This window comes from Theobroma cacao, chromosome 9, assembly GCF_000208745.1.
Source record: "Theobroma cacao cultivar B97-61/B2 chromosome 9, Criollo_cocoa_genome_V2, whole genome shotgun sequence".
NCBI classification, from domain to species: domain Eukaryota; kingdom Viridiplantae; phylum Streptophyta; class Magnoliopsida; order Malvales; family Malvaceae; genus Theobroma; species Theobroma cacao.
Window position 1 is genome coordinate 13,640,913 of NC_030858.1, and position 71,861 is coordinate 13,712,773.

Consider the following 71,861-nt stretch of genomic DNA (forward strand, 5'->3'; position numbering starts at 1 on the left):
TCTATATATATATGATATATATATATATATAATATATAATAATATATATATATATTTTAATTAACTTATCCCTTTTGAGAATAAACGTCTTTTGTATCTTTTTACTATATCTTATTTTTATGAGCAAATAAATTCTATTTTCATGGGACTAAATACATTTATATTTTTTTATGTTTTTCATCTATTTAAATATATTATTTTATATCTAAATACTTTTCATCTTTCATTTATTTGAATCTATTTTTTAACTACAAAATATTTATTTAATTTTCTTCATATATCTCTTTTTTCTTTTTTTTTACCTAAGTTTAAACATACATTTTCTTCTTAAACATATATTTTATTTAATTAAACCTATTTTTTTATAGCTAAGTTTTTATCTAGTTTTTTATTTATAGCTTTGTGTTTTTTACTTTTATTTTTCTACTCTTAAACATCATGTAGTTTTTCATAATATTCTTTTATCTTACTTAAGCTAATCAAATACTTTAAACAACATATTTTCTGCTAAATATGTGGGCAAGCCCCAATAAACCCATCCATGGCAAACCCATATAGATAAAAAGTAAGAGGCTTTACTTTACTGGGCTAGGAGTGGTCCTATGAGAAGAAAGCCTGAACCTGTTATGGTTTACTAAGCCTTGGCTTCAAAACGCCTCAAAATGGCGTTGTTTGACGTAGTAAAAAATGGTTTTCCTGGCTGCTTAAAACGATGTCGTTTCTTTCCTTTTCTCTTTGGTTAAAATCCTTTAGTATAAAATCTCTTTTTCCTCTCATCTCTCCCCATTTCCCCTCTTTTTTTCTCTCTCTAACCGACTGCTTCTCCTCCCTCTCTCTAAACCCAGAAGCCGAAAACTATCATTTTTCTCTCAAATAGAACCCTAGACTATCAAAGTCTTCAACCTCAATCGATTGAAAGCCCCCCAAACCCCGTGAATATCCTGAAAAAGAGGCAAGAACCAAAAAGGAAAACCCCTCGGGGTCTTTATAGTTCCAGATTTTAAGGCTTTTGGGTTATCTTTTTTGATTTTTCCTTTATCTCTTGACTGTGGCTTTGGTTATTGGTGGAATAAAGTTAGGGTCTTTAGGTTTTTTGTTTTAGGGATTTTTACAAGGTTTGTCTAAGGTTTTTCGTTACTGGGTTTTCTTGATGCTAGGGTTTTTGACTGTCGCTATTGGAGAATTGTTTCTAGGGTTTTTGTTGAAATCTTGCCTCTTTCTTATATTGAAAATTTCTTTTTATACGTGTAAAAGATTTGTAAATCCCTTGATTTTTGGCTCTGCTAGCCGTGGGATGCACTCCACAACTGATGGAGTAATTAGGTGGCCTCTGCTTGGGGGTCAAGGCATTCCTAGCAAAGGCTTAGAAAATTTTCTATTTTTGGCTCTTTTTAATTTTAGGCCAATTAGCCGATTTCCAGGTTGTTCTTGTTTCCAGAATGTTCTTCTTGCCAACTGGTTTTAATCTTAGTTTACAATGCTTAATCTTGTTGTAGCTAATTTGATTTGTTTTAGTTCAAGTTTGATAATTTGGGCCTATTTGCCAATAACAAGCAAAATTGTTGAATTAAGTCCAGTGTTAGCTTAATCATTACCAAGAACTGAATAATTTTATAATACCGGGACCATGCTTGAAGCATCAAAGTCCACTAGACTTAAGTTAACTTTGACAACAAACTAATGACATAAGAAAGATAAGTAAATAAATAAATAACTAATGAAAAATAAGGTAACAATGGAATAAAATAAAAAAATGAAATGAAATAAAATAAATAATGAAAACGCATATAAACCAATTATTAATTTATTATATAAAAATATAGTGTCAACACACATATAGTGTAAAGCTCGACTTTATAAAATACTTGACAGGACATACATGTAATGGATAACATGTTTGCATGCTAAAAGAGTCCCGAAAAATTTACAAAAGTCGGTATTGTACTTAGAGGTACAACAAAGTTGATTTAAGCTTCGAACTAGATCAAATAGAGATTAAAGGGTGAAATTGAAAATTTAACAGTTTAGGAATGATTTAAAATGGTGATTTGGAGTTCGATGATTAATTTGGAGTCAAACCGAAAATTTCACTATCTAGGGGTAAAATGGTAATTTTACCACTCGAGGACAAAATGGGAATTTTTTTGAAAGCTATTGATCACATTTGACTTATTGGAATATGATTTGAGGTTGAGAAGTGAAAAATTGTAATCCCGGTATTTTTTGAAACATAGGGGTAAAATGGTAATTTTACCACTTTAGTGGTAAAATTGTAATTTTACACTACCCGACACTTGTCCAGCACATGGATTTAATCCAATATTATCATGGAAAATTGAAGGAATTTATATGGTGGAGAGAGAAAGCTTAATAGCTAAGAAATGACACATGGATTAATAATAAGGTGACATGTGTCAAGTTTATAACCATTTATTATTTAACTTTAAATTTAGCACAAAATCAGCCCATTTTCTTCATATGGCTGGCCAAAGGAAAACAAAAGGAAGAACAAAAGAAGAAAAGAAGAACAAGAACCCTAGGTGGGAAAATTCAAGGGAAAATTGGTGGATTTCAAGTAATCAAGCAATCAAAGGTAAAATTTCTTGATTTTGACTTGTGATCTAACTTTCCCATGCATTTTTCCTTATTTTTCATGGTTAAATTTCATGTTTTCATGGTGAATTCATGGCTGGCCCAATGGGTATGGAGAGAGAATGATGTTGGATTGATTTGATTTCAAGTTATGTTAATGTTTTTAGTTAGTTAGTGATGTGTAGCAAGAAAAGCCAACAAGAAAAATTCATTTTCTCCCATTACCCATAAGAGGTCGAATTTTCTAGGGAGAATATTGAGGCTGAAATTGATGATATTTCATGATATTTTGGTGATATTTGATGTTTGGTGAGGTTAGAAATTAAATGGAAAATTTTTGTGTGAAAATCTAAATTTTTGCTCAACGTATAGACATGTGTGATTATTGACCCGGGACTGATAAATTGAATCTCATTCACAGTCACTGAGGTAATTTAGGTATAATTGGAGTGTAGAAAGTGAGAAGAATTGATTTGGAGTTAAATTGGAGATTTTAGCTAATTAGACCGAGTATAGTGTGACTTAGGTCGAATATCACATTTAAACGATTAATCGGACATTTTGCATTCCATATCATGCATTAGTCTAAATTAGTTTAATTTCGATTTAGTACCAATGTAGTAAGTTTCTCGATTTTGTACTGTGTCAAGGTGGTGAGTCCTCCGACAAGGGCAAGAAATTTGTACCCGAAGATCGATAGTTGGAGTACTATAGAAATTCGACTCCTGAAATAGTGAGTAATCTTACTATCGTCTTAATTATCTAAAGTGGTTTTTATCCGATTTTATGATTTTATGAAAAATAAGTTTAAATGGCAAATCTTTATGTTTTATAAACAAAATGTGTTTAAACAAAATGATTTTATAAATTGTCTTGAAATTGAAAAATGATTTTGAAAAATAGAGTAATTAGAGACTACTGATAAGTTGTAAATTTATGATTTGAATAAATGGCTTATGTTAATGTGTTGGCATGACTGGCTGGGTTGTGGTTTTTGTGAATTGTATGAATTGTTCTATTTTACATTTGCAAGCTGGGTAGTATTAAATTAACCCTGTCATGCTGTCAAAATTTTATTATATGGTGGGTATTGCTTGCTACAGTGGGCTGGGTTCTGGGGACTAGCCTATTAGAGGGGCACGAAATCCTGACATATTTTACCTTGATTTGAGAGGCGAGTAGGGTAACTCCCGAGGTATAACTTTTGGAGTTCACTTCACGCCAAACCACCACATGAGGGGGAACTTGGCCAACGCCAAGGAACGGCTATATTTTCTAAATAAAAACAGATTTATGAGTATATAACTTTTTAATAGCCTTGGTGGACTCGGTTTGGGATAGCCCTCGGCCAAGGTATCCTTGATAATTGAGTAAGAGAATAATTTTTGGCATGAACTAAGTTTTAAGAAATTCATAAGCCATGTTGATTACTCGATTTAAATGAATTGAATTTTATTTGGTTGAAATGAGTTGAAAGATGATAAATTAAAGTATGATGATTTATTTTATCTGTCTCTATTTACTTGACTTTAGATATTTTAGATGGTATTTGTTTACTCACTGGGATTTTATAATCTCACTACCCTCATTTTCACCCATTTCAAGCTCAGAATAGATTGTAGATAGCTGATCGCATCGAGGACTACCATTGGAATTGCATTTTTCAAACTGTAGGTTCATAGTCCTCTTTACTTTTGAATATTTGGTGATCCCACTTGTTACTGTAAATTAAATTTCATACTCTAGTTATCTGTACTACTGTATATAGGAATTTATATATATTTTACTTAATATTTCTTTTATTTTTCTATTATATCCAAATAAGCATAATTTCGTTTTAAATGAAGATTTTAGACTTTTAAACTCATTTTGATTATGAATTATGTGTTTTGTACTTGTATATTACATTTTAGCCGATTTCGAAATTTTTAAAAAAAATGACCAAAATACCCTTGTGAGACGAAAATTATTATTTTATTTGTTTTAAGTTGGAAACAGTTTAAAATCTTTTAGAACGTGGTAATTGGCAACAGTTACTCACAGGGGAAATGATAAGCTGATATTAAAGCCTTACGGGGTTCCGGTTGACATTCCGAGTAATGAGTGTTGATCGGGGCATCGCGACGATTGTCACGGGCTCGAGGGGAGTTTCAGGTTGTGACATATAGAGTCCCTATTAATTAATCAGGATATACTTAAAGATATAACAAATTACGATGGTTAAGCCCTATCAACCTTGGACTGGTAATGGTTAAGCCCTCATTACCTTTTGGACATCCCTTAACAATGGTTAAGCCTCTATCGCACTTGGACATTCATGATGCATCATGGGAGTGGAATCAACGCCTCACTCTTGGAGTTGAATTTACACCTCACTCCAAAATAGTGACAATGGTAAAACCCTCATCATCTTTGGGTTACATACAAATATATCATATCTCATAACACCATGTACTCATACTCATATCATGTGGTATGTGGAAACTTCATTATGTACTTGGTAACATAGCCTTCAATAAGTACTTTTTATCATTTCATATAGTAGTGGAATTTGCACCACATACTTAACATCATGGCTTTCAACATGTATTATTTCTCATATCATGGGTTATATGGCAATTACCTCACATGCCTTTAACATAATTCACATTATATGGAAATTCTCATTCATATGGTATGTGGCAATGACATCACATACAACTTAATACACATACATTATATAGTCATTCAGAACTTATCTAACATGTGGAATTATCATCACATGATTATAACATCCTAGCATGCTTTAAGCATTTCATACATATCTCCTTGAAATGGTGGTTTTGGTGTAAAACACTTTAAAGGACTTGTCCCCCTTATTGAAAACTTATATATAATAAAATATTTACATATATATATATATATTAATTTTGAAAACCATTTTCAAAATGATTTCTCATCCACAAACACGTTTTCACTTAGCAACACATTTATGAGAAACCATACTCATTAAATCATGCTTCAACTTTACATACTAAAATAGTTTGAAAGTGGTGGATCCACTCACCTTGACAAAACGTGCTTCTAAGCCTTACTTTGTCAAACCTTGCTCGTTCTACAACATTCAAGCTCAACACAATGTATCACAACAATTTCTACCATAAATTTCCTATTTTTCCAACAAACCTATTTATTTGAAACTAACTGATTAAACCCATATTTTTGGTTTCAAGCCAATAACCCACAATACTTTAAACCAAAATCATATAACTTACCTCCACAACCTTATTGAAGAACAAAAACCCCTAAAATACTAGCTCAAATTCGGATTAAATGAGCTAAAATTGATAAAACCTTAAGTTAGGTTGAAATATTGTGATTAAAACCCCAAAAATGCCAAATCTTACCTTAGATTTGAGTTTGGAAGGTTGAATGGGGTTTTAAGTGGTTGGAGGAAGGTTTGGTGGTTGTTAGGGGCAAGTTGAAGGCTGAGAAAATGTAAAATAAAGACTTGGGCTCGTGTTGAGCATGTTATATTCTATTATGTCGAAAAGGTAGTGTAGTCGATTTTAAGGGTTATAAGGTCAACTGGGGCTTCTTAAATATTCAAGATTTTCTTGGTGATCTACCTTAGGGTCTACTGGGGCTTCTCAATTCTTTAATATTTTCATGCTTTCTACCATAGAATCGACTTGTAACCATTTAGGGTTGATCCTTCAAGTTCAAACTTGCTAAAATATGTTCTTTTGGCTTTCCTTTTTCAACCATTCCTTCAAACATAATTCATCCATAAATATAACACAATAATATAGGAGAAATTACATTAAATGACAAGGAATTCTGATAGATAATCACCAGTAACGCATTATTCATCAAAATTCAAGTTTTCACCTAATTTTAAAAAATGGAAAAAATTGGGGTTTCACATTCTTTCCCCTTTAAGAAAACTTGTCTTTGAATTAATATAAACATAATAGCCTAAGCTACTTAAATAAATGTGGGTACTTTGCCCTTCTCTCATATTCAAGCTCTCACATCACCTCCTCACTATAGTGATTTCGCTTGTTCACTTTTACCGAGGCTATCTCTTTAGAGTGAAGTTTCTTAACTTGCCTATCCAATATGGCTATAAACTCCTCTACATAACTCAAGTCATTCTACGATGGAATGGTCTCATGTTGGATCATATGAGACAGATCTGGGGGCTACTTCTTATGTTAGTATGAGCCCTACAAGCCAATTTCTAGTTGTATGGGAATCATAATTTGAGATATTTGTGTATGACATTTTATTACTTATAATAATTTACATGAGCCATGGCCTACCTCCACCAAGACCACAGCCTCGACCAATTAATTTTCAGAAATCATAATTGCTCTAGGACTACTATAGTGCTATAATTTCGACAAGATTTTTTACAAACTTCCAAAGAAAATTGGGTGAAGTGGTAAACATAAAAGTTGTATACTTTTCTCTTAGCTTTCCAATGGTCTAATAGTTATCTCATTTGGAGTTCGGTAGAAAGAGTTATGATCATAATACCAAGACATGTGCAGTGAAAACCTACACTTCAAAATTGCTTTCCTTCTTCCATTAAAATTCTTCTTTCATTAAACACATACAAAAGAACGAATAAATCAACAACAACTTATCTTAATCACATTAACATCAAATTAAGTATAAAATTAACTAAGATTATATTGACTTTCCTAAATTAACTAATTTAAAATAATTTAAATAAAACCTACTAATTTCTATGCATTACTACTTGAACTAAGCTAAATTACTATCAAAATTAAGCTCAAATAATTTTATATCATAGAGTTATTAGTATTCTTACTCTTAAAATCAAATCTTACCTAAAATCATCCTCGAGCATTAATTTCACTATCAATATTTTACCTTTATCCATTTTATTCTATGAAAGACCATTTTAATTGGATTTAATTGAGTTGAATACCTGATTAAATTCACTACCATACCAAAAAATAGTAAAAAAAATATATCAATTGAAATCTACACAACTATACCAATTTCAAAAGCCAAAGTCCTAAAGCAAATAAGCATTATGCTATCTATAAACAAAACTCATGAAAAAGGACATAATACGTAAAAAAAGTCGTTGAACTATTCAAGAAAATTTAAATAAGCCTTTATTCTTTGTTGCATACAATCAAGCTCTTATACTTTTATTGTGAGTCAAATAAGCCCTAATGACCAAAAATTGATTGACTATCGTTATTCATGACGTCACTTGTCATTTTATACCATTTGATGTTGATGTAACATGTTGATATGCTGTAATAGATTACAACATGACATGTTGATATGTCATGATAACATGGTCACATAACATTTTTCACTTTTCACATCAATGTCATGTCAACGTCACCTAGATATAAAAATGACAAGTAATATTTTAATTACTAATAGTTAATCAATCGTTAGTCATAAAGACTTATTTCATCTAAAATAAAAGTACATGATTGTTGGTCCCAAAAGGAGTGCTAAAGGGAGGTGAATGGCACCTTAAAAATATTTTTGAGGGTTGTTTTTGAAATTTAAATTTCATTTAGAAGATTTAGATGGATGGTTAAGAACTCGTGAAGGTTAATGAACACCAAGTCAAGAAAAGTTAAGAGAAGTGGACAAAACATAATATTTATAGTGGTTCGGTCTGTTTGACCTACATATACTACCTTGATCTTCCCAATCAATGGTTTTCAACCCAACTAGTGGAATTAGCAGCTTATACCAAGCTTTTACAAGGTGAGTTTTTAACCTAAGGTCTAAACCTTTTCCAGTAAATCCTAAGTTTACCTTAGCTTAGACTACCCTTAGAGTGTCTCGCTCACTCTAAAAAAACAAGAAATAGAAGATAAAATGAGGTACAAATGATCACCTAACTGATCTAAGTTGTACAAGCTTCAGCACAAACACTTTTACAAATATAGGAGTGGAATACAAGTGTAAAGAGAAGGTTTTTAGTCTTTTAAGCTCAAAATCACTCTTGGTAGCTTCTTTCTTACTTCTTTGACTGTTAGAGGTTCAATTTATACTTAGGGAGTCAAATTAGCTGTTAGAGATAGTCTCTAGCCATTAGGAATAACTCTGATACCATTTTAGCCGTTACTTTATCTTCTAGCATTTAAATTTAAATGCACAGATAGAGTTCCATTAATTGGTTTCAGGTAGGCTCTAACTGATTAGCCCTTCTCTAACTTGCATTGTCTTGTAACTCTGTTCACTATGTTAAACAATTAAAGAGACTCTAATCGATTAAAAAATCTCTATTTTCAAAGTTTTCTATCTACTAAACTTCCTTTAATTGGTTAACCCTCCTTTTAACTGATTAAAGCATATCTCCCTTCATCTTTAATTGATTAAAATATACTTTAACCATTTAAAATGTCACGACCCGGAACCTCTCTCAGGCCCATGACAATCGCCGCGACGTCCCGATTGACACTCATTATCCGGAATGCCAACCGGAACCCCGCAAGGCTTACATATCAGTTTCTTTCCTTTCCTGTGAGCAATCATTGTTAAATATTGAGTTTTTAGAGAATATTTACTATTTTAGATCAAAAACAATCAAAATAAAATTTTCGCCACACAGGGGTATTTTGGTCATTTTTTTCTCAAAAATTTCGAAACTGGCTAAAACGTAATATACAAGTACAAAACACATAATTCATATTCAAAATGAGTTTAAAAGTCTAAAATCTTCATTTAAAACGAAATTACGGTTATTTGAATATAATAAGAAAATAAAAGAAATATTAAGGAAAATATTCTATTTTCTTATAAAACAATATTTATAGAGTTATACGTGAATAATTTTTATAGCGTAAAAGCTAAATAAATTTATACATACTGAAATACAGTAAGCCAAAATATTTAATTTAATTTACAATAACAAGAGGGCCCCCGAATAAACAAAAGTAAAGAGGACTGTGAACCTACGGTTTGGAAAATGCAGATCCAATGGTAGTCCTCGATGAGATCAGCTATCTACAGTCTATACTGAACCTGAAATGGGTGGAAAGGAGTTGGGTGAGATTTTGCAATCCCAATGAGTAAACAGACATTATCATAAATATCTAAAGGCGAGTAAAATGGAGGCAAGTTTAAACAACAAATTTCAACCCATTTCATAATGTTTTCAATTTATTTCTTAAACCATAAAATATTTGTAATTTACCAAAACAGTTGTTAAGGCTTATGTCTTTTATTAAAACAAGGCTCAAGCCAAAACTAATCCTCGGGGATACCTTGGCCGAGGCATCTAACCGAGTCCGCCAAGGGTGTTAAAATATTCACACGTGAAACACATTTTTATTTTTAAAACCAGCCGTTCCTTGGCGTTGGCCGAGTTACACATTCACGTGGGGGTTCGACGTGAAGTGAGCTCTAATACTACCCCAGGAGTTACCCTCCTCGCCTCTACAACCGGAGTAACTATATAACTGGGTTTACCGTGCCCCTCTAATAGGCAGTCCACGGAAACCCGTCACTGCAGTGACTAACCCACCAATTTTAATAAAATTTCGACAGTATAACGTGGCTTTTATTTATTTATCCAGCCTGCATAGTAAAAACAACTTACATAAATTTCCCAATGCACTCACAAAATATAGCCACATATACTCATTTCTCATAAGCCATTCCTAGGAAAATATATATTTTTCAAGTCAATTTGCAGCCTCCAATTACTCAATTTCATAATCAATACAATATATTTTTATTTGTCACATTTATTCCTAAAACATCAAAAATCCCGTTTTAATCTCGTTTTCATTTCATAAAATACATAAAGGGCATTTAAAAATAAACTCTAGATAATTTACAATAATAATAAGTTTACTCACCGTTTGTACAAACTAAAAGCTTTCTAAGCGCCCCGATCACTACTCGTCGGGTACGACTTCTTTGCCTTTTCCGGAAGGCTCTCCTCCTAGACACATTACAAAAATTTACACAATTCATCACATTGATGCTAAATCACTATATAATTAACTTAAATCCTATACTAATGCATGGTATGAAATGCAATAGCCTAAAACGGCTTAAACGCGGTATTAACCTATTTTTGGCACTTTGCCCGATAAATTGCTAACGCGCTCCATTTTAGCTCTAAATCATCCCATTCTCTCTCCAACATTTCTAACCATTAAATATCAGCCAATAACCTTCTAAAAACAACAAAATCAGCTCACTCCCTTCCTTGGAAAATTCGGCCAAAAATGGGACATTAACTCGGTTAATTTTCTACTTTGTTTTTCTATCACGTTTAATCGTTTTTCATCATTTTCTCTTCATTTTCCTTAGAATAAAATCAATTCATCATCATTGTACAGCATTGAGCATCCAGCCAAGAGTGGGTATTGTGAAAATTTAATGATTTCTTGCCCAATTTAATTTCTAAACACATTTAACTAACTAAAACTATCAATTTAACTAAAAATCAAAACCTAAAAATTTCAATTTCTCTCCCCTAGAATTTCGTCCAGCCCTTGATATCACTTTTTGATCTCTCTCCTCAAGCATGCTAAATGGAAATAAAGGCATAGGAAAGGTAGAAATCAAGCTAAAATCGAAAAATCTTACCGTTAGACGCGTAAACGGTCGAAAACCGCGAATTTCCCTTTGAATTTTCTTGTTTCTCTTTGGTTTTTCTTTTTTTCTTCCTTTCCTCTCTATTTCCTCTCTTTTTCTTCCTTATGGCCGGCCAGCACTCAAAATTTGGGTTTAAATGGCTGACTTTTCATTAAAATAATATTATTTCATTTAAAAAAATGCCACGTGTCACTTTCCCATTGGCCCATTTTTAAAATTTCATCCATTTGTTTCCAAATTTTCACCATACACTTGTCTCATATATTCATAGCTTAGATAAAATTCTCAGACTCATCCAAAGTCTCGGTGGAGTAATTTTTAAAATTTACACTTTTGCCCCCGTAAAAGTCAAAAATTACATTTTTGCCCCAAAAATTGAAAAATTGCCCATAGACATATTTTTCATCCCTTATACTCATACCATTCTCCAATTTGTCAAATTTGATCTAAATTCTCTCAAAATCTCAAATTTTGTCCGTGGGTGGCAAAATTACGATTTTGCCCCTACACTCCAAAAATCACCAGAATTAAACTTTTTCACTTCCTATCATTAAATTATACTCCAAATAGTTAATCTTGGTCAAAAATTTCACTCCATGATCAAATTATTATCTTAGGTGGCAAAATGACGATTTTGCCCTTGAACATCAAAATTTCCAATTTTACCCCAAATGAACCCTCGAACTCCGAACAATCATTTTTTTCATTCCTGGACTATAAAATATTAAATTTCATCATACAATTCCTATTTGAACTAGTTCGAGGTTAAATCAACTCAAGTGTACCGTTAGGTACGATATCGGGTTTCGTCTTTTCTTATCTGCTTTCCTAGCATAATAACATGCTACTCAGTGCATGTATGTCATGACATGTATTTATAGGGTTGGGTTTTACATAAAACTTCTTGGAATTGAATTTTTTCATTTTGGCTCCTTTCAACAGTCATCTTCACTTTGAATTTAAACTTCAGCGCTTCAAATCTGAAGCTTTAACTGATTAACCACTTTGCTTAACCTGTTAGCAAACTTCTATTTTTAACTTCTGTATTTAGCTTGCAACACCTTCTTAATAGGTAAAGCCTGGTGCGAATCGATTAAGACTTTTCTGCATTTCTTTTATACATCACCCAATTAAGCCTTAACTGGTTAAGGCTCCTCCTTAATTAGTTAATGAGGTTCCGTTTTCACTAAATATTTTCTTCTTTCTCACTTTAATTAATTAACTATCTTTTAATTCCACTTGCCTTTAATCACCAATTTTATTAGGGAAATTAACTTTATCTTGCACACTCAAATAGTGAAGTTAGACATTAATCAATAAGGAATCTTTTGTTATCATAAAAAACATATAAAGTCAACAATCTCTTTCTTTTATTTTTTTTTATGACAAAATACCCCTAGATTAAGAGTGCAATGTCTATGTTCAGTATAAATACTTTAAATTTTTGTGCATAATTAGGATTGTTCCCCTTTAGTTAATGCATCTAGTTTTCTTTAAAGATTTGCAATAAAATATTTATAATGTTCGTAGTAGCTAAACAAGATATACAATATCCATAGTAGCTAAGCAAGATATATTGAATATCCATAATAACTAGCACAAAATATTCAACACAACATAACTAAGCATCACACACTTAAATTAAACTTAAAGACCTATCAGACTCTATTTAACTTAGTCTTCATTCTCTCTTTTTTTGTCATCATTAAAAAAGATATTCAAAACTCCCCCTTAATTAGTGCATTTAAATTTTTCTTTAATCTTTGAATTAGACTTTAATGAATGGGAATCATAAGCACTCATACAACTAAGTCATACAAGCTTATAGATGTAGTTCAATACAAATAGAGATATGTTTATTAAACGTATAATACGACACAACACGTTTAACATGTTTAATAGATGGTTCGAGTTAAATTTTATATGACATAACACAATTTACAATCTGTTTAATCGATTAACACAATTAAATAAAATGCATACAATTATAAATCAAATATAACTTTATCACCCAAATTTAAAACTAATAATTGTAAAAATGATTATAACAAAATAATAACATCCATCAAACATAATAACACTTACCATCATCATCAACCAACCATGATAAAATCCATCTCCATCATCATTAACCATAATAAAATAAAGTAGTTATATGGAGGTTTAAACAGGTCATAATTGGGTTATATATGTGTTGAGTAGACAAATTTACACGATTAATTAAATAGGTAATAAAAGGTAATGAGTTATTCGGGTACACTTTAACATGATTAACTAAACAAATCTTAAACAGGTTAAGTGGGTTTGACATGTTTAAACTATGAATTTTTTTGTATCTTAATCTAGTCAACACGATTAAAATAAGAAACCTAATTACCCTTAACCCAAACTGATTAACTAATTAATATGGAGTCTTATTCAGTTATGGTAAAGCTAGCGCTATACAAAAGCAAGACAAAAAAGCCTTAATTAGTTGGCACAAGACTTAACTGATTAAGAAGGTGCAAAAAGCGAAACATAGAAGCTCGCTAATCGATTAAGCGAAGTGGCTAATTGGTTAAGGCTCAAACTTGAAGCACCTAGAAATGCCCAAACTCAAATGCAAAGTGATGTTAATTGTCCAAAGGTGCCAAACCAAAAGATTCAAAGTTGAAGAATTCTTTATTGGTCAGAGCCCATTTTAATTAGTTAAAGATGAAAGGAAAAAGGCCTTAATCAGTTAGTAAGAGCTTTAATTAGTTAAAGGATGATTGATAAAAAACAGTGTTTAAAGGTGATTGAAAACAAAAAGTTATTAATCAGTTAAAGCAGCTATTAACTAATTAACACAATGAAACAATTTGCAAGTTCAAGAAGGCTTAATCGATTAAAACCTACCTTTAATCGGTTAATAAAGCACTGTCAATAGATTTGAAGTTAAGCACGATAGGACAAAATAACGACCAGAAACTGTTTATAATGGCTAATTTCTGTTTCCAACAGCCAAAAGTGATTTTTCAAGTATTTAACGCCTCTCCAACCATCAAAAATCAATGAGAGAAGTTCTAAAAAGTTTGAAAGAGCTTAGAAGAGCAAAAACCTTCTCTTTTACACTTGTATTCCACTCATATCTTGGTGAAAGTGTTTCAGTTGAAGCTTGTACTACTTAAATCAATTAAGTGATTATTTGTACCTCCTTCTTTATCTTTTTATTTCTTGTTTACTTAGAGTGTTTGAGGCACTCTAAAGGGTAGTCTAAGTTAGGGTAAACTTAGTACTTGTTGTAAAAGGGTTGGAGTTTGGATTAGAAGTTCACCTTGTAAAAGCTTGGTGAAAGATGTTATTTTAATTGGTTCTGATGAAGTTGGGTTGAAAAACCTTGATTGGGAAAATCAAGATAATAGATATAGGTCATGTAGACCAAACCACTATAATATTGTATTTTGTCCACTTCTCTTAACCTCTCTTTTCTTGGTGTTAGCTAACCTCAATAAGTTTTTAAATCATCCATCTTATATCTTCCAAACGGATTTTAAATTTCAAGCGTTACCTCAAAAATATATTTAAATACTATTAAGCTCCCCTCTAGCACTTCTTTTGATACTAGTAGTCTAAACAGACCCTAAGTCTTCACTTTTATTTGGTGTAATCAAGTCTTCAAAAGCTATCAACATATTAAACTCGTCCTTTTCCCTTCATTAGAGAATTGACAAACTCATTTAACCTCAAGTTTTCATTACGGTAAAATGAAAAATTAAGCCCTTAAAGTAAATTGACCTATTTGGTAAACTATTTTTTTTGAATAAACATATAAAATATGTCTTAAGAATTTCCTTTTCCTATTAGGTTAATGAATGGTAATTTAAATTTCTACCTTTAGATGTCACAAAAGAAGTTTGTTTTCTCGCAATAAGTAAGAGATGTTTGGTTAATTATCCATTTTATATTCAAATTGTAATCAAATGTTTGATGTAATACTTAAAGTTTAAAAATATGTAAGTATTCAAACTTTTAATTTTTCAAAAAAAAAAAGGTATTCAAAGCTCATAAATTTGAAATGAAAAAACAAAAAAAACAATTAAAAAATTATATCTAGTTTAATTAGAATATTATTATTTAATGTTTTTAGATTTTTTTACAGTTCAAAATTAAGAGTTTTTTTGAATTGTTAATAAAATAGTCCTAAATAATTTATTTCTTTTTTTTAATTTTCCTTTTTTCTTATATCTTTTTTTTTTATTTTTTAAGTTGATAAACATTGAATAGAAAATATTTTTATTATTACTAAATTAAATTAGATTATGATATTCTTTGTATTTGTTATTTTTTCAATTATTTGAGGATAATTAAGACTTTTCATACCTATAAATAATTGTTGATGGTGATAAATAATTAATAAGTCAAATAATACATTTGAAACAAGAAGGACCAAAACGTGCTTTAGTGTATTAAAAGAAGATTTTGTATTTCACCGGCATTCGCACTGACAGCACATTTCAATAGCTCATATAACTTTGAAACTTACTTGGGCTTTCTTGAGTCTGGTTTAAATACCAAAAATACACTCAAATATGGTCAATCATATAATTGGGCTTGTACTAAATCTTGGTTTAGCAGAAATTTGGGCCGAAATTGTACTGAAATGTGGGGATAACCCACCCATGCATTTTTTTGTTTTTGGAAGAGGTTAACAGATATCAATGATTGATTGGCTTCTTTCAATTCAAAAATTAATAGTATCAAGAAGGTCAAATTAATTGGAATATTTGTCGTCTCAACTGAATTACAAAAGTCATTATATTAAAATTGAATTTTGGTTTCCGTTTTCTTCGACATAAATTTTAAAAGTCGTTTTAATTATGCTCTTTTTACGATTTTAACAGTATTTGTTTAGATTTAATTGTATTATATAACATTTTGAAAATATTTTAAATGAAATGTTGCTAACAATGTTTATACTTTATTAATCGTTGTTAAAGGCGAAAAAAATGTAACCAAAAATTTAAATTACAGTAATTGTTGTTAAAGGGGTAAAAGCCAAATACTCTCCTCCAATCATTCTAAAAAGACAGTTTAATTTTTTATTTTAAAATAATATTTTTGGCCTTTTGACTATTAACATTGTTATTAACAATTAAAAAAAATTAGGACTTAACATCACATAAATATTTTAAGACACAAATGACTCTTATATCATTTTCTTTCAATTTAGGCATATTCTTTTTGAAAAAAAAAAATCTGCTCATCCTCTTCCAAAAACCTTGATCAGAAAAAAATAGTTAATCGTTAAAAATAGGATTTTGAACACAAAAAAAAAAAAGATAAAAAACTAAAAAAAAATAAAAGAAGAAAAGAAATGAAAGACCTTGACAGATACATCTTCCATGGGATTGATGTTAGTGAATTTTATCCTCTTTAAATGGTAGAAGCCAAGAAATATCAATAACTTTTTCGTATTTTTTTTCCTTTCTAATCAAAATTCCTTTAGTTAAAAAAACTAAAGTTTTGATTTGTCAAATCAAAACACTAGTAATTTTCGTCTCTTTCTCTATTATTTAGGTAGCAGGTTTGATTTGTCTATGGGTGGATGTTGGATTTATATGATCTTATTGCAAGTTCTTTTTGTGGCTGGGGGTTCAATTCTTGTAATTTTTTAAATCTGATGGGATTTTTTATATTGGTGGAAAGAGGCTTTATTGATATTACAGAAGATTTAAGGGTCTAGATAACAAGTGGTCTTGTTAGTGAATGGTATTGTGTATGTTGTTATTAGGTTTGAATTTAATAATCATTTAATTGTGATGACGATGGGTTTTTGTATTGACACAAATAATAAGGGGTGTGATAATCTTCCTGTAAATCACTCTAAGCTTGAGTATCCTTTTTGCAAGGCAACCCAACACTCATGCTGGTTCAAATTTATGTAGTTTTTGTAAGGGGTTGTAGGTTGTTGTGCAAAGTCTTCAAACTAAATTGAGGAAAACTTGAAACAGCACTTTGTAGCTTCTCCCCATATAAATACAATGATCTTATCTAAAAAAATAGCTAAAGTTGTGAGAAAAAGAAAAAGAAAAAGAAATCAAAATCCAAAGAGAAAAGAGAAAATTCTTCTAGTTATAAGAAAAAAAAAAGGAATTCAAAGAATGAGTGTTAATTATTACAAAATTCTTCATATGGACTGAAATGCAAAAGATGAAAATTTGAAGAAAGAGTATCAAAATTCCTTCAATTTTTTTTATTAAGGTTTTTGGAAAAGAAAATAGATAACATGTTTCTTTTATAAAAGAGGATATTCGTGTTTGAAATATTTATGTAATATTGAATTGAATTTTTTTTAATTGTTAACAATAATGTTAACAATCAAAGGACCAAAAGTATCATTTTAAAATAAGAAAGGGGAAAGTGTCTTTTTACAATGATTGGAGGAGGTTTTTAGATTTTACCCCCAAATAAGTGTATCTAAAGTCAAAGTTTATTGTTGTGAGTTAATTTTATGGCTTTTATCAACTATAATAAGTACTAGTATAGGTGCTATATATAGTAATATTTTTAGCTTAAATAGAATAGTTGATAACAAATGTGATAAATTCTAATACATATGGTAAAGATATCATTTTATAAGTTATATTGCTTGCCTCCACAATTTTATCTCAATTTTTATCTAACTAGCTGTAACAAAAATTTATTGGACAACTTCAAGAATGGGATCTAAAAGTCAACAGTTAATGCATGTTTAAGTAACCAATAGATCTTAGTTATATTAGGTGAGACAAACAATTGGCATAAAAATGTTGGAACAAATAATATATTTCTCATTTTACTTAAAGGAAATGTTAGGTGATATTTATAGAAAAAAAATTGTAATTAGTATATTATCTTTTATTTTTGAATTGGTTATAAAAAAACATTAAATGAAAGTATTTTGTAAAATAAAAATTTAACTAATCTTAACAAGTACTGCCTATAAGCACTCATTAATACGATCTTTCACAATCTTAAAAAAACTCAAACTTTTATCTTCGAAGTAGAAGTTGTTTATTTCATCAAACAATTATTTCTATTTCATTACTATCAATTGTTTTTCAAACTTCAAACTAAATATAGCATTATAACCAATGACGGAGCCAGAATTTCATGTTCGCGAGGTAAAAATAATGTCTATAAAATAGTCATATTAGAAATTCAATGTTTGTAAGGACAAAATTATAAAATTAAAAGAAAAAGTGGTCAAAACTATAAAATTTAAAAAAAAGCAAGGGAAAATTATAAAATTTTAAAACTTTTGAGGGAGTAAAGTGTCATGGACCCACATTTCTAACACAAAAGAAATACCTTATAGGTGGTGGAAGGTCCATGTTTATATACCCAAAACTCACCCCATCTCTTATTGATGCGGGATTCGTAACATTCTATCTCACCCAATGGTGCAACGCCCTCATTGTATTGGCTCTTTACCCATAGAGGAAGGGGATTCTTACACTAGTCTAGGTCTACATTGTCACGACCCGGTACTCCCTTCGAGCCCATGACATTCGTCGTGATGTCTCGATAGACATTCATTACTCGGAATTTCAACCAAAACCTTGCAAGGCTCTCGCATCAATTTTGCATCTCCCATGTGAGCAGTAGTTACTAAATATCATGTTTTTTGGGAATATAAACTATTTTGAAGTCAAAACAAATAAAAAAATAATTTTTATCACACAGGGGTATTTTGGTCATTTTTACCCAAAAATTTTGAAACTTGGTAAAAATACAGCATACGATCGAAATATATACATTGCTTATTTAAAAATAATTTTAGTAATCTAATTCATCCATTTAAAATAAAGTTTTGGCTAATCAAACTAAATAAAAATATTAAATAAAATATTTCATTTTCTTATAAAACAATATTTATAGAACTCTGCGTAAATAATTTTTGTAACGTAAAAGTAAAAAAAATTCATACATACAGTGGCACACGCAGCCAGGTATACAAAAGATTCTACAATGACATGTGGGCCCTCAAAATAAACAAATATGTACAAGAAGGTAGACCTTTGATTTCTAAGGATGTAAATCCTAAAGTAGATCATCGACGAAATCAGCTATCTACAGATTATCCTGAGCTTGAAATAGGTGAAAAGAAAGGGTGAGTTTTTATAAACCCAGTGACTAAGCAAAAGTTCATCTATAATATCTAAAGCCAAGTAAATGGAGACAGTTAAATCATCAAATCATAATATAGTTCATAACATTCAAAACTCATTTCAATTCCTATAAAACAATTACATTTCATCAAAATAATCAACAAGGCTTATGATTATCTTAAAACCATATATTAAAACATATATCAAAACACGAGTATATAGTCTCCACTTACTCAATTTCCAAAACCAGTATTCAGTCTCAAAACAAGTTATAAAACTCATTTCATTTAACCAACACTTATGTTTTAAAACGTAATAATTTACCATTTAAACTCATTATTCTTTAAAACATAAAAACGAGTAGAAACAACTTTAGATAGTTAAGATGAAAGTCTGTTACTCACAATAGCAGGAGTTTAGAGTACTCATATTCTTGGTCCTCGGGCACAATATCTTTACCCTTATCAAAGAGCTCACCACCTATACATAATACACAACACGTAATTCAATATATTTGTGCCAAACTATTATAAAACTATTTCAGGCTCTATATGAATGCATGACATTGAATGAGAATTGTCCGAATAATCACTTAAAGACGGTGTTCTACATGGGTTCAATTATGATCGGATTGAATTGGCATTCGACCTAACTTGCACTATGCCTTGTTTAATTAGCCAAAACATCCAATTCAACTCCAAATATCTTCATTACACTTCCAATATTCCAAATACACTAAAGTACCTCAATGAGCTTAATTGTGACTCAATTCACCGTAATCGAAATTCATTTCGATTTCGATATCCGATACCATAAATCATCAATTCCTAGCTAAATAACATGATTTACAACCAAATCCATCATCAACATGCCCTATGGAAAATTCGGCCAAATGAGGGTGGTTGAAGAACATGTGATTTTCTTGCTTGTTTTTCCTTCCAAACATCACAAAATGACTAAAAACACTAGGATATTATGAAAAATCTAGCAAAATTCATCACCAAAACTTCTCTCTCTAGATTTGGCCAGCAAAGGTTTCCTCTTGGAAACTTGAATTTCAGCCATGGAGAATGAAAAAGAATGCATGGGAAAGGTAGATCACAACCTAAAATTAAAAAATCTTACCTTTACTTGCTTGATTCCTTAAAATCCAAATATTTCTCTTGAATTTTTATTTCCTAGGGTTTGTTCTTCTCTTTTACTCTTTGTTCCCTTGCTTGGCCGGCCATAAGAGTGTGAATGTGAAGGTTTTAAGTGAGTTTATATAGGCATTTAAAATAATATTAAAGCTTGACACTTGTCACCTTTTAATTGATCCATGTTTAAAAACTTAATAATTAAGCATTCCATTCCCACCACATATAATCTCTCACTTAAAAAAATAATGGGTGAAATTCATGGATTTGACAGTGTCATGGTGGTCTAAAATTCTAAAAAAATTCCAATTACGTCCCTGTGGACGCGTAAAATGACCGTTTTGCCCCTATGTTCGGAAAAATATCGAAATTAAAATTTTTCACTTCTCAAATTCAAATTATGCTCTAATTAATCAAATTTAGTCAAAATATCATCCAACATTCTAATTTTACCCTTGAGTGGCAAAATGACCATTTTGCCCTTATGTTATGAAAATTCTCGAATTAATTCCAAATCAATCCTCGAACTCCGAATCACCATATTAAGACATTCTAAGGTTCAATAACTCTCAAATACATCCTAAAATCTCTATTCAAACTAGTTCGAGGTTTTAATCGACTTAATTGTAGCACTAGGTACGATACCGACTTTTAACAATTCTCCGATACATTCACTTATGCAAACATTCTATCAAGCACATGAATGACATGACAAGTATATAATAGAGTAGGGCTTGATAGCACTACCCTCCTTAAAATAAAATTTTGACCTCCAAATTTCACTTACCGGACTCGGAGAAAAGATGCGGGTATTGGTTTCTTATCTGGTGCTCAACTTCCCACGTCATCTCCTCCATCTGAGCATTTTTCCACAACACCTTAACCATTGGAATGTTCTTATTGCTCAACACTCGATCCTTTCGATCTAGAATACGTACAGGTTGCACCTCAAACTTCAAATCTTCTTGTAACTCAATCGGAGGTGTCTCGAGGATATGGGAGGGATCAGGTACATACTTCTTCAACATTGAGACATGGAAGACATTGTGAATTCGATCCAACTCTGGGGGTAACTCTAGTCTATATGCCACTGGCCCAATCCTTTCAATAATACGAAAGGGTCCAATGTATCTAGGATTGAGCTTTCCTTGCTTTGCGAACCGAATCACACCTTTCATTATCTAACAAGATACCACAATTTACTACAATAATATAATCAAATAAGACTTAATACCTCAAAGTATTCAAATCATTACCTTTCCAAGGAGAGACCTTAAGAAAAACTCTATCATCAACTTCAAATTCTAAATCTTTTCTCCGTTTATTCGAGTAACTTTTTTGCCTGTCTTGAGCTGTTTTTAATCGCTCTCGGATAACCTTGATCTTGTCATTAGTCAAATCAATCATTTCTACATTAAACAATTTCCTCTCACCCATTTCATCCCAATAGAGTGGAGTTCGACACTTTCTCCCATACAAAGGCTCGTATGGTGCCATCACAATACTGGACTGAAAACTATTGTTATATACGAACTCCACCAACGGCAAGTGTCTATCCCAACTCCCAGTAAAGTCAATGACACAAGCACATAGCATATCCTCCAAAGTTTGAATGGTCTTTTTAGACTGACCATCTGTCTATGGATGAAAGGTAGTGCTAAATCTTATATTAGTTTCGAGAGCTTATTGGAATTTCGGCCAGAATCGAGAAGTGAACCGGGGGTCTCGATCTGACACGATAGAACCTGGAACTCCATGTAATCTCACTATCTCATCTATATAAAGCTTAGCCAGTTTCTCAATGGAATACGTGCTATGGATAGCCAAGAAATGGGCGGACTTAGTCAATCTATCCACAATCAGCCAAATAGAATCCTTCCCACTCTGCGTTCGCGGTAAACCCAATACAAAGTCCATAGTCACATGCTTCCACTTCCATTCAGGGATAGGTAGAGGCTGAAGAGTACCCGATGGTTTCTGATGTTTCGCCTTAATTTGTTGGCATGTGAGACATTTTGCTACAAACTCTACTATGTCTCGTTTCATACCCGACCACCAGTAACTTTCCTTGATAGTCCTATACATTTTGGTGCATCCGAGATGTAAAGCATAGGCAGAAGAATGAGCTTCTGCCAAAATAGCCCGTCTCAGCTGATCATCTTTAGGGACACAAACCCAATTCCCAAGCATCAAAATACCATCATCACTAAGTCTGAACTCATTAGTTTCTCCATTTCGCAACTTTTGTACTTCCCGTTTCAACTCATCATCAGACTTCTGCAATTCTCTAATTTGGTTCAACAATGAGGGTCTCACAACAAAGCTAGCAAATAGGGTTCCATCCTCGCCATTACTCAACTGGATCCTTAGAGATTTCATCTCAAGTAATATAAAAAAATAAGAATTTCGAAGTGATGCTAATGAAGATAAGGATTTACGACTCAAGGCATCTGCTACAACATTTGCCTTTCCTTGATGATAATCAATTACTAAGTCGTAATCCTTAATCAACTCTAACCATCATCTCTGTCTCAAGTTGAGTTCTTTCTAGGTGAGCCAGTATTTCAAACTTTTGTGGTTAGTAAAAATTCGACAACGATCACCATATAAGTAATGCCTCCAGATTTTTAATGCAAAGACTATTGCTGCCAACTTCAAATCGTGGGTAGGGTAATTCATCTCATGCTTCTTCAACTATCGAGAAGCATAAGCTATTACTTTCTCATCTTGCATTAACACACACCCTAATCTCAATTTAGAGGCATCACTATATACCACAAATTCTTTCCCGCTAATAGGAAGTGTCAAAACGGGAGCGGAGGTCAACCGGTTCTTTAGCTCTTGAAACTGACTCTCGTAGACATCATCCCACTCAAACTTGATTCCTTTATGAGTCAAACGAGTCAAAGGAGCAACTATCAATGAAAACCCTTGAACGAACCTCCTGTAATAACCGGTTAAACCAAGAAAACTTCGAATCTCTGTCACCATTTTCGGTTGCTCCCACTGTAAGATCGCCTCAATCTTCTTGGGATCGACATAAATTCCAGCTCAAATCACAACATGTCCCAAGAAAACCATTTCCTTTAACCAAAACTCACATTTGGAGAACTTGGCATAGAGTTGTCTCTCGAGCAAGGTTTGCAGCACAATGCGCAAATGAGTAGCATGTTCATCATCATCCTTCGAATACACCAAGATATCATCTATGAACACTATCATTAACTTATCCAAGTACGAGTGGAACACCCTATTCATGAGGTCCATAAAAACTGCCGGAGCATTAGTCAGACCAAAAGGCATAACCAGAAACTCATAATGCCCATAACGAGTCCTGAAAGCAGTCTTGGGTACATCCTGCTCCTTGATCTTCAACTGATGATACCCAGACCTCAGATCAATCTTAAAAAACACCGTGGCACCCTATAGCTGATCAAAAAGATCATCAATTCGTGGTAAAAGGTATTTATTCTTGATGGTCACTCGGTTCAGTTGATAGTAGTCGATACATAACCGAAGAGTGCCATCCTTTTTCTTTACAAATAAGACTGGTGCACCCCAGGGAGAAATACTAGGGCGAATAAAACCCTTATCTACTAATTCTTGCAGCTGGACTTTCAACTCCTTTAATTTTGCCGGAACCATCCGATATGGAGGAATGGAAATAGGTGCAGTACCCAAAATTAAATCAATAGAGAATTTCAACTCTCGATCATGAGGTAGTCTTGGTAATTCATCTGAAAACACATTAGAGAACTCATCTACTATTAAGACATCCTCTAACTTAGGCTCCCCCTTTGAGGTATCAATCACATGTGCTAGATAAGCTGGATACCCTTTTTGCAATAGTTTTAAAGCTTTGATAGCCGAGATTACATAGGATGGTAATACTCGACGTTCCCCTGCAAATACAACTTCTACTCCCTCAGAATTTTGAAGTACAACTTCTTTCCTAAAATAATCCACTTTCACCCGATGTGTAGTCAACTAATCCATACTCAATATCAAATCAAAATCCCAAATTTCTAAGGGAATTAAATCAGCCTTGAATTCTTCCTCACCAACCATTATTCCACAATCTCTATAACAAGTGTTTCTAATCAACTGCTCTCCTAGAAGGGTATGAACTACAATTTCTTCCTCTAAAGGTAACAGGTTCCTATCAGAAAAGGATGCAAATGTCGTGCTCACATAAGATCTATCCGAACCAGAATCAATTAAGACATAAGCATCTTTGTCAAATATAAACATGGTACCTGTCATTGCACTAGGTCGAACTCGTGCCTCTTCCTCTATCACAGCAAAAACTCTCGTCGGAGTATGCGTCTGTGGTCTGAAGGTTGATATACCGAGGTATTACTCCCCACACCAGACCGCATCGCTACACCCTGTTTCAACTGTGACCCAGAAGAATCTCTTCTTTGTATATCGATGCGAGTCTGTAGAGATGAAGTAGCTACAGTAACTCATCCTAGCTATGGACAAGCACTCTTTATATGACCCTGTTAACCACACTAAAAACACCGCATGCGCTCCCACCATGGCCCAGCATGAAATCTCCCACAATTACGGCATTTGTCAAAATTCGCAAAACTCTTTCCAGAAGCACTCGTCGCTGATCTACTGAATCTAGGAGACTTTTGTTGCGACTATTGAGATGGGGGTCGGGTAGATGCTATTGAAGTAGTGGTAGCGCTCCTTGAAGTAGATAAATCCTTGCCCTTTTTAGATGGCTGACTGGATGATGTATTCGGATTCCTTCTCTTAGCAAACTTAGCCCGAACCTTCCTATTCTCAGTCACGAGCTTCTCAGCCTGTAAAGCCATTTGCACAACCTTTTATACGGCTCCTTACCCGTTACTATCATACGGTCTCTGATTTCATTTCGGAGCCCTTTTTCAAAGTAATTAACCTGATCCTGCTCAGTCTTCACCAGATCGGGCACATAAGACATTAGCTCGTTAAAACGAGCCTCATACTCCTCTATTGTCAAACTCCCCTGTTTCAGACTCAAGAATTCCCTCTTCTTTTTCTTTTGATGAAAATGAGTATAATACTGATCGTCGAACTCTTATAGAAAATCTGACCAAGTCAGAGGAGTAGTAAAACGAGACTTCACTGAGTTCCACCAAGTACGAGCCCTCTTCTTAAGCAATCTAGCGGCCACAATCAATTTCATATCATCATCTAATTTCATATCTGTAAGTGTCTCTAATACTTGAATGATCCAGTCTTTAGCTACGGTTGTGTCCAAATCACCTATAAAAGAAATACAACCCAACTGCCTAACCTCCTTAAGTTTCTTAGAAATCGATACATCGGGTACTTGTAGTGGAATAGGAGGTGGTGATGATGGTGGCACTGAGCGGCCGAAGGAACAGCAAGAGAAACTTAACCAGCTTGAGCCTGGCCAATAATAGTAGTGAGGAAAGCTGCCAATGCCTAAACTGCCTCAGGAGGTATAGCAGGACTACCAGGAATACCAGTAGGTGCTGGAGGATGTGGAGGGTGTGGAGGAGTTTCAGTATGTTCAGCAGCAGGTGCTGCCCAAAAAGTAGACGCAGCTAATTCCCCTTCTATAGGATTTGGTTGACGATGTTGAGAACGACCTCTTCCCCTCTCGATTGATCTAAAGAGAGGTGGGCGTCCACATTGAGGAGGCATAATGATCTATAAGAAGAGACAGTACGAATTTAGACAACTTTAGGTTCTAGATGCAATTGTATGCATTCAACTCAATCTAATCTAACTTGGGGCCACATTGATACTGTAGTTTTTTAAAATAAGTTTAAAACTAAAAGCTCTGATACCAATCGAAATGTCACGACTTGGTACTCCTTTCTAGCTCATGACATCCGCCGCGATATCTCGAAAGACATCCATTACCCGGAATGTCAACCAAAACCTCGCAAGGCCCTCACATCAATTTTACATCTCCTCTATGAGCAATAGTTACTAAATATCATGTTTTAAGGGAATATAAACTATTTTTAAGTCAAAACAAACAAAAAAATAATTTTTTTCACATAGGGGTATTTGGGTCATTTTTACCCGAAAATTTTGAAACTTGGTAAAAATACAACATACGATCGAAAATATACATTTCTTATTTAAAAATAATTTTAATAATCTAATTTATCCATTTAAAATAAAATTTTGGCTAATCAAACTAAATAAAAATATTAAATAAAATATTCTATTTTCTTATAAAACAATATTTATAGAACTCTGCATAAATAATTTTTATAGCGTAAAAGAAAAATAAATTCATACATACAGTGGCACACGTAGCCAGGTATACAAAATATTTTACAATGACATGTGGGCCCCCAAAATAAACAAATATGTACAAGAAGGTCGACCTTTGATTTCTAATGATGTAAATCTTAAAGTAGATCATCGACGAAATTAGCTATCTACAGATTATCCTTAGGAGTCACTTAAAAGCTCGAGGGGTCCAATAACAAGAGGCCGTCATCGAAGAATGAAGATCGCATTTTACAATAGTAATACTTGCATGTGTACACTAATTAATGGAAAAACATATGGGACTTTACATACTACCACATGTTGCAATGTGTAGATTCCAGAACTAGATCGCAAAACAAATATAGAAGTTACCACGAAACGTTTTTGAGTAGGTGTGATTGGCCACTCAATTAAATCTATGTTTTCTAATAGAAATCCTAAGTTCAATTTAAATTCATGACAAAAGATAGATTCTGGATTTCAAACAAAATTAAGGTTTAGGAGTACGATTATACACAAGGAAGATATTAGCAATACCCTATCAGTGCTTGCTCAAATAATGTTATCAACTAATCACTTGTTATCCTATTATAACATTGATAGGATTGTCCTTAATTTCATATTTGATTAGTCTCTTTATTATTATTATTATTATTATTATGATTATTATGATTATTATTTTCCTTTTCTTTATATTGATAATGTATGCCTCATAAGCCAATGCGTTGGGTATAGAGTTATTTTAAGCATTACATTAATTAATAAAAGCTTTTCTTTATCTTATCCATGGAATAATACATGCTTTGCAAAGAAAATTATAAAGTTTTATAAATTTGAGATCCTTATTGCATCAAAGCATTATTCCTAAACGTTCTTAGTCAATGCTATAAAGAGTTTGGACATTGATAAAGCTAAGAGACTAGTACATGGTTATGTTCCTCATTTGTGAAATGAGCAATCGATCTCATAGATTGATGTATATGGATACTTGAACTAACATACGGTGCTTGTTGTATAAACAAATTCATTAAACATGACCCACATTGGGAATTTCATTTGTTATGACACTCTTATGTGAGAGTTGTGTAAATAATTCTTAGATGTGAGATTATTAGGTTGCCTTGTAAAAGGATTGCTATATTTTGATACTATCTTAAGCGGTCCCAATCAAGGATACATAATAAGTTGGACATTGAGTAAAGCATGAAAGATATGGAGGTAGAAAAATGGCCAATAAAGGATTCGTCACTTTAAGTAATATTAAAGGGAATATTCTACTACATCTTGATATGTAATAATTCTAGAGAATTTGTGGCTAAGGCAGAATGAGGGTTAGGAGAAAATTTTTTCAAATCTCATTAAAAGAGTAGATTATAAATATCAAAAGCTAACATGGTAAACATAACAATGAATAGACACCAGCTGTGCTCTATGTCTTGCTAAGATATCAGATTAATGAAAATATATTAATTACAAAGTAAGACTGTGCATTAAAGTGTGACACCTTGACTTGGATACGAACTATATATGTTGTTGCCTAAGTTGTTTTATGGCTTGGGTGACCTATGTGATGATTTTCTATAAGATTTGAATATATGTACATAATATGTGAAAAAATGACCATGTGTTAAGGACTTAATGAATGATGAAAAGTTATGTTATCAATGAGATTAAGATCTTGAGCTATGTGTTGATATACCTTGACTTTGAATATTGGTTAATGTAGTCCATACTAGCTGCATTGAGATGAATGTTGAAATAGGAAATGGTTTGGGAGTTTTAGATTTAGAGTTAGGCAACTAATAATGTTAAAATTTACATTCTGGAGCAAATGTATAGATAGATTCAATGATCTATCAATACATTCTTGGGAAAAATCTTTTGGGAAGCATTCTGTAAGAAAACTATCGATAGATTCGAGGATGTATCAATAGATTTGAGGTGGGAGACATTCTGTTGAAATTATTTCAATAGAATCACCACTAGTATTGATAGATTTTGGAAAGGGGACATTCTATGAAAAATGTATTGATAGATTTCCCCAATTTATCAATACATTTCAAGTAGAGAGCATTTTATTTAATTTCTATCGTTACATTAACACATGTATTAATAGCTTCTAGGAAAATTCGCAACAATGTTTTGATAGATTCACCAATCTATTGATACATGCCTCTAGAATGACAAAAATATATAAGTTTTAATCATTTCATCCATTTGGAAAAACAAAACGGAAGAAGTTTTCCCCTATTGCCATTGAAACCTTCAGATCCCTTTAATAAATTAGAGCTAATTTAGAAGATTTGGAAGCTTGGAAATTCATACTTGAGGTAAGATTAAACCTCCTACCACCTTGAACTACATTTTAATTGGTTCAAAAATGAGAATTTGTTTATGGTTTCAGCTCAATTGGTCTTCCTCTTGAGCTACTAGAATTTTGGTGTTTTGGAAGGTTTGAATCAACACTAAGTTAAGGTTTTAAGGCATTTTAATCTTGGAATCTAAAACTAGCATGTGTTAAGATGGGTACTGGAAAGTTAAGCTAGTTTAAAATGTTGCCGATTTTACACACACAAGTATACCTATCAAATAAGTAATTTAGACAGTAAGTCCAAAATCGTATTCTACACAGATTTGCTCCTAATTATTCATTAAATACTAAAATTATGGTAGATCAATCTTATTCAAGTAACTCGATTTTATGGAAAATTAATTAATACTAAATTAAATCAAATACTAAACTAATTAACAAAAACTAAACATTCACTGGAGAAAGGCAATAGATTAAAACCTAGGAGTATGGGTTCATTTAACACTTCATCTAATATCAGCTTCTTTTATTATTTATATTCATGGGTGGTTTTACTAACCTAGAATCCAAAGTTATGTACAAGTTTCAGTCGAGATGCTTGTACAAATAGCTGACTTAATTGGGTCACTATATGTCTATAGTAATCAATTAAATAAAGTTCATTAAGTGATAACTCTCTAACATTGGGTTATTTGGGCTTAATTTTGATAGTAATTTAACTTAGTTTTTGTAGTAATGCATAGAAATTAATAAGTTTTATTTAAATTATTTTAAATTAGTTAATTTAGGTGAGTCAACCTAATCTTAGTTAATTTTATGCTTAATTTGGTATTAATGTGATTAAGATAGGTTGTTATTGATTTAGTTGTGCTTTTGTAAGTGTTTAATGAAGGAAGACTTTTAATGAAAGAAGGAAAGCAATTTCAAGGTGTAGACTTTTACTACACATGTTTTGGTATTTTGATAATAAATCTCTCTACAAAAATCTAAATGATATGATTCTTTGACCATTGGAAAGCTAAGAGAAAAATATACAACTTTCATATTTACTACCTTACCCAGTTCAGCATAAAAAGTGGTCAAAAATCTTGTCAAAGTTGAAGTATTGCAATAGTTCTAGAGCAATTACCATTTCTACTAATTAATTGGTCGAGATCGCGGCCTACATAGTTTGATGAGGAATTCCTTATTAGAATTGACTTCTTTCTTCACCTAACTTGGCCTAACTTCAAAACCCTATAAAAACAACATTTCGGAAGACTTTTAGGAGAAAAACGAAACACCAAATTTAGAGTTGACATTCAAGCCACAAAATTGTCGAAAAAAAAAATCTCATTGAAGTTGAAAAGAAATTGAAAGATTTAAGAAGATTTGGAGATTAAGAGTTTCACTCTTGGAGTTTCGTTATTCTTATTTTTCTTGGTTTAGTTTCTATGTTTAAACTTATTTTGATGATAATGTGTGACTTGATGGGGAACTAAATTATTTATCTAATATTATGATTAAACTCAATATGTAGTCTGATTTATTTATCTCTCTTTTACTTTTGTTTGATGGATTTAGGTTGTTTATTTGATTCTGTTCTTAATGCTTCTAGTTGGCTAATTACCAATTAGATTAAATTGGAAACCTAGATTAAACCTTAACGAAGGAGATTTAGGTAAATCTAGAATAAAATAGCGTATGATCAAATACTTAGTTGATTAGGTGATTTGATTTGCATATAAGGTAGGCATACACCTAGAAGTCATATGTAACCAAAATTAAAGCACGAAATTAATGAATCTTTTTTCAATTTAATTTGCATAGACATATATTAAGTTAATTGGGAGATATATTTTTATAAGAAACTTGACAAAGACTTATAAATAAATTAGGATTCTAGGTTAACAACTTGATCCATTAAATTAAGTTAAGAGAGAGACAATAATCGGAAGAAGTATTGAGGGATATAATAATCTTAGGTCTGATAGTCATTCGAATTTAGTAAAATAATTTTGCTAATAGATTTTACATTAGTTTTAGTTATTAGTTTCAATTTTTCTTTTTAATAATTAGGTTGTTTGGATAAGATTAGTGTTATAATTTTAGTAGTTAACAGTTAGGAATTAAATTAATTCTTCATGGGAACGAATTCTACTTTCTATTATATTACTTGTTAACGATATATGCACATGTGTGAGAAATCAACAACATTAAGCTAATGTTTTAATTTGGTTAGATATAGCAATTGACGTATGTCTACTTGAATCGCAAAGCAGATCACCTAAGTGACATGAACATGCACTATTCAAATCTTAGTTCAATTTAAAATCTCTCTATCGAGTCTCAATTAGATTCACAAATTAGTTAATTATTGGCTAGACAATCAAAAGCATTAAAAGCAAATTTGAATAAGCAGAATTATACCCATTCATAGAAAATAAAAGAAAAACAAATATTCAAATTACATGTTGAAATCCACCACAACCTAGAAAAATAGTTTAGCTCATAATATCTAATAAAAACTTCATCCAAAGAAAATTAGCCATTAATCCAAGTTTAAGAAAATAAGAAAAACACAAAATTAGAGAGAGAAAACTAATAGTTGAAGCTTTGTGATTTTGATTCTCCCTCAAATTCTCTTGCTTTCTTGCTTTGTTTTTGGCTCTTTTTCTCCAAAGAAATTGCTTGTTGCCTCTTCCTAAAAACCTCTAAAAACGGCTCCTTAAATAGCCTTCAAAAGCCCTAACTTCCAAAATCCCTAGGATGTTTATTTTTGAAAAATTCCCCGAGCGCTGTGGCTCTCATTCTTTAGAGCCACGACTCTCAAGGGTTTTATCTTGACTTTTGCTCTTCTGGTGCAGTATTTCCACTTTAATAAGGATTTCGACCATCTTCCATCAAAAATGAGAAAAGTAGTAAACATTAAAGTTTTAGCACTGCCTCTTAGCTTTCCAATGGTCTATGAATCATGTCATTTGAACTTATGTAGCGAGAGTTATCTCCAAAAAACTAAAACATGTGTAGACAAAACACCAGTCCATTATGTACCTTTCTTCACCAATTGAAGTTATTTTCGATTCTACTGCCACAAAAAAATAAAATTAAACATAAATAATAGAAAACCTACATTATTAACTTAAAATAAACATATAACCATAAATTAAACTAAACTAATAAAATAACTAAAAATACCTAAATCCGATCCTAAATCTAGTCTAACTTAAGCTAATTAGGTATTTAATCTCTCATTAAATATATGTATTTGATGCACACATCATAAAGTGCTGGAAATTGTTTGAAACACTAAGGGTTTATAATTTTTTTACAAGGGGAAAATGAAGTTACAATAGCATTATGAACCTGGAAATCTGTTGAAGATGAGTAAAGCTTGAGTTTAGTTGTTGGAAATAGTGAATTATCACTATGAGTAGGGTATTATTTAAATGTTAAGGTGATGTATATATGCATAAATATATGTATGTGTGTTGCCATCGGATATCTATAGTTGATAAAATGCCTAGATGAACTATGCCTAGGCCAACGAGTCAACATGAACTATTTCATAGCAATGTTAACAAAAAATTATGTTTGATATTAAATGAGCCACCTAATGGCGATTGTGTTTGGCTGTATTTGTATTGTAGACTACGACTTGTTGACCATGCCTATTTGCTTGCACAAACTCATTGTTGCTACTCATGTATTATGATTATATGTGTGTATTATTGCTTATGCGTATTTGCTACTTCTCGAGAACTATAGAACTGGAATTGCGAAAGTTAATGAGCTGTATTTAATAGTTTTGCATGGATAATGCCAATTGAATATGAAAATGATTCTGCACATGTGATGTCAACATGAATGCTAAGGTTGATACGGTTCTGTCTAATGAGTGCATTATGGACGATGACATGGTATAGTAAGAAGGTGTCATGGCCTTGTGGTCTCGTTTACTGTCAAGAATTTCGACCTTATACATGTCTTGTTTACCCCGAAGGATCTTTCTCTTGTTTCCATCTTGATGACAACTCATGTTTACTGGAAAGTACTAGTAAGTATACCATGCACTTGTATACTCTAATGAGTCTTGATGAATGTGGTAAGTATGTGGAAATATTGGATTATGCTTAACAGAGGGTAAGCCGCTTAAATGAGCATTTGCGTACTCTGAGGAGTCTTGATTAATTATTATGCATATGCATATTTATAATGGCATATCTTGTACTATAGGATTTAAACAATATACCTCTGTTATGCTTGTTTATTTTCCACCCACTCACTAAGTTAATAGAGACTTGCCCCAATGTTTGTTGCCATGTGCAAATACAAAGCTTGTGGGATTCCTATGCAGGAAGCGAGTGGCTAATGTTTGTCAGTTAGATCAACTTTTTTGGCATCTAATAGGAATCTTGATGTAGAGTCCACTTTGCTGATTTTGGTATTTAAGTTTGTTGTTTTGGATATGGCATTTATGATGCCACTCTAATGTATAAACTATGGTTTATTTTGTACGGGTTTGGACCCACTATGTTAACCAACATATGACTCTTGTAATAGTACATGGATGTACTCTTAATGGATTTATGTTAAGGGTAGCTTGTTAAAACTATACTTGGACTTATTGTATAAAATGCTCCAGTTTGGTTTGAAAATTCTCTTAATGAGTCTATTGATCTACACGAACTATTTAAGGCTTGCTCAAGAATCATGGGCTTCACCCACGTGACTTGTGTGCTGGTCACGGCCCACTGGTTTGGGTCGTGTGTCAAGCCTTACTCCATTATATACTCATCACAACATCCATATACTTGATGGCACATCTGCATGTTAGAATGCCTTAGAAATAGTTAAATAATCGGTATCGTAACTAGTTATGCAACTAAGTTAATTTAAAGCCTCGAACTAGTTCAAATAGAAATTTTAAGATGAAATTGAGAATTTTAAAACCCCATAATGACTTAATATGGTGATTCGGATTTCGAGGATTAAATTGGAGTCAATTAGGAATTTTCATACCATACGGGCAAAATGGTAATTTTGCCACCCGAGGGCAAATTTGGAAAGTTGGTTGAAAATTTTGATCAAGTTTGACCAATTGGAGTATAATTTGAGATTGAGAAGTGAAAAAAATTCAATTTCGAGCATAAGGGCAAAAATGTTATTTTTCGGGTCCACAAGGGCAAAATTGAAATTTTACGATTTTTCACGACCATGACATATGTCAAGCTCCATAATTTTACCTATTATTATTTTATGCTATGGATAAGTATTGGAGCATTTGTGGTGGTGAGAAAAGGCTTAAAAATTAAGTTAAAACAAGCGGACCAATAAAAAGGTGACATGTGTCAAAAATTAAATATTTTTATATTGCCATTTAAAAACCAGCCCATACTCTTCCACTCATAATTTGAAGGCCGACCAGCACCTACTGAAAAGAGAAGAAAAGAAAAGAAAAACCCTAGGGAGGAAAAACTAAGGAAAATTTGTTGAATTTTCAAGAAATTGGTGACTAAAGGTAAGATTTTTAATCTTAAGCTTGAAATTCATCTTGCCCATGCATTCTTTTCCATTTTCCATGAATTAAATTCAAGTTTTCATGAGGGGCAATATGCTGGCCAAATTTAGAGAGAGAAAGTTGGTGATGAATTTAGTTGAATTTCAAGGTAACTTAGTGTTTTTAGGTGTTTAGTAACATTTAGTATGAAAATTAAGTAAGAAATCCACATGCCCATTATAGAACCTATCTTGGCCGAATTTTATGGGTGAGGTTTGATGATGAATTTGGTTGCTTTTCATGCCCTTTAGATTGTATTTGGTGCTTAGGAATATCGAAAATCGAAAACGGGTACCGAAAAATTTTACTCCTGTTAGTTAACAATTTGCACAATAATGAGGGATATTTTGGTAATTGCACTTAGAATAGATTTTTATTGAAGTGTGTGGAATTTTGGGGACTACTAGAAGTGCAATAAATTAATTGGAATTGAATTGGACGTTTAGACCTATTAAATAGTGTATAGTGCGCAATAGGCTGAACACCTCCCATTTCATTGCATGCATTCATATGGAACATAGAATAGTTTTGTGACAATTTAGCATAAGTATATTAAATTTTCTGTTGCACATTATGTATAGGTGGTGAGCCCTCGGATAAGGGCAAAGGTATTGCACCCGAGGATCGAGACTAGAAGTGTTGTAAATTCTCGTCAAAGTGAGTAACCACTGTTCATCTTATTTATTTAGAGTATTTTTACAATCATTTTTATGATTTTAAGAATATTGAGCCTAAATGAATTTTATGTTTTATGACTAATAATCAATTTAAGGAATAAGGTTTATGATTTATTTTACAATTTAATAATGTTTTTGAAAATGTGAGTATGTGGAGACCAACCTTTGATATTGCCTATATATTTAAGTTTACGTACCTATGTTTGGAATTGATGATTTATGAATTGATATGTGATGACATATGTGGCTGGGTTTTTGGTTTGTGAAATATATTAAACTGTTTGTTTTCCTTTGATAGGTTGGGTAGTATTATGTTAGCCACGTTATGCTGTCAAAATTTATTGATTGGTGGGTTATTTAATTAGCCACTGCAGTAGGCGGGTTTTCGTAGACCAGCCTATTAGAGGGGCATGGTAAACCCCGTTATATTTACCTTAGTATGAGAAGCGCGAAGGATATCTCCTAAGGTACAATAGAGTTCACTTCACGCCGAACCACCACTTGAGGATGAACTTTGCCAACGCCAAGAGATGGCTAAACTATGTTTTTATGAGTAGTTGTTAACTTAATAACCTTGGCGGACTCGATTGAATGCCTCGGCTAAGGTATCACCGAGTATGATTTTTGGAACGAGCCAAGTTTTTAAGAAAATCATAAATCGTGATGCGTATTATAATGAAATGTGTTGTTTTATGTGATTTGAAACAAATACAAAATGTTGTGGATTATGGTATGATGAAAAGTTAACTGTCTCCATTTACTCGGCTTTAGAAGTTAATGACAGACTTTGTTTACTCACTGAGTTTATGAAAACTCACCCTTTCTTTTTAACCATTTCAGGTTCAGGATAATCTGTAGGCAGTTGATTTCATTAAGGATTTCTTTTGGACTTACTTTCTTCGAAATCGTAGGTCTACATTCTTGCACACTTTTGGTTATCTCGGGGTCCATATGCCACTGTAGGATAATTTTGAGTACATGGTTTACTGTATCACTATGTGTATGAATTTATTTTGTACTTACACTACAAAAATTATTTATGCATAGTTCTATAAAAAATTATTTTATAAGAAAATGGAATATATTATCGAATATTTTTATTTAGTCTAATTAGCCAACTTTTCACTCCAAATGGATGATTTAGATTACAAAAAATTATTTTTGATCGAAAATGGATATCTTTCTACCATATGATGTATTTTTATCAGGTTTCGAAATTTTCAAGTAAAAATGACCAAAATACACCTGTGTGGTGAAAATTTTATTTTGATTATTTTTTATCTAAAATAGTTTATATTCTCTTAAAACTCGATATTTAGTAACTATTGCTCATAGGGGAAGTGGAAAACTGATGCAAGAGCCTTGCGAGATTTCGGTTAACATTCCGGGTAATGAATGTCTATTGAGACTTCACGGCGGTTGTCACTGGCTTGAAGGGATTGCCAAGTCGTGACATCGTGACATAAAAGTTGAGTCAACTATAGTTCTTCTTAATATTTGGGTAGTCATGTGCATTGGTAGATGATAATTTTGACTTACAAATATGGATTAATCAATTTGAATTTGATAACGAGTATAAAGGAGTCTGATTACTCTTTTTTTTAAAATAAAAAGACAAAAAAGAGATTGATTGCTTATAATTATAATTTATATTTCTTACCATCATATTAAGAATCTAATAGGTCACACAAATTAAGAATGATTTAGTGACAAAGTAAAGTGGGAAAATTATGTTGGACTTAATTACATGGAAGTTATGAACTTCAAGAATTTATTGAAATACTCAATTAAATTATTGGGGCTATCACAACATGGTAAAATTTAAAAAGTCCCCTTAAAATATTTCAAAAGGACACTTTGGTACCTCTTGTTTCAAAATGATGTTTTTGGTCCCTTAATTGTTAATACCTTAGTCAACAGTTAACAAAATTAGACCAAATACTATATAAATATTTTAAGACGTACATACTCCTTATATAATTTTTTTTAATTTAAGCATATTCTCTTTGTAAAAAAATCTACTCATCATTCCCTCAAAAACATTAATAAAAAAATCTTAAGAAATTTCTATTTAAAGATCTGAAAATTTGAAGCTGTTTTTGCCTTAAAAACTATAAACTTCTTTTTTGAGCTAAAGTCTATTGTCATCAAATTCTTAATTTTTTAATAGCTTGAGATTTTTTTTTGTTAAAAAGAATGTATTAAAGTAAATTTTTTGCTTAATAATGGATATTTCAAATTTAATGGTGTCGAGCCAAGAGTTTAATTTCTTATTCGTAATTATTAATTTTATTGAAATTTTTTTGTCTAAAATTTGTTCATTGAGACTAAGTTTTAGGGTGACATAAAAAGATTTTGACTTGATTACTATATATCCAAAGTTTTAAATTTTTCTCTTTTTTGTCAAATATTGAATTTTATTAAGCCTCAAAGTGAGGCAAACTACTACATTCATAAATTTTGTCCTAGGATTTTATTAAGTTTTAAGTTTTTTTCTTCTCAGTCAAAAATTGAATTTTATTAAGTATCAAAGTGAATTTTATTAAGTTTAGGAAGGAAACAAAAGCATGTTTTTTTAAAGAGGGTATTTGTGTTTTAAAATATTTATGTAATATTGGATATAAATTTTTTTAACTGTTAACGAATAGTGTTAATAATTAAGGGACCAAAAACATCATGTTTAAACAAGAAGGATCAAAGTGTCATTTTGAAGTGTTTTGAAGGGGTTTTATGGATTTTACCTATCGCAACATGCAAGTTTGGGAACCAAACCAATATTCATCCTAAATAGGAATCCCCCACCAATGTTCTTTTTCAAGGTGTATTTCGTCACCAAATTGAATTTATCATTTTCTATGAAACCCTAAATCCCCCACCAATCTTCTTTTTCAAGGTGTTTCGTCACCAGATTGAATTTATCATTTTTGATGAAACCCTAAGTTTGATTTAGGTTCATTTAAAAAATATAAGTTTCAGTCTATGAATAAATTTGGGTTTGAGAGTATGGTTACGTGTGAGGAAGGTATTAGCATTTTGTAGCATTCGTTCAAAGAATAGTACCAATTAATCACACGTTATGTTGTTTTATCCTTAACAAATAGTCCTTAACTTCATATTTAATTTTGTTTCCCATAATTATTATTTTTTTCTTGTAATTTTTTCTTTCCTTTCTTTCCTAAGTTTTTCCAATAGTTTTAGTGAGAGCATCCTCACCTCAAGAGTATTCAAGAAAATCACTTATTTCTTGAAGAGGCTCCATTTTTGCATTAATTGGTATTTTATGAAAAGGTTAGAATTAAATCTTTTATCCTTTCGTGTTTATCTTTATTATATTTTCTCTTTTTCTTTTTTTTCCTTTTTTATTAAATTTTTTATACTTGTTATTTTTCTTTCTCTTTTTTATTTCTTATCTTTCCTTAAAAATAAATGAGAACCCTCAATATTGGAAAATTTTCTAAATTCTTCAACACTTTTGGTGCAGAATTTTAAAAATCACCCAAAAATTTTCAATAAAATTATCACTTACAAATTTCTTAAAATTTTATCATCAATTGATTTTCATTTGCTTGTATAGTTAAAACTAAATAGATATGTGCAAAGCAGACAAATATAATGATGAATTTTGCAAATTATGAACAAATTTAAAAACAAATATTTAAAATTTCTAAAGACGTAAGTTATAAGATAAGTTCTATATAGGTTTCGGAAGTTTATAAAATATAATTCTTATATCACTGTGTTGCACACGTCTTCAAAAGTGTGGCATAAACCACTGTCTTAGAAATTACTGCACATGCGCGCGTAAGTCTTGAAATATTTATTTTAATTTTAAAACAAATTTTATGAAAATAAATAAAACAATATTATGGTTGATTTTCTGGTGAAGGCTGTCCAAAACACACCTCCTAGGTGCAAGTTGGTTTTAGTTTTTCAAGCAAAAAGTATTTTCTCTTGAAATGACACGTGCAAGCCACGTGCCACTTTCCATGTCATTGTTTTACGCTTTTTTAATGTCAAAAACTTTCTCTAAGAGAGTAGAGTCTATTGTGATGGTGAACGTGCTAATCAAAATATGTGATAGAAAGCACGCGCCGAACCAAGGGTGGAGACTGCATTTCATCTTTCAACTCTAGATTTTCTTTTTCTTTTTCATTTTAGTTTCTAATTTTTTTTCTTTACTAAATTGATGATGCAAATAATTATATACTAATGGAAAGGTTGTCGAGGAAGGAATAAAAATTATGCGTAAAAAATATTTAAGAGAGATAAATAGCCAACAAAGTTTGGGGTCTAACAACTAGGGTTTCATTTTTTTCATATTTACTCATTACATAATATTCAAAACTTTCAAATATTTGTATGCATATATGAGGATCATACCATGAAAAATCAAACTCTAGAATATGTTTTTTTTACAATTGTCATGATGTCATAAAAGCTTCAAAAACTAGATAATCATAAAATATAGACATAATCAATGATTTCTATCATGTCAGTCATGGCATTTAGAGACCATAACTGCACCAAAACACATGAATAAGTTGTGATATAAATGTAAACAAACATGGATGTAATGAAAGTTCAGAAAAATCTTAGTATCTATGATCTAATATGTATTAGTATCTCTAACATTTTGATTATGAATATTTTACGTGCCTATTGATCTCTTAAAACTTGTGGTGAAAAACTACTACAAACACAAGCAAGGACAACCTTTGCTTAGTGTGAAAGGCTTAGCTTGATAATGGAAGGAAGGTGGTTTTTCAAGGTAATTATTCTTTTAATTTTTCTGACTATTTGTGATTATATTTTGATGAAAAGTCTCAACTTACTTATAGAACCCTTTTTGTGGTAACAATAAATTTATAGATAATCTTAATGTATATAATTATCATACAATTATTCAAATAACTTACTTTACCAAGACAAAGAAAGGATAATATACTTTTGTCTTAGTATACTTTATTAGAGTCTTAGGTTTTTTTTTTTCTCTGAGAAAAAATATACTTTTTATTTCTTCAATCTTTTTCTTCAATTGTCTTTATGTTTCTGCATCAATAGCATTAGTACGAGATAGACCTACTTAATCTTCATACACAAAACTAAAACATGGCATGAATCTAGACTAAAATTCCAAATGCATGATGCGACACTTTTTACATTCCTACATGCAGACAAGTTGGCTTTGAAGAGGTTTTGAGAGTAAAGTTTCTAGTAAAATAAGATGAACTCAAAAACAGAGAGAAAAGCTTGAGTCAATAGAGAATACTCAAATTTTGGGGAAAAACTCACGACGGTTATTTTCATTAAGGTTTATATATCCATGCTAAACATACTAGGCTCTATAGATTTAACCTTGGTTAATGTGAAAAATCAAAATAGTCAGTTAAGCACAAAAAACGATGACATTGTTTTCTGTGCTTTGCAATGGTAGCAACAACATGGTTGTTAAGCCTTACATTTGACTCAAAATGACAACACTATTATGCGTAAAAGGAAGAAACAACAAACAAGATTGAAACGGCAAAGCATGATACCGTATGACATTAAGTAAAAATCATAAGTGAAACAACATAGAGACAGCCGTTTAGGCACTATAATTTGGTAAAGTAAAACGCAAAACTACACCGTTTCTTAGACTTAGTTCTTTAGGTTTCAAACTATCGTTGATTCCTGCCATTCTTCATCTCTTTCACTTTCAGTGAAAATATTAAATCTTCAACACTTCCCCAAAATCTTTGATCTGAAACACCCCCAAGAAAGATGTCAAATATCCGAACCTCTTTCTACCCAGACTCTTAGTGATAATATCATTAAGTTGTTCACCAATAGGATAGTATTGTAGAGTGATTTCATTCTCCTTTACTATAACTCTCAAAGCATGGTATTTGACCCTTATATGCTTCATCATACCATGTTGAATAGGATTTTTGGCAAAAATCATAGTGCCATTCTCATGCCTAAACTTTAAATCCTTTAACACCTTTCTCAGTAGCAGCACATGATTAACAGCAATAACAGTTGCAAATACTCAACCTCAGTTGATGATTGTGTCACCATTTGTTGTTTCTTAGAATTCCATGTAAACACAGCACTACCAAAAAAAGAAACAATATCCATATGTACTTTGGAATCATTTAAGGTGTCAAACCCTGTTTTATAAAATAATTACGACGTCATTTACATACTCAATAGAATGTTTGCATATTTAGGAAGTTCGAGAAATCGTTAAAAGATGATATTGCCCCTAATAGTACCATTAAGTCGATTCAGTCTCGAACTAGTTCAAATAGGAATTTTAAGGTGAAATTAAGACTTTCAAAGTTCAGGGATGACTCAAAATGGTAATTCGGAGTTCGAGGATCAATTTGGAGTCAAATCGAAATTTTCACTATCTAGGGGTAAAATGGTCATTTGCCACTTGGGGACAAAATGGAAATTTTTAGAAAAGATTTTTTGGCCCCATTTAACTTATTGGAGTATAATTTGAGGGTTTGGCAGTGAAAAAGTTTATTTCCGGTGATTTCTCGAGTGTATGGGGTAAAATCGTAATTTTTCCACTCGCGGATAAATTTTGAGATTTTGAGAGAATTTAGATCACATTTGACAAATTGGAGAATGGTATGAGTATAAGGGATGAAAAATATGTCTATAAGCGATTTTTCAGTTTTTTGGGTAAAAATGTAATTTTCAAAAATTACTCCACCAAAACTTTGGATAAGTCTGAGAATTTTATCTAAGCTATGGATATGTGGGACAAGTGTATGGTGAAAATTTGGAAACAAATGGATGGCTAGAATTTAAGAAATTAATAAAACAAAAAAAAGAATAAAATAATATTATATTATTTAGCCTTTAAAAAGGCCAAAATTTCCAGAATTCTCATCTTCTTCAAGCTGTCCAAACCAGGAGAGAAAAGGGGGAAAAGAAATAACAGCCCTAGCTAAAAATTTTGGGGAAAATCAAGAGAAATCAAGAAATCAAGCATTAAAAAGGTAAATTTCATTGATTTTCCTTGTGATTTTCACTACCCATGCATTTTTTCTCATTTCCATGCAAAATTAGAAAGTGGATATGGACACCCATGCTGGCCAAACCTCCATGGATGAGTTTTGAGCTTGAGTTTTGGTTGATTTTAATTGAATTAAGTGATTTTAGTTAGGTTATATTGAAATATAGCAAAAATAAGCTAGAGAAATAATTTTCTCCCATTGAAACCCATTATGCCGAATTTTCTAGGGGAATATTGGCTGCTGATCTTGATGTTTATTTGATGAATTATGATGAATAATGATGAATTATGAGCCTAGAAAAATAATGAGAATTTTCGGAACAAAAATATGAATTTTTACCCACTAGGGGTATTTTCGTAATTTGTTATCGAGACTGATAATTTGCACCACACTGAGGAACATTAAGTCAATTTGGGTGCAATTGAGGTATAGAAACTGAAAAAAATTAATTTGGGATTAAATTGGACGGGTTAGTAATTTAATCGAGTAATAGGTCGAATTAGGTCAGCATCGCATTTAAATGGTAGTCGGATAAGTTGCATGTCATATCATGCATATACACCGAGCCTGAATTGATTTTATAATGGTCAAGCATTAATGTGGTAAATTATGTATTGTACATTATGGATAGGTGGTGAGCAAATTACACTGGTAAAAGTACAGAGATTGTACTTGAAGACTGGGGTTAGGAGTATATCGACTCCTAGAACAGTGACTGAACAATTTATCGTCTTAAATATCTAAAGTAATTATACTTGTTTGATGCTTTTATTGAATGGTGAGTTTAAATTATAAAATATTATGTTTTTCAATTAAAATATATTTTTTTTATAAAAATGAGATTTATACAGGTTTTGAAATCAAATATTGTTTTGGAAAAATTGAGTATATGGAGACTATATTGAAATTTATGATTTTATATGTTATTGAAATTGGGGCTTATGACACTATGGTAGCATGATGGCTAAATTTTTGAGTTTGGCATGAAATATGTGAACAGTTTTGGATTGGTCTCGGTAGACTGGATTAAATTTTATTCGCCATATTATGCTACTGAAAATTTTATGGGTCTGGTGGTATATTAAACGGTCACTACAATGGTGGGGGTTTTCGTGGACTGCCTATGAGAGGGGCACGGTAACCCAATTATATACTTACCTTCGGGGGAAAATGTTGGATGAAGTATCTCCTAAGGTATGATTTGAGTGCACCTCACGTTCGGGCGACCTCGTGAGAGCAAGACTCAGCCAACGTCAAGGAACGGCTGTGTGTCAGATGTGAAAATATGTTTATGGGTATGGGTCATTTAACAGCCTTAGCGGTCTTAGTGGGATACCTTGACGAGGGTACCCGCGAGAATGATTCTGCTAGGGGCCAAGTTTAAGAAACTCATAAGCCAGGGAAATTTTGATGAAAAGAAATTGTTTGGTATAGATCGAAACGAATTTTGCATTATGAACATTATTCAAATATAACGTTTTTTTTTTAGATTGTCTCCATCTACTCGGCTTTAGATGCTTTTGATGGTAATTGTTTACTCACTGGGATTATGTAATCATAATCTCACCCTTTTTCCTATCCATTTTTTAGGCTCAGGATAGTTTATTGATAGTTGATTAAGTCGAGAATTAATCTCGGAGTTACGTCGACAAAATTGTAGGTTCACAGACTCGCACCTTATTGATTAGTTGGGGGCCCACGTGTCACTATAAAAGTAATTTTATACTTCAGTTATCTGATTTAAAGTATGTGTGAATATATTTAGCTTTACACCATGTTTTTGGCGAGTTTCGGTATTTTCGAAGAAAAATGACGAAAATGCCCTTGTGAGCCAGATAGTAATATTTTATTATTTTGATTTGAAAATAACTTATGATTTTTTGAAATGAGAGATTTAATAACTGTCGCTCACGGGGGAGATGCGGAAGCTGATACTAAGCATTGCGGGGTTTTGATCGGCATTCGGGGTAATGAGTGCCTATCGAGACGTAGTGGCGGTTGTCACGGGCTCGATGGGAGTTCCAGGTCGTGACATAAGGATCCAGCCTAGTCACTGTCATTGAAACCCTTCAACTCATAGCTATCCTCATTCAAATACCTCAAACCAAAATTGAATGTTGTCACGACCGGGAACTCTCATCAGGCCCATGACAACCACCACAACGTCCCGATAGACATTTATTACCCGGAATGCCGATCGGAACTCCGCAAGGCTTAGCATTAGGTTTCGCATCTCCCTGGTGAGCGACAGTTATTAAATCTCACATTTCAAGAAATCATAAGTCGTTTCCAAATCAAAATAATATAATATTATTTTCTGGCTCACAGAGGCATTTTCGTCATTTTTCTTCGAAAATATCGAAACTCGCCAAAAACATGATGTGTGGGCGAAAAACACATGTTTCATAATTAAAGTAAATTTAGATGTCTAAAATAATTATTTGAAACGAAATTATAAAAGTTTGAATAAAATAATAATATTTAATAAAATATTCTATTTAAAAAAAACAATATTTATAGAAAAATTCGTAAATAATTTTTGTAATGTAAAAGCTAAATATATTCATACGTGCTTTAAAGCAGATAACTGAAGTATAAAATTTCTTTTACAGTGACACGTGGGTCCTCAACTAACCAATAAGGTGCAAGTCTGTGAACCTACAATTTTGTCGATGCAAGGCTAACTGAAGTCCTTGATGCAATCGACTATCTACTTACTATCCTGAGCTTGAAATGTGGGGAATTGAGGGTGGTGAGATTATAAAATCTTAGTGAGTAAACAGACACCATCTAAACTATCTAAAGGCGAGTAAATGGAGACGAATTAAAATATTCTTTTCCAATATATGTTTCATAACATGAATATCCAATTTACTCAATTAATCAACATGACTTATATATCTCACAAAACTTGGCTCCTGCCAAAATCATTCCCGGGGATGCCTTGGCCTAAGCATCTGACCGAGACCACCAAGGCGGTTAAATGTCTTTACATCCGAAATTCTAGTCATGCCTTGGCATTGGCTGAGTCTCACTCTCACGCGGTGGTCCACGTGAAGTGCACTCAAATCTTTACCTCTAGAGATACCTTTCACACGGCTCTCCGATCGAGGTATGAATATAATAAAAATATTTGATTCTGTGCCCCTTCTCTTAGGCTGATCTATAGAACCTCCACTGCAGGGATTATGAATTATTTTATCTACCACCTGATTTATAAAATCTTTATTCGCATGACATGGCAATTTATCGCAATCTAGCCTCTCAAGGCTGAATACATAGTATATATAATTTTGATACAAATACAGACTTTGCCATTCATGCTCACATATTGCTATAAGCCATATAATTTAAAACACAATTTATAACACAAGCAAGCAGTCTCCAATTACTCTATTTTCAAAACCAGTATTCAATTTTCTAGAAAATTTATAAAATCATTTTATAAAATCACAATTTCTCCTAAAACATAGAAATTTACCATGTAAACCAATTTTCTATAAAATCACACAATTGTATAAAACTACTCTAGATAATTAAGACAATAATAAGTTTACTCACAGTTCTAGGAGTCGATGTACTCCTAATCCCAGTCTTCAAGCACAATCTCTGTACTTTTACTAGTGTAATTTGCTCACCACCTATCCACAATGTACAATACATAATCCACCACATTAATGCTTGACCATTATAAAATCAATTCAGGCTCGGTGTATATGCATGATATGATATGCAACTTATTCGACTATCGCTTAAATGAGGTGCCGACCTAATTCGGCCTATTACCCGATTAAATGACAATTGTGTTCGATTTGGCTCCAAATTGCTCCATTTCATTTCTAATACCTCAATCCACCAAACATTATTCAAATAACACCAATTTCAGCATCAAAACCCTCCCATTTCTTCATGGAAAAATTCAGCCATTACGGTGCACTAACACCGTGATTTTTCCTATTTAATTTTTCTCACCATTATTCATCATTTTCTAAGCCATTTCTCTTGAAATAATAACAATCCATCACCCACACACATCAAGGAAGATTCGGCCAATGATGATTCATGGAAAAAATGGATTCTTTTCTTGTTGTTTTGCTTCTAAATATGCTAAATCAACTAAAAACACTAACATATCTTAAAATCAATTCAATCCAACATCTTTCTCTCTCTATACCCATTTTGACCAGCCATGAATTCATCATGAAAACATGTAATTTAACCACGGAAAATAAGGAGAAATGCTTAAGGAAAATAGATTTTAAGTTTAAGTTGAAAAATCCTACCTTTTTCACTTGTTTTCCTTGATTTTCCATACTTTTTCTCTTGAAATTCTTCACCTAGGGTTTGTTCTTCCTTTTTTTCCCTCTCTTCCTTGCTTGGCTGAATATTTGGAGAGATAATGGGCTGATTTATGCTGATTTTTAAGTTAAATAATAAAATATCCTAAGCTCGACACATGGCATGTTTCCATTGGTCCATTTTTAAAACTTTAAAAATTTTAAACCTTTTATCTCCACCACATGATTATTCAAAGGTCAAAATGAGGATAAGGGAAGACCATGTGCTGGACAAATGTCCTGGTGGTGAAAAATTACAATTTTGCCCCTAGGGTGACAAAATTACCATTTTACCTCTATACTCCAAATTATACCAAAATTAAAATTTTTCACTTCTAAACTTCAAATCATACTCCAATAAGTCAAATGGGGCCAAAAAAATCTTTTCTAAAATTTTCATTTTGTCCCCAAGTAGCAAATGACCATTTTGCCCCTAGATAGTGAAAATTCCGGTTTGACTCCAAATTGATCCTCGATATCCGAATTACTATTTTGAGTCATCCCTGGACTGTGAAACTCTCAATTTCACCTTAAAATTCCTATTTGAACTAGTTCGAGGCTTAATCGACTTAATGATACCATTAGAGGCAATATCATCTTTTAACGATTTCTCAAACTTCATAAATATGCAACCATTCTATTGAGCATGTAAATGACGTCGTAATTATTTTATAGAGCAGGGTTTGACAAATGTACCTTTGACATACTTGAGAATCCTCTTGGCAACCTTCAAATGTAAAGTTGAAGGATTTTGTATAAACCTAGATAACAAACTTGTAGAAAACATTATGTTAGGCTTGGTTGCAGACAAGTACAAAAGAGAGCCAATCATACTTTTGTAAACTTGACCATCAACTAGAGTTAAGACATCATTTTTACTAAACTTGACACCAGTAAATAGTGGAGTAGGCACAGTCTTGTAGAAGGTCATGTTAAATTTCTTTAACAAATCCTTTGCATACTTAGATTGACGTAATGCAATCAAGTCATTTGTCTGTACTACTTCCAACCCCAAAAAATAAGTCATTAACCCCAAATCATTCATCTCAAATTCTTTCATCATTTTCTACTTGAATTCCACCAACACATCATTATTAAGACCTATGAGCAACAAATCATCAACCTAAAAAGCTATTATGAGTGCAATTGAGCCATTTGAATATTTCACATACAATATTGACTCATTAACACTTCTTTGGAATCCTTGTCTTCTAAAATGATCATCTATTCTATCATACCAAGCACGTGGGGCTTGCTCAAGGCCATATAATGCCTTAATTAATTTGTAGACCTTACCTTTAGAACTTTCTTCAATGTAACCTTCAGGTTGCTTAATAAAATATCTCTTGATACGTAGCTATTTAGAAATGCTGATTTGACATCCAATTGGTAAATTATCCATCATTCTCTTACTGACAAAGCAGTGAGCATTCTAATAGTATCATGCCTAGCCACAAGTGCAAAAGTCTCCATATAATCTACTCCATAAACCTATGCATACTCTTTGACCGTAAAACTGCCTTTATATTTGTTCACAGAACCATCAAGATTCAACTTTATTCTGAAAATCCATTTGGCTCCTATCACATTTTGTCCTGCTCGTTTATCCACTAGTACTTAAGTATTGTTCTTCTTAATCATGTTGATCTCGTTATCCATAGTATCACCCAATTTTTGTTTGTCACAGCTTCTCTGTAGCTGGTTCAAAAATAGCTACATTAGCCATATTGTAAATCTCACTTAAGTTTCTAGTTCCTCTAACAACAAGACTTTCATCTTCAATATTTTCAGAATCATTATCATCAATCAGTTGTTGATCTTTTTCAGTATCAACTACTAGATCAAAGTACTTAACAGTGACATTTTGCCAATTTCATTTTTGCCCTTCATCAAAGTTGACATCCTTGTTGACAAACACTTTGTTTGACTGAACAACATATAGTCTATAGCCCTTTGACACCTCATTATAACCAATGTGCATAGCAAATATCGACTTAGAATCAAATTTGGATTTTCTCTCATCAAGTATTTTTGCATAACATGTGCATCTAAAAACTCTCAAATGAGCTATAGATGGTTTGTATCCAAACCACATTTCAAAAAGAGTTTTTTGAGATAGAATTTTGGTATATGCCCTATTCAATATATAATTGGCAGAGTTTACTACCTTAACCCAAAACTTCTTTGGCAATCCCATATGATACAATAAACACATCCCCATCTCAACCAATGTTCTATTTTTCCTTTCAAATTTGCCATTCTGTTATGGATTGTAGGTGATAGTTAGCTGATGTTGTACACCATATTCAGCCAGTAATTTCTCAAATTTTGCTACAGTGAACTCAGAACCATTATCACTTCTCAATGTTTTAATACTTAAGCTTGAGAAGTTCTCAACTAATGTTTTGAACTTTGTGAAATTCTTCAAAGCATTAGGTTTTTGCTTCAAGAAATAAACCCAGCAATACGTAGTGAAATCATCAAGAAATAGTATATAGTATCTGCTTCCACTAAGAGAATTTCATTGATCCACTTATATCAATATGGACTAACTCTAATTTCTGAGTTGCTTTCCAACTACTTTTCTTAGGAAACAACTTCTTGGTTTGTTTATAAAATTGACAAGCTAAACACAATGTTTCTTGTTTTGTGATATCAAGTAGGCCCTCAACTAATTGACCAAATGCCATATGAAACAGTGAACCATAATTCACGTGTCCTAACCTTTTGTGCCATAGCTTAAACTCATCCTTCTCATTGTACAAAGTAGTATGCTTAGTATCTTTCAAGTACACAGGATATCAATTGTTTTTCATATGAATAGTAAACATTTCTGCACCACAAGGATCAAATACAATACAAAATTTGTCTTTGAACAACAAAGCATAATGCTTATCAGCTAATTATCCAACACTCAGTAGGTTATAATCTGCCATAGCGCACACTTGTTATATGTTTCATACTTGATGTGGTTTCAACAACTACAATACCAACACCAAGTACTTGCAGATATTCACCATTTCCAATTTTAACTTCAGATATCAAACTAGTATCAAGATCAGTAAACAAAGACTGATTACTTGTAAGATGATGAAAACAAGCACTGTCCAATAACCAAATACTTGTCTTACCAGAATCCGTACCCATTTTAGCCATAAACAAAACTTCTTCATTCTTAGTCTCCTGCTTAGCTACATCAGCCTGAGTTACAAGTTCTGTCATTTTGTTCTTGCACACTCTTTCAACATGCCCCATTTGCTGACAGGCCTTACATTTGACATTAGGCCTAAACCAACTATATTTTTCAATATGATTCTTTTTCTTGCAATTTGAGCAAGGAGGATATTTACTTGTTGATTTGCCTTGCTTCAAATCAATTGATTTAGTTCCTTTTGATTCATTTTCTTGGAATTATTCCCTTTGAGTTTTAACCCCTTGGTCTTAGCCATTAAGGCATTTTCCACCAGATCATCAACTATTAAGGCTCTTCTATGCTCTTGAGCTAGTAGGGCATTTATAAGTTCATTCACAAAGATTTTAGTTAAGTCCTTAAATTCTTCCAGAGAGGATATTATTACTTCAAACCTTTCTAGTAAGCTGATTATGAACTTAGCTACAACTCTTCTCTCAAAAACATCCTCTCCAAGAAACCTTAACTAATTAACTATCGTTAAGACTTTATCAGTATAAGCTTGAATTCCTACTTCATTTTTCATTTCCTACATTTCAAATTCCTATGACAAAATCATGATCTATATCATTTTAGTTCTCTCATTCCCTTGAAATTCATCTCTTAAGGTTTCCAAAACAAGTTTAGGATCATCTAAATTAATAATCCTAGCAAATATAGAATATGAAACAGCAAACTGAAGACAAAACAAAGCCTTATACCTCTTAGCCACTTTTTTCTCTGTGTTGCTTGATTTGAGTGATTGTTGGGTTGCCATGCCTTTGAATTGAGAGCTTTCTAGTCTCTACTACATCCCATAAGTCGAACACCTTTAGGTAAGAATGCATCTTCAGGGCCTAAATCTGGTAATTAGAACTAGAGAATGTAGGAGGAGATGAGGTAGAAAAACCAACAGTAGCCATTTTACTTTCTTCAAATCTATTGATCAGCTTTAGGAATGAATTCTTAAGAAAATAAACAGTCCCATAAGAATACTGCTCTAATACCATGAAGAGATTTTCAGAGTGAAGTTTCTAGAAAAATAAGATGAACTTAAGAATAAAGAGGAAAGCTTGAGTCAATAGAGAATAATCAAAATTTGGGGAAAAACTCTCAATGGTTATTTTCATTAAGGTTATATATCCTTGCTAAACGTACTGAGCTCTATAGATTTAGCCTTGGTTAATGTGAAAAATAAAAATAGTCAGCTGAGCACAAAAAACAATGGCATTGTTTTCTGTGCTTTGCAACAGTAGCAACAACATGGCTGTTAGGCGTTACATTTGACTCAAAACCACAACACTATTGTAAGTAAAAGGAAGAAACAAGAAACAAGATTAAAATGACAAAGCATGATACCGTATGACACTAAGTAAAACTCATAAGTGAAATGACACAGAGACAGTCGTTTAGGCACTACAGTTTGGTAAAGTAAAAAGCAAAACTACACCGTTTCCTAGACTCAGTTCTTCAATCTTCAAACCATCGTTGGTTCACCCCATTCTTCATCTCCTTCACTTTCAAAGAAGAGATTAAATCTTCAACAAGCTTTTGTTTTTCAGCCAAGAAATATTTTCTCTTTAAATGACATGTGCAAGTCACACGCCACTTGTGGCTTTCTCGATGCCAAAAACTTTCTCTAGGAGATTGGAGTCTATTGTGGTGGTCAACGTGCCAATCAAATACGTTGTAGATCATGACACGCACCGAACCAAGAGTGGATCGGATTTCTACAGTAATTCATCTTCAACTCTAGAGTTTGCTTTTATTCATTTTAGTCCCTAACTTCTTTTTGCTAAATTTTTTGGTCATACAAATCCAAATGATGCAAATGGTTATATACTAAAGGAAAGGTTGTCAAGGAAGGATTCTATTGGCGTAAAAATATTCAAGAAAGAAAAATATAAAACAAAGTTTAGGGTTTAACAACTAGGGTTTCATTTTTCTCCTTCTTTACTCATCACATCAAATTCAAAACTTTCAAATATTAATATAGAAGCATATATTAGGATCATATCATGAAATAGTTAACTCTAGAAATATGCTTTTTTACTATTGTCATTAAGGTGTCATAAAAACTTCAAAAACTAGATAATCATAAAACATAGACATAATCAATCATTTCTAGCGTGTTAATCATGTTTTATTACAGACCATAACAGTATGAAAACACACGAATAAGCTGTAACATCAATGTAAAAAAACTATGGATGTAATAAAAGTTCAAAAGAATCTTACTCTAATCTAATATATATTAGCCTTTTTTTTTTTCAAGATTAATCCAAAGTATCTCCTAGATTTTGATTCTGGATATTTTACACGTATATTGATCTCTGCAAATTTGTCGTGAAAACCTACTACAAACACGAGCAGTGACAAACTTTGCCTAGTGCAAAAACCATAGCTTGAAAATGGAAAAAGGTGGGTGAAAAACTATTACAAACACGAGCAGTGACGAACTTTGCTTAGGGCAAAACCTTAGCTTGATAATGGAAAAAGGTGGTTTTCAGGTTAATTGTTTTTTTAATTGTTCTGACTATTGTGATTGTGTTTTGATGAAAAGTCTCAACTTATTTATAGAACCCCTTTTGTCGTAACTTTAAATTCATAGGTAATCTTAATATATAATTATCATACAATTATTCAGATAACTTACTTTACCAGGATAAAGAAAGGGTAAATCCTAATCTTTTGGTAGACTTGGTTAGATAAGCTGAACTATCATGAGTGTTGTCCAAGAAGTCTAGCAACATAAAAACATGTACATGGAAAACAGTGTAGCAAAGCAAAGGCCGGCTTCTACTTCTACTTCTACGTATGAAACCCTAAAGCCTAGCAATAGCACACGTTAATTTCAATTTTAACAACCTTATACAAATCTTCTGCAATGATCATTTAAATTGTATTGTTTTATGATTGATGACTTGGTACTTGCCTTCAACGTTCAAAGTACTACAAACCCAAAAAAAGAAAAGACCAAGACCTCGTTGAAGGTACATGCTTTAGGTTTAGTGTCTTAATTAGGAGACAATGTAACATCATTTTCATTGGTTTGAAGATTGTCCATTGCTTGTTAACATTGGCAGAGAAACTTTGTTAGAAAAAGTGGGCACAGCATTTGCAAGGTTGTGGTCCTTGCCTTGGTTAATTGGAGGGAAAACATCGCCAGTATCATGGACAAAGGTTAGACGCAATGTTGTTTTAGCAGTGCTTTACCTTATCTCTAGATTAAATCTGTTTTGGTTGACCATATCTCTAGAATGATTCTTTTTATGGTGTGTGGCATGCTTCATCTTGGTAAAATGAATGCGACCAGCGGTCAAAAAAGGAAAAACAAAAGTGAGAGATTTTTTATTTTCTTTTTTCCCCTCACTACTTAAAATATACATATAAGCAGAACTCTACTTGTATTGTACGAGCTTAAGTTAATTAAACAAGTATTAATAAAAATAGTTTCTTTTCTTTCTTTAATTAATAAAAATGTTTTGTTACATGAATTAACCGAGGTCTAAAATAGATTTTTTTAATAATATTTTGTTAATTAAGCATGACACTGTTTTGTATTCTCTTAAATGATATTCTTAATGGTACTTAAAAGGATATATACTCACGTTATGCAAAGCTTTTTTTCAATTAAAATTCATTTCAGAAGTAAATAATTATTTATTTACTAGATAATGTTAGTTTTTATATTCTAGAATACATGCATGACTTGGTTTTTACATTAATTATTACACATCAACTACTTTCTTTCTCTGATTTTGAATATTTTCACATGCTATGTTTACTGTCCAGGTCTACAAGAAATGTAGATAGATATTGGGATGTACTTATATTGGGAGACTGATAGCATATGACAAAGTATATTTTCTTGAGTTGCCTTGGCGAGGTCAAAGTGGGTTTCACTTGGGAATGCTATTTTCTTTACCCAATTTTAAAGAGTTTGGATTTTTTACCCAAGTTCTAACCATTAAGTTATCTTATTGGAGATTATATTCCTTTGTGCGTTGTAGTTTAACCATATTCCATACCTCATGTTTTCTCTCTCGACACTCGTATGCTCTACTACTACCATACCTTTACACCCTACTCTTGATTAAAAGCATCCCACCTTCCACTACCTCTTATGTACTTCTTCAGAGAAGCCCATACTTACTATAGTTTTTACCAACCCTTGTACGGTTTGTACCAAAACTCTTCATGCACGTTTCTTCTTCTTTCCAGCATATCATCTGATGTAGGATGAGTTATCTTATTGAGCGCATCAATTTAATCTATATATACAGCCTATAAATACACCAAACATGACTCCATTAATGTAAAGACTTATTCTCTTTTTATCTCTGCCTCCAGTCTTCCTCCTAATTAGTTGGAGGGGAAAAATCAACCTTTTTAGACATCTTTGACCTATTACCAAAAAAAGTAATGCTAATCTGTACTTCAGACGGATGCGCTACTGTCTAATTACTCATATAGATATAACTAATAACAATTTTACAGCATTTATTGTCATTTTTCTATTAGTAGTCGGACAGTGAACTGTCAGACACCTTACTTCCCCTCAAACAATAATGCCCAAGCTTAAATTCCTATAAGGACTCTGTAGTCCTTCTTTCTGCCCTGTCTCTATTCTATGTTATCACGAAGTTGCAACACTGCCTCACAATCCATCTATAGTACTGATTACTTTCATGAATCACGAATAATTAAAACGATCATGTATTAAATAATTAATGTTACGATCAATTACACTAATTAATCAAGGGTCAATTATATATTTCAGCAAATCGCTACGTTCACGAATAAATACTATATATTCCAAAAAATAATTCATATATAAATGTTGACTGATGTTTTTCTCTAAGTGCATGCCGCAAATAAGAACTGCCTCACGTTGTTATTCATGCATTTACTGCACATGATGTGAAATTTCATATATATATATATATATATATATATTGAGATTGTTCGTCATCTAGAGATACATGGTTGAAAATTAAACCAAATTTGACTTCAGTTGACATTTTTATTCAGACTTGCAGCAGTGAGTCCAAGGAAATATAACCAGCAATGTATTGTATGATACTTTGCCATGGGATGTCATCTTCATTCACACACGCTCTGGTACTGGAGGAACTTAGAGTTTATTTGAGGCAGATTTTCAATGGCCGGATAATGCCCCACAACAGATATGGCTCAAAGCCAAGAAAGCTTGGGATATTCTGCATTGTCGAGAACAGAGAATGAAGTCTGAAATTCTAGTAGCCTGGGTCAAAACAAGTTATCCTTATGTGAAGCTAAACGTGGATGGTAGTGCAAAAGGCCAACCGGGCGATGCTGTAGCTAGAGGATTAGTCAGGGACGAAAATGGAAATTGGTTATTTGGGTTTGTCTATTTCTTTCTCACTTGGAGCAAAGCTTTGGGCAATTTTAAAGGGTTTAGAATTATGCTGGGAAAGAGGCTTTAGACTAGTCTTGGTAGAAACTGACTCTTAAACTCGCTATTCAGAAGCTATCTCAACAGGGGTTTCATTTGGATTCATGTGCGAGCATTGTGAAGATTATACAGAAGCTTCTCCAGGGAGATTGGTCTTGTTTTCTCACTCACGTGTTGCGTGTAGCTAAATAGTTACGTGGACTGGATATATGGCAACTAACTATAATAATCTTCCTTTAGGTCTACATGTTTTTGAGGTCCCTCCACCAAATATCTCCTCCTTGTTATGAGCTAATATATTAGGTATATCTTGGGCCAGACTTATGTAATTTGAGTTTTTTATTGAATAGATGCCTCCCTTAATTAAAAAAAAAAATCATATTTTAAATGGAACAAGTTGAAGATCAATTACGCCCGTTATCATTTTTCTTTATCTTAAATTATAGTCAACCATCATATAGTATAAGAGACTAATATATAACTACAGGCTCTAACTTGCTCAAGACTTTGTCTTTCTTCTGCTGACTTTTTTTTATACATATGTTAAATAATCAAAACATCTAGTGATGTGTACGTCTCTACGAGTATTTCTCGATAATGGGCTTGTTGTGAATAAATTTATACGCATGAAGAATTGTCGTTTCCTTTCTATATATTGAACGAAATTTTAAATTTTCCTGTAAAAAATTGTCTAAAATAAATTGAAGATCACGTTGATTATATAGGATTTTCTTGCAAATTACGTCTTCAACATTAATCTTAATTGACCTATGGTGATTATGATAATCTTGTCGTCGTGCTGTTATTTGCAGCATTGAACTTGCAGTCCCTTGCTCTCTTTGATTTGTATTTCCTTGTAAATTAATTATAAAAGGAACAATTTTTTTATGGCATAAAAGGACTGCAGAAAGGAATCGTTTATGATGGTTCTAGAATCAGGATTTATCGTTTTGCATATCTCATATGAATGTCATCTAGTACTTTTTTTCCTCGCTTTTTAAGATTAAGAGCACTATTTGTGATAAACCAAAAAAAATTTGTTGAGTAAAATGTATTTAATTAAGATGTACCAAGACTTTGATTAAACAATACATTTCTATGGTTTTCATTCTTTAATAATCAATTCTAGAAAATCCATTGGATTACCTACCCTGTTTTGGACCCTGCGATACAATATTAGATCCAAGCACATTGGGACCCCAGCTTGGTCTAACAAAGTTAGGCTTGAGTTTTGAGGAAAAAACAATTAGAGCACAATTTAAAAATTCATTTAATTTTTTTTTAAATTTTACTTTTATAAAGCAATAAAATTTATCAATAATGCAAAACAGTGATATCATTAGATCAGGTTTAGTATGTGAAGTGTCAAAAGATTACGTAGATTAATTATTTTAAATGATGAAACTCTCTATGCCTTTCCAAAAAATTTATCTAGATTAAATAACGAAAATTTAATGATTCATCATCTGTGTTGTTTAATTATATGCTAGCTGCTACTTTAATTTTTTCGATATAATATATTTTAAAAAACTCTTCAACTATTTAAAAATATTTCAGTAAATCTTTATTCTTCTATTATGTTGAATCAAACTTTTATATTTTTATTTTGGATCAAATAAACTCTTATGATTAAGGGTTAACTAATAGTTATTAGTTAAAATACTACTTATCATTTTATACCTATGTGGTAACAATATAGCGTTGATATAGAGGGTAAAAAATGTTATATGACTATATCATCATGTGACACCATTATTCATAATGATATGTCAACATATCACTTTAACATCATGTCGTTTAAAATAACAAGTGACTTCTCGACTAACAACAATGAATTTATTTGACTCAAAATAAAAATATAAATAATTAATTAAAATCATAAAAAAATAAAAATTTATTTAAATTTTTTTGAATAATTCAAAAACTTTTTTAAATATTAATTATTTTTTTTTGTAACATATGTTTAACTTTTGTCTTATAAATCTTACCACATCCAATTCAAGATTTAAATTTGAAAAATTTGAAGATAAAGTTTTATATCTTAATAGTTGAAATATTCCTTGGGTGGTTAATGATACTGTCTCTTTTGAATTTTTATGCAAACATTAAAGCATAAAAATGATGTTAATTTTGACCAGCTTGTCTTAAAATATAATGAAGAAATGTGTCGAAAGGGTCCAAGCATCCTCTTTTCATTCCCACCAATGGCTGGCTAAAAATGCATACCAACAACTCATTGCCAACACATATGCTGCGACAATACATGCAGCCTGCACATACCTCCATTTTGGAGCAGATGTCACATTTTATCTTATCTTCCATTTTTGGGTATGAGCAGCTGAGCAAATACACCACCAATACCACAGCCTCAAAGCTTTTGGATCATTTAAATAATTTGAAGTGACTTTATCTTTGATATTCAAGTTTGACTTTAAAAATATAATCAAGATTTGATTTGCTCAATAATTACCGCTAAGGAATTCAAAATCTAATTGATTTAACTTAAATAAAGTTTAAGAATATATAATTAATAAACATTATGTTTTCCTTGAACCGATCCTCATTTTCCTTTCATCATAGTAAAAGGGCTTCCTGTCACTTCGACCATAAATAAGTAATATTCTGACAATAAGACTTTTTGTGTCTGTGTGTTTTTTTTTTTCGTTTTCTCAAGGGAGGATATTGAAATTATAACATTATACACCTTAATCCCCAAGGTTTGTGTCCCTTGTCATATCTTAGTGATTAAATGCTCATTTTCATTTGCATTGAGTTAATCATTATGTAATAAATGGAAATTGATAGCATTTATATAAAAAAAGTTGACAGCGTTAAGTGCATGGGAAATGAAATTTGATGGCTAAATTCAATTTAATTCTGATTTAATTCATATCTAAATTCAATATCAATTAAATGTGAACTCAAGTTATAATTAAAAATCGCATCATAAAGTGTAGGTGCATTGAAAAAATAAATAAAATGGTAAAATTGGATTGCTTCAATAAAACAAATACACAGCTCATCGAGAAGAAAATCAAAGGAAAAAGGGGGCAGGCGGCCTAGTTGCTTCCCTAAACCCTATTAAGTAACCCACAAAAGCGCCAACCCCAACCCAGCCCTCATTGGCGTCCCAATGGTTGGATCATCATTTGGTGCTACGCTTTTTTGAGTAAAAATCACATAAATGAGGGTTAAAGACGGGCACTGTGACTTCCTATTTATGTCCCGCACTGCATTTAAGCCTTTTACTTAACACTCTCTTGTCTCTCTCACATTCATTAATTAAGCCTTTATCATCCACACAAATATTTTCATCTGCCCCCTCCCCCTTCTCCTTGAAACCAATCAAGTATCCTCTTTTTGACTCCTTTCGCTTCTTAACTCCCTGTTTCCTTAATCATTTAACAATAATAAAGAGGATCTGTTGAACTGCAGAACTTCTTTTCTGAGCTGGGTTTTCCTTTTTCCTTACAAGGCTTCTTTTCTTTCTTTGTTGCTAGCTAGCTCCTGCATGAAACAGAGTTCCCTCACTTGCTTGTCACTATTGCAATGAAGTATATCAGAACCAACAGCTTCAAACGGTTGTTCTCATTAAAAAGACGCAGTTTTGAAGAAGATGTTGCAAACACCCAACATGGGGTTTTTGAAGAAGAAGAAGAAGACAACCGCAAAGAAAGCTCCAAGATTGTTTCAGTTACAGAGCATTCTCAGAGACCTTCGTGGAGATGCTTCTCCTTTCAAGAAATCTCTCTTGCCACCAATGCTTTTAGCTCAGGTTTCTTTCAACTGTTCAAGCTTTTTTCCCTCAAGTTTGGTTGTTTTTTTTTTCTCTTCTGGGTGTTAATGTTTTTCATTTTATTATTTGGATAAGCAGAGAATTTGGTAGGCAAAGGAGGGTATGCAGAGGTATACAAAGGAGTGATGAAGGATGGGGAGGAGATTGCAGTGAAGAAACTAACAAAAGCTTCAACTGATGAAAGGAAAGAGAAGGATTTCTTGACTGAAATTGGAACTATTGGTCATGTCTGCCACCCAAATGTATTGTCACTTTTAGGCTGTTGCATTGACAATGGCCTTTATCTCATCTTTCAGTTCTCTTCCAAAGGCTCTGTTGCTTCTCTTCTCCATGGTATCAAATGCAAAATCTTGGGGTTTTCTTTAATCAAAGTCAACTGGGACATTTCTGGGTTTTGGTATGTTTTTTCTCTTCCTTTTTTATTGACTTTTTGTTGCTGCAGATGCGAATTTGCCATCAATGGACTGGAAAACAAGGTATAAGATTGCAATTGGTACTGCAAGAGGACTCCATTACTTACATAAAGGATGTCAAAGAAGGATAATTCACCGGGACATTAAGTCTTCGAATATTCTATTGACTGCAGATTTTGAACCTCAGGTGCCTATATCAAATTTGCTCTGTTTGACTTACTTTGATCAGACTAATTGTGTTCTAACTGTTTCTTCATAATTTTATGTTATAGATATCAGATTTTGGACTAGCAAAATGGCTTCCTTCTCAATGGACACACCATTCAATTGCTCCAATTGAAGGGACATTCGGGTACTATATTCTACAAACCTTTTCTCCCTCCTTTTTAAAAGAAAGCATAACGATGAATTTGGTTTAAATGGCTATGCTACATGTCCTGTAGGCATTTAGCGCCTGAGTACTTTATGCATGGAATTGTGGACGAGAAGACAGATGTGTTTGCATTTGGAGTTTTTTTATTGGAGATTATTTCAGGGAGGAAACCAGTTGATGCTTCTCACCAAAGCTTGCACTGCTGGGTAATGCCTCTCCTTAAATTAGAACATCATCCTTCCTTAACCTTTGTTAGTAAAGAAATAGATGGTTATGTGAATTTCATGCCTTTATTAATTGTAACCTTCTGAACTCAATAGGCAAAACCACTCTTGAAACGCGATGAGATTGAAAAATTGGTAGATCCAAGGCTCCGAGGGGCCTTTGATGTTTCGCAGCTAAAAAGACTTGCCTTCGCGGCATCTCTCTGCATTCGAGCATCTTCAGCTTGGCGTCCTACCATGAATGAGGTATTTTATCTGCTATGCTGGACCATGTCATGTGCATCACCAGTAATTCAATTACTTGCACATGTTCATCAATGAATACGAATTTATTGTTGACCCCATGCATCCAAATCTGGTCTTGCACATACATTTCTTATAGGATGATGTAATTTTCAAAGGCTCTAATGTTCCTGACGAGTCATACGCATTTCAGATGCTGACTATCGCTTCAATGCCTAGCAGTCTATTTAATCTTTGAAATTAAGTTCCCTTGACAGATACGATGATATTTGCATACCAGTGGTGCACTTCTTCTTCCCATAATACAAGGCTTTAATTCAATGCATTTCGTCCTTCCAATTAGGAATGCAGATACACTAAGCTTGAGTTTTGATCAATAAACAAAACTTCCTGATGAGGATCATTAGATTATGAATACAATAGTTACCTTATAGTTTATAGCTAAGTGACTGACAGTATTCATATAGGTGTGTTCTGGTATTTAAAAAACACCAACTTTGTTAATATATTATGATTTTGTCAGCTGTCATCTTCTTAAAATTATGGTGGTTCGCCTGTAATGACTTTGCACATCCTTTTCACTGGTAAGGACTGCAACATGCAAACTTAGATTTGGTCATTTTTTGGTGCTGGAGATGGGCATATATCCGGTCTTTTACGCAATTTTAATCACTCAGAGGATGTTCTATCCTACCTAACCTAAACCTTGAAGCTAATACAGAAACTAAAATATGACAAACCCATGTGATTACAAGGATCAGAAAATCATTACAAAATGATTGGAAAAGCGGGTCCTGTTTTGACTTATCGTTGCACCATAGTGTATTTTAAACATAAAATACGTGTGTAATTACCCTTTTCTCTACAGTTATGATTATTTGCTTTGAAATTTGGGACTACCACTTGCTGAAGCAACTGAAATGGAAGTGCAATTTGTCAAAAAATATTATATATAGAATTCCCAAGTAATGCTGCTAGATTTTTGTTCATTTAAAGCTTAAACGTGTCAAGTGCATTAAAAAGAAGGGGATACAACACCAGCCAAGGCTAATATATATGTTAACCCGAAAAAGTCATGATAGAAATATGTAATTATTGAGCTCATGGGCCTCATTTTCTTGTCATGAATCACATAAAGCACATGTTGCACAGGCACCCTTTTTGACAATTCAAAACTTATGCATATATGATGACAAAATACTTTATTTATTTCTTTAGCCAATTCTTCAAGTCAAATTTCGCTTCTATATCCAATGAAACCCTTGAAGCAAATTCTTTTCCTGTTAATTGATAGGTTTTGGAAGTTCTTGTGGAAGGTGGTGATACTGATAAAGAGAGGTGGAAAATGCCAGAAGAAGAAGAGGACCAAGAAGAATTCTGGGGCTTTGAGGATCTTGAATATGAATGTCATAGTTCTTTCTCAGTTTCTCCAGAAGATTCAATCTCTACAAGTTCTTAGAGGGAAATTGATCCAAGTGCTAAGAAAATCCCAACCACTGCTATTGTCTTCATGTAAATACAAATATTGTTGCAATTATAAATACATATATAGAGTGAACTATTACATCAAAACTTCCCCTTCAGTATTAGACACTCATTTCACCTTCTATGTCCTGCTTCCAATAAATGCCCAAGGAAACCTCCAACTGGAAAAGGGTAAAGAAAATGTCAAATGGATGGGAAGAGATATAACAAAAAAGTGTCAACCAATGCGTTAATAAGTCATCCCAAAAATAGTAATGCCATTTTGTCCCATTTTTTAACTTGTACTACACACAAATGATATGCAAAATAATACTTTAACCATTTATTTCTTGCAAGTAGTCGAATGATCTGATCATAAAAAACTCAAGCCTGTATAATGTTATGAGTTAAAATGAAAAGATTGGTTTAAGCTTCCTTTTTTGTGTGGATAGACAATGAAGTGCCTGAAAAGGATGAGTATTATTGCTCATTGATGGAAACACCAATTATTATTAGTACTGTCATGTCGGCTCCCTCATGTTGCTGATGAATTTTTGTGATAAGAAGTGAAAGAAATCTCTTAAACGAAAAAAATAAAAAAACAACTGCATTAGTTACTATCAATAATAACTACATTAATAATTAAATAATAACCATACTAAGGATGGTTCAGAACAATGACATAACCCAAAAATGAGCTAATGAGTCACCTTGTCATGCCAGGTATTTTTTTTTAGTCCTATCCCAAGTCCTGGTAGGGACTGCCCCTGGTGGAACCCATGCCAGATGTGCATCTCAAATTATGAATCACATCTTTCCTTCTGGGGCATAATTTGGGGTTCTCTAAATTATTCTCCAGACATAGCCTGGTCATCTCTTTTCATAGGCTCAAGTCCCAACATAACATTTCTCCTTAAATTCCTTTTTTTAATCCAATGGTAGAATAACTCATAACATAATGAGCGATATTCTTTTCCTTTATTTAATTCTATGTTGTTGTCTTGTTAAGAATGAGTTTGGTCTTTATTTTTTGGGTATTAAACAATCAAAGAACTAATAATGGGATCTCAAACTAAAAACTTTTGTACAAAAAAAGTTAGCTTATAAAATAGTAGTAACCTATTTTCCAATGGAATACTTAAACAGTTTGAATTTGAGATTTCATTTGAATATTTCGAACTCAAATATTAAAAAAATTATATAAAATGAAAAAAAGAGAGATTCTTTTCGATTATGCTACAAAAAATATTCATGTGTAAAAGAAAAATGCTGACCCAAAAATGATTAAGGCCTCAAATGTTTCTTAATGGATTCAATAATGCCGTTGAGACAAGGATTCTATACTAGGAACAATAGAGAGATTGAGTCTATATAATATATACAAAGTCCATGCAATGATTTAGTGTTGTAAAATGGAAGCAAGAACACATGGCGGTTGATGAACAGTTAGACTTGCCCTCCTGATAATGGGGCCGGCACAGGGACAAATTAATGCTCCAAAAGAACAATGAGACCCCAGAAAAAATGTGTTAGTTGAACGCTGAGAGTGCTTGTTGTTTACGAGTTAGGAGCATCTTTAACCTTATTTTAGTCTGATTTTAATGTTGACGAGTGGTTTAACTTATAAAGACTCAAAGGAACTGGCAGTGCAACGACAAATGATATCCCATAATTCATTCACAAAATCGTGGCGTTTTGTATAGCAAACAGTTGTTCAGATAAGATTAATTAACGAAGGCAACATTTCCTTTCCAGTGAATTGATTAAGTTATCCATCTTTTACGAATTACAATAAGTTTTTTCTTTATCAAAACCCTCATATAAATTAAGGGTCTGATCGAGATTAAGGAAAGTGTTAAATATAGAAACTAAGTGACAATAATTTTTATTACCATTTTAATAAAAATTGGATGAATGTTAGAGAAAGATAGACCGGTGGAAGAAAGAAAGTAATGGAGGTAGGTACATCTTTACCAACCTTCATTTTCATTTTATTTTTTCTGTGTGCATTGTATTCTGCTGGCGGATGGAATATTGAATGGATGAAAAATGCATTCATGGTCTTTAAACCATAAAATTTATGTATCTAGAAAGCATATATAATTAATAGTGTACAAAGTAGCTAGACAGCTCATCGACAAATGTACGTAGAAACTAGAAAGCATTCATTACTAAATAGTCAACTAGCTGATTAATTCGGTTGGGATTCGTAAGGAATTTTGACTCTCATCTCATGTTATTATCAAGCCGGATACTAATATTTTTTCTGGAAAGAAATAGAAAATTTTTCTTGGGTTGGCTCAACAGTATGATCCTGTTTTTTGCAATCCATACTTTTTGTTTAATTAATATATTTTAATAGGAATTCTTTTTTTAAAAAGAAACTGTTGTTAATTACTTTTCTTATTTGTTTGAGGCCGGATTTTCAAAATTAGTAAAATTTTATCAAATTAAGTTGTGTTGACTGAGTTAAAAGCAACTATACATGATAACTTTTAACTACAAGTCATGTCATAATTTATTGAATTTATAATTAATTCAGTAACAGACCTATCTAATAATTTTTCCTGTATCAATAAGGGTTAATTTCCTGTAACCATCTACGGTTTAAAAGCAATTAATTAATTAATTAGAGTAATAATTTGCTAGTGTCATATCAATTGTAAGAAATTGTAAGAAAACTTCCTTTTCTTTGGTGGAAAAAGAGGCAGCTAGCAAAAGACTGATTTTGCCTAGAACCATAACTTTGTTGTTGAGACGGATGACAACTTATTCTATCACTACCAAGTTTCAAAGTGAATGTACTTGTCAAGTAGTTGCAGATCGACAGTCCAAATTTGGCCCAACATCCAAAGTCCATATATATACTAGCTTTAAACTAATGAGTAGAGGAGCCGCTGATATTCAACGGCAGAAACATAAACGTATTAACATATATATGTCCCCTCTCAAACTTATTAATTAATGATGTAGATAGAAACTCAGTTCTATAATTGATCTCCTTGGCCTAAATGAGAATTGGGTGTTACTATATCTTTTCTCAATTCCACATATTATTGGGTCCTCTCTGAAAAATTAGAGTTAATGATCATCTTGCAGTATTCAAGCTATTTTATACTGGTGACAGTAGTAGCATAGAAATAAATAATAGATGCATGTCATGACATTTTTGGGAAAATCGATATTGATTGAACAGTGAAATGACCAGAAATATTGCTATATTTCTCAAAGAACAATTGAATGAATACAAGGGTTTATTTATATTGTTGGTCTCAAGTAAATGTGCTGAGGGGGGTGAATAGCACTTTTTGGCTCTTGGTAAGATGAGGAACTAATTTGAAAAGTAATGAAAATAAAAATAGAGTAGACAATGCGTAGAAATTTAGAGTGGTTCAGTCCAAAACCTATATCTACTACTTTGATTATTCAACCAAGGATTTTTCAAACTAATCCACTATGAACGGTGAAATTCACAAGCTTTCACCAAACTTTTACAATGGCTTTTATCAGGCTTAGCCAAAACACACAACCTAACTTTTCAAGGCTAAGTTAGAACCTATACCCAATCAAGCAATCCTAGCTTGAATCAATCCCTTAGAGTGACTTTTTCACTCTAAGAATACAAAGAGAGAAGTGATGAGAGTGTACCTATGATCACAAGGTTGATCTAAGTGGTACAAAGTGAAGTGCATATCACAATTACAAAGATAAGAGTTGAGTGCAGTAAATGAGCAAAGAGTATTTGCAGGTTTTTTAGCTCTTTTGTGTTCTTAGAAGCCTTCATTACATTTCTAGCCATTGAAACCCTCTTTTATACTTGAAAAATCAACTCTGAAGTGTTTTAGACAGTTTTTGACCGTTGAAAATAGTTTTGTTGCAGTTCTAGCCGTTAATCTATCTTCTAGTGCACAATTTAAATTTTCTGGAAGAATGCTCTTAGTCGACTAACTTATGTCTTAGTCGACTAAGTTGTCTCTATTTTCTATTTCTAGTTTTTGACAGTAAGTACTTAGTCGACTAACTTATTTCTTGGTCGACTAAGTTGGTTCTATCTTGAAGTTCAGATTTCTAACAGTAGCTTCTTAGTCGACTAACTTATTCCTTGGTCGACTAAGTCTTTTTTGTTTCTCAATACTCTTCAGCTCGCCAACTTCTAGTTTAAATCTTAGCTGACTAACTCTTCATTAATCGACTAAGGGGCTTCTGTCTTATTAATCAATTGTGACTTCCTTATTCTTATGCTCTTTGATATGTGCATTTGAATGATTGATTAATTATTTGCATACAATTTTTGTCCTGAACACTCAAGTAGAAATACTAGATACAAATGAATGGGAATGTTTTATTATCATCAAAAACTAATGAAGCCAACAATCTCCCCCTTTTTGATGATGACAAAACATTCCTTAATTAACAGCACAGTGTCTTTTTATTCTTTTTCAGTTCTGCACAAAATGGAGGTTTTCCTCCCCTTAAGTGTGTGCACCCCCTTAGTGTGTGTATAGTTTTATTATTCATTTCAGCATGTTTTTATTCTTGTCATACAGAAAATGACATGTAAAGGTTCAAATTGATGACAGAATATATTTATACAAGCTTGTGGAATAATAAGCAATAAGTGACACAGTGACAGAACATTATTACTATTTCAACTTGCCATCTATCATATTGTTTCCAGACTTAATTCATTCGAAAGCTAAATGCCATAAACCATCTAGTCAAAAATATTAGCATTCATATTTATTTTCATCCAAATCTCACTCACAATATCGTATCAACTATTAATGATCAGCACAACAGCTCAATATCAGCACCAAAGTAACAGCATAAACTCAATGGCAAATACTCTAATAACAGATTTAAATATTCAACCATCAACTTGTAGACATAAACAGCAATAAACCACAATGTCTTTCAGCATTCAAAAACATCTAACATCAAAGTTAAATTTAATTGTTCAACTGTCAAAGAAAAAAATAGCAAGAAAATAAAAACAGTAGTCAATATTCTTAAATTACCCCAAGTTCTTTTCTACCCTCTTTCTATCTCCCTAGTTTCCTATCTCTTAATTCTCTCCCTTTTTGTCATCATCAACTCTGAAGGGGGTTTCAATCCTCTGAAGAGGTGGAAGGATTAAATTCATCAATGCCATAAAAAACATTTAAAGGTTCGGGATAGGGTTTGGGTGGTGATTTTTGTGGTGATTGTTCAGGGGATAATTTATCAAAAATTTCCAAGGGGTCTTGGGGAGATGAAATAGTTGCTGGTTTAGCCTTTTCAACAATTTTGGAGGATTTTCTTCTTTTGAGGAATCTGGTCTTGGTTGCCATTGTTTTCATCCCTTTGCTAGGAGGTTTTGATTTGGCTTGTGGAGCTACAGCAGCTTTTTTTTTTCCTTTACCTGATTGTTTTTCTACTGTGACAGCTGGTTCAGTGGATGCAGACTTCTGTGCTTGAGCTTCAGCTGCTTCCTTTTCTGCTTGCTCTTCCCTAACCATCTAATGGAAAATGTCCATGATGCATACTTCCTCAGAATGAGGAGGAGAAGGCTGCTCTTTTTGAGGTTCTGTAGGGGATAGGGGATTTTCATCAAATGAGCCAACCACCTCAGTTCCTTGTTCTAACTCAGCTTCCTTTGGAGGCTCAAGTGAGGGGGTTTTTCTTGGTTGATCCACTTCAGGTTCATGACCCTCGACTTGAAAAAGCAAAACCTTTAGCACCTTGTCCTTCTTCAAGACTTGGAGTTGCAGAGGTATCTACAGCTGCAGGTTCAAAAGGCATTTTTCCTTTTTCCTTCAGCACATTTTCAAGCTTTGCCAATTTCTTTTCAATTTTCAGCATCTTTGCTCTTTGGTCAGTCAGCTTTCCATCAATCCTCATGAGCAGATTAAAAGCCATCTCATTAGAGAACTAAGATGAGGATGCTTCAAGATGTGCAAGTAGAGAAGTTTCTTTTCCAATAACAACCTTGGGGGTTTTAACAAAGGTTTCTCCATCTAGCTTATACCCCATTTTAGGCAAACTTTAAAGGAAAATGGCTTGGTCTCTACTTTTTACTTTATTTGCTTCATACTTAAAGCTCCAAATACCTTTCTTCTACACTAGAGATGTGATAATATTTTCATAAGGCAAATTTATTTTCTCCAGTCGACATGCTCCTCTCATTCTCTCAATCATAAATCTGCCCAGATTCAGTGAAACACCACTGAATGCATGCTCCATTAGCCATAGATCTTGGAGGCTAATGTAGCTAAAACTTCCACTCTTGCCATGAATGTTCGTAGCAACAAAGTAATGCAAAATTCTAATTTGAGAACTTGTAATAAGGCCGACATTACTTTTGAAAGAGTATTTTTCCTTCTTCCTTGTGATAATTTCCCATAGGAATTAGGGGTTATAATTTTCAAGGAACTCAAACTCACCATCCTCACATTCGATTTTGAGTAGGCTTCCTAAATCTGTAGCAGTAATAGTAAATTCCTTTCCATTCAAATAGACATTCAGACCATCCTCAATATAATCATCAGAGTCCTTAAGTTCATCCTTGTTTAGTGCTATACTTGCATAAAATTCTTTAACTAAACTAGCACTGTAGGATCGATTCTTAAATGTACTAAACTTCTTCAGTTTTAATTCCTTAAAATAATCTGATAAGCTTGTTTGAATTTTTAGAATTTCATTAAAACTGTCCCAGTCAATGAATTTACCATAAGTGATAGGGGCATTCTCTAATTTTCTGTATCTATCTTCATGGGCTTTATTTCTAAACTTGGAGGATGAGATGTTACCTTTCGTAGATGATTTTTCCTTTTTTTTCTTCTTCTTTGCTTTCTGTTCCTTTTCTTTCTGTGATTTTTTAGATTTTTCACTTATAAATGTAGACACAATTTTCGATTTTTTCTTCTGCATTTTCACTTGCATGCCTTCTTCCAGTGGCCGTTTACCTTTTTTCTTCTGAACAATCTCTTTGGTTAAAGAGGATTTTGCCATTTTGTTTTAAAAGATTTCTAACTGAGGGTTTCGAGAATTTGAGTGGGTAGGTTTCAGTTTCAGGTGGGTCGGTTTCAGAAGAGAGAAAATGTAGAGGAAATGAGTTAATGGCAGTTTAATCTCTCCAAAAACCATTTGTCTCCCCCTTAAATATTGTCAGTTTTTCTTCTGTTCAAAATTTGAAAATTGCCTCTCATTTTTATTTTTCAACTGGGCGGTATTTTGTGCCCATTTCCTTCACCTGGTATACTATTTTTTTTATTCATTTTCCTCTAACTAACTGAGCCTTATTATTTAAAGAGACAGAATGCTCTTAGTTGACTAAGTGTCTGTCTTAGTTGACTAAGTGCCCATTGTCTTTTGAGAAAATTTTAAAATTTTTCCTAAAGCTCCTGCATACTGACCATTCCTAAATTTCTTCTAATCTCATAGAATCTATCCTCATTTAAAGGTTTTGTGAAGATGTCAGCTAATTGATGTAAAGTATTTACAAACTCAATTTTAATGTCACCTTTCACTATGTGATCTCTAACAAAATGGTGTCTAATCTCAATATGCTTAGTCTTAGAATGTTGCACAGGATTTTTTGAAATGTTGATTGCACTTGTATTATCACAATATATTGGTATGTTATGCATTGATATTCCATAGTCTTTTAGTTGTTGTTTAATCCACAAGATTTGAGCATGAAAGTTGCCTAAAGATACATATTTGGCTTCAACTGTGGACAAGGCAACTAAATTCTGCTTATTGCTTGACAATGACACAAGCATACGACCTAGAAACTGACAAGTTCCACTAGTACTCTTTTTATCTGTTTTACTACCAGCAAAATCTGCATCAGAATATCCAACTAAACTAAAGGATGATTCCTTAAGATACCATATTCCTAAAGTTTGTGTATCTAAGAGGTATTTAAAAATTCTTTTAACAGTAATCAGATGTGATTCCTTGGGTTGAGATTGAAAACGAGCACACAAACACACAGAGAATTGAATATCAGGCCTGCTGGCTGTTAAATAGAGTAGTGATATGATCATACCTCTATAAAGCTTTTGATCAACATCTTTTTCTTTTTCATCTACATCATGTCTGGTGGATGGACTCATTGGTGTGCAAATTGATTTCAGCTTCAGCATATCAAATCTTTTGAACATGTCTTGAATGTATCTTTTTTGGTTGATGAAGATTCTTTTTTCACTTTGTTTGATTTAGAGGCCAAGAAAGTACTTTAACTCACCCATCATGCTCATCTGAAATTCTTCCTGCATCTCTTTGGCAAAATTCTTGCATAAAGCCTCATTAGTTACACCAAATACAATGTCATCCACATAAATTTGAACAACAATTAAATCATTTAAGTATCTTTTCATAAATAATGTTGTATCAATACTACCTTTAACATAATCTTTTTCAACCAAAAATTTTAAAAGCCTTTCATACCAAGCTCTAGGAGCTTGTTTCAATCCATACAAGGCTTTGTGAAGTTTGAAGACATGATTTGATTTTTCAAAATCCTCAAAATCGGGGGGTTGCTCAACATAAACTTTTTCTTGGATGAAACCATTTAAGAATGCACTCTTTACATCCATTTGAAATAAGTTAAAGTTCATAAAGCAAGCAAATGCAAGCAGTAATCTTATAGCTTCTATCCTAGCAACCGGTGTAAAGGTTTCATCATATCTATTCCTTTCTCTTGGTTATATCCTTGGGTTACCAACCTAGCTTTATTTCTAACTACATTCCTTTGTTCATCTACCTTATTTCTAAACACCCATTTTGTTCCAATAATAGGGTTGTCACGACCCAAATTTCGGGCCATGACCGGTGCATGGGCCCAATGGACATAGTCCACTAAGCCCAAGCAAGCCTATCGAATTATTTTACTCCTCATTCCATCAAATATTGCTAAGTCACGAATTATAACTTTAAATCAAAATAGTAATAGACATTTTCAACTCGTATTGGCATTACTCATTTAAAATATACATACATCGTCTTCAGCATGTGTCTTAATAATTTACATCAAGTTTGTTTATAGATCTCAAAAAGAAGACTCGATTTTCAACGAAGAGACTCGGACGAATGTACAGCTACTGAATGTCGAGACACCTACCAAAAGATGTGTACAAGTCTATAAGGACACCTCATCCTAGTTACCGGCTGCCTCGTGATCTGAAAACATGAAGTTGAAAATGGTGAGTATAAACCCAATGAGTGAACAAGAAAGGGAATAAACATACCGTAAGAAATCTTTAATGAAATCATGATGCATTCTTTTTCAAAACAATGCAATTTGTTTTTATTCTTACTAAAAACCCCTCATTAAGCCCTTAATTGATTGATCATTTGAAAATCATGAATCCATACACAACGAACCATTTGAAGAATGAAAGCTTCAATGATATGTAAGCAAGTCAAATATGACAACGAATCTTCGCTGCAGCGAGAATGAGTTTTCGTTGCAGCGACGTTGGGATTAAGTTATTAGCTGAACGAGGGTTTCTCAACTGGTAGAGGATTTCTCACTAAACCTCTTCCCTTTAAACTTAACTCATTTAATCCTTAATGTAGGAAGTCTATGCTCTGATATGGTAGTAAAGAAGTGAAAGATAGGGCAACAATTGGACAAGATAGGAGACCAAAACAGAAGGTTTTTCGCTGCAACGAAATTATAACCCAAAAATAGAAGGTTTCTCACTGCAACGAAATTCTTTCTCGCTGCAGCGAAATTCAGCTGATGAAGCAGAGAGTTTTTCACTATAGCGAGATTCCTTTTTCATTGTAGCGAGAGGCTACGGTGACTATCTCGCTACAGCGAAATACATTCTCGTTGCAACGAGAACCAGTTCTGGTGAAGGTTCTCAAACTTGAGAGTTTCTCGCTGCAGCGAGAATGAATTTCGCTGCAGTGAAAACAGAGCAACAAGAGAAAAGTTTCCCATCACCCAACAAAAAGGCCATCTTGCTAAACCAACAAAATCAACATACAACACATGAAAATTCCCAAAGTGCAACGTATCAAATTTCTCATATATGTCAATCATATATCACATTCATAAGTTTTCATTTCATAAGTCTAGATATGCATACTTACATAGATAAACATCAACATCATCATAAACACACCCGGCTCATGTACATCCCCACACATCGTGCACATAGCCGGCACCATCGTGTGCATCCCCCC

The 71,861-nt window shown here is 32.6% G+C and overlaps 1 protein-coding gene and 2 long non-coding RNA genes across 4 annotated transcripts; 2 read left to right on the forward strand and 1 right to left on the reverse strand.

The window, feature by feature from the left end:
- LOC108663316 lies at window positions 2,556-4,385 on the forward strand. 2 transcript variants are annotated; one of them, XR_001929271.1, is made up of 3 exons: window positions 2,556-2,593; window positions 3,243-3,325; window positions 4,198-4,385. It is a non-coding gene; the product is annotated as an uncharacterized LOC108663316 (long non-coding RNA). The 2 variants fall into 2 exon arrangements; XR_001929270.1 differs by having other exon boundaries at window positions 4,203-4,385.
- LOC108663315 lies at window positions 19,154-20,457 on the reverse strand. The gene is made up of 3 exons (XR_001929269.1): window positions 20,427-20,457; window positions 19,706-19,781; window positions 19,154-19,280 (listed from the first exon to the last, which is right to left on the reverse strand). It is a non-coding gene; the product is annotated as an uncharacterized LOC108663315 (long non-coding RNA).
- Window positions 58,440-61,827, forward strand: LOC18589290 (probable receptor-like serine/threonine-protein kinase At5g57670). The gene is made up of 7 exons (XM_007014180.2): window positions 58,440-58,944; window positions 59,044-59,298; window positions 59,408-59,565; window positions 59,651-59,730; window positions 59,822-59,957; window positions 60,072-60,221; window positions 61,513-61,827. Exons 1-7 carry the CDS (start codon window positions 58,719-58,721, stop codon window positions 61,675-61,677), a joined length of 1,170 nt encoding a protein of 389 aa, XP_007014242.1. The 5' UTR covers window positions 58,440-58,718; the 3' UTR covers window positions 61,678-61,827.

Coding starts and splice junctions, on each gene's coding strand:
- LOC18589290 (XM_007014180.2), top strand. CDS start 58,719: ATGAAGTATATCAGAACCAACAGCTTCAAACGGTTGTTCTCATTAAAA. Junction 58,945..59,043: donor CACCAATGCTTTTAGCTCAG/GTTTCTTTCAAC, acceptor TTGGATAAGCAG/AGAATTTGGTAGGCAAAGGA. Junction 59,731..59,821: donor CCAATTGAAGGGACATTCGG/GTACTATATTCT, acceptor CATGTCCTGTAG/GCATTTAGCGCCTGAGTACT.